Source organism: Azolla caroliniana, unplaced genomic scaffold, assembly GCF_043228905.1.
Source record: "Azolla caroliniana isolate FFs.n. ecotype wild unplaced genomic scaffold, voAzoCaro1.0.p SCAF_4, whole genome shotgun sequence".
Taxonomy (NCBI): domain Eukaryota; kingdom Viridiplantae; phylum Streptophyta; class Polypodiopsida; order Salviniales; family Salviniaceae; genus Azolla; species Azolla caroliniana.
Genome location: NW_028230439.1, coordinates 9,879,871 through 9,951,959, shown reverse-complemented (window position 1 = coordinate 9,951,959; position 72,089 = coordinate 9,879,871). Strand labels below are relative to the sequence as shown.

The 72,089-nt window shown below is 41.4% G+C and overlaps 5 protein-coding genes and 1 non-coding gene across 7 annotated transcripts; 1 reads left to right on the top strand and 5 right to left on the bottom strand.

Annotated features, from left to right (window-relative positions):
- Positions 1-19,067: 19,067 nt before the first annotated feature.
- Positions 19,068-22,205, bottom strand: LOC147865051 (heavy metal-associated isoprenylated plant protein 44-like). Of its 2 annotated transcripts, none has more exons than XM_087317778.1 (3): positions 22,082-22,205; positions 21,501-21,576; positions 19,068-19,491 (listed from the first exon to the last, which is right to left on the bottom strand). In XM_087317778.1, the coding sequence occupies exons 1-3, from the start codon at positions 22,085-22,087 to the stop codon at positions 19,157-19,159; spliced, it is 417 nt and encodes a 138-aa protein (XP_087173904.1). In that variant the 5' UTR covers positions 22,088-22,205; the 3' UTR covers positions 19,068-19,156. The 2 variants fall into 2 exon arrangements, with proteins under 2 accessions (XP_087173904.1, XP_087173905.1); XM_087317779.1 differs by lacking the exon at positions 22,082-22,205 and adding an exon at positions 21,831-22,034.
- A 2,793-nt stretch (positions 22,206-24,998) lies between these two features.
- LOC147865050 (putative UPF0481 protein At3g02645) lies at positions 24,999-26,773 on the bottom strand. Its single transcript, XM_087318624.1, has one exon. It carries the CDS (start codon positions 26,718-26,720, stop codon positions 24,999-25,001), a length of 1,722 nt encoding a protein of 573 aa, XP_087174750.1. The 5' UTR covers positions 26,721-26,773.
- A 17,152-nt stretch (positions 26,774-43,925) lies between these two features.
- LOC147865049 (protein MID1-COMPLEMENTING ACTIVITY 1-like) lies at positions 43,926-47,217 on the bottom strand. Its single transcript, XM_087317777.1, has 7 exons — positions 46,780-47,217; positions 46,082-46,497; positions 45,462-45,577; positions 45,020-45,091; positions 44,781-44,887; positions 44,550-44,640; positions 43,926-44,373 (listed from the first exon to the last, which is right to left on the bottom strand). The coding sequence occupies exons 1-7, from the start codon at positions 47,185-47,187 to the stop codon at positions 44,321-44,323; spliced, it is 1,263 nt and encodes a 420-aa protein (XP_087173903.1). The 5' UTR covers positions 47,188-47,217; the 3' UTR covers positions 43,926-44,320.
- On the bottom strand, positions 47,206-51,789 carry LOC147865047 (protein phosphatase inhibitor 2-like). The gene is made up of 2 exons (XM_087318623.1): positions 51,358-51,789; positions 47,206-47,499 (listed from the first exon to the last, which is right to left on the bottom strand). Exons 1-2 carry the CDS (start codon positions 51,778-51,780, stop codon positions 47,206-47,208), a joined length of 717 nt encoding a protein of 238 aa, XP_087174749.1. The 5' UTR covers positions 51,781-51,789.
- LOC147865048 (U6 spliceosomal RNA) lies at positions 47,985-48,089 on the top strand. Its single transcript, XR_015529735.1, has one exon. It is a non-coding gene; the product is annotated as a U6 spliceosomal RNA (small nuclear RNA).
- A 7,243-nt stretch (positions 51,790-59,032) lies between the features above and the next one.
- On the bottom strand, positions 59,033-59,977 carry LOC147865046 (uncharacterized). Its single transcript, XM_087318698.1, has 3 exons — positions 59,724-59,977; positions 59,382-59,648; positions 59,033-59,291 (listed from the first exon to the last, which is right to left on the bottom strand). Exons 1-2 carry the CDS (start codon positions 59,870-59,872, stop codon positions 59,396-59,398), a joined length of 402 nt encoding a protein of 133 aa, XP_087174824.1. The 5' UTR covers positions 59,873-59,977; the 3' UTR covers positions 59,033-59,291; positions 59,382-59,395.
- Between the last annotated feature and the right edge of the window lie 12,112 nt (positions 59,978-72,089).

Genomic DNA, 72,089 nt, shown 5'->3' with positions numbered 1-72,089 from the left:
TATCTTAATTCCTTTCTCGCTAAAGCTTGTGCAAGCTTCGAATCCTTCCGGTCCAGAACCCCGGCGGTTCCACCTCACGATCCGCGCATAGTGACGGTGTGGGCCTATTCAACATGGTATATTCGCACCAATCCACCGTGTGTGCCCGTGAATGACAAATGGGGCAATGGATCTACATATTACAATCCACCGCGGAGTCCCCTGAGTTCAAGCACATCGTGCATTGAATGGCTTGGCGGAAACGATATTCCTCGTCCCTAGGTAGTGCTTGACGGAGTAATGCCATAGACATCTGATCGTCCTCCTCTTCTAATTCAAGCTGCAACACCCGTTTTATGACCACATCTACCGTTTGGCCCATGAGATTCTGCATATTTAACGTTGTCCGGAGGGGTCGACGTACTGCTGCCAAAAATGTTTCTTTTGACTCGTCCTCCATTGGAGCGCATGCTAGTTGTTGTCGTAAACTCTAGAACCGCAAGCCGAAGTCAGCCACGGACTCTTGCGGCAATTGTTTGACCGTATAAAACTGGCCGATGATCTCGCATTGTGGAATCCTTCGATGAAAGAACGTAAAAATGATGATTGGAGCTAGTGGAAGGTGACGAACGTCGTGATGTCAAACTAGGAATGCCAGCGGGTAGCTCGCCCATCTAGGGTTAACCCAAACTCTTCAATTTTTGATGCGTGGGCTTCCGTTTTCGGAAGTCGATGCGACATATGGTTCGCATTCCAAACATTGAGGAACGATCGAGCCTGGCTCTCGGCGTCAGTACCTCCGCTGAAGCAAGGGTATGAGAAAGCCATTCCGGTCGATAGGCTATTGCTTGGGAGCGTACTGCGGACACGATGAGAGGTTTTCAGAGAAGTGGTAGTTCCACTATACTGGTCTAGTGGAGATAGGAACACTTGACTAGTGCCGCTCTGTTCGGTGAGCGTCGATTCTAGCATCTACTCCGAGAGAGAAGGAATGCAATCGTTGAGGCGTGGTTTTCGCGTAGCGCGTTCTTCCGCTTTTTGGGTGAAGGAGCAGGTGTGTGGTTGATCTTGTCAAGTTGGTTCTCGGTTGCGTTGGCGATGAGACATCCATTCCCTAATGCTCGACTATGAGAATCACAGATCACCAGGCGTGCCAAAAGTGTTACCGATTAGGAACAAGGCCTACCCTCCATCCTTCAGGTACGGCTCAAGAAGATCGTGGTATAGAGAATGGATAGCGTAGTACGTCTACCCTTAACCCACGGGAATGGGTAGTGTGTTACTGAGTGACCACGAGGGTAAGGCGTTAACAGGAGATGGCTACAACCGAGCGCCTTCTTACCATATGTCGTGGTTTACACAGATATACCGCCTACCCTAAGAACAGATACGCTTCCGAATCAACATAGAGTTTAGATAATACTTGACATAGAGTTCATAAAAGACAACACGATATATTAGACGCTACGCTAGTTGTTTACAATGTTCTTATGCCCTTTATATATGCAGGGCATAGATGGTTATGCTTAGTGCGTGAACCGTTACATGCGCTTATGCTTTCTAACGCTTCCATCATTACAAAATATGCTTATCCACTAGTCCGCCTTTAATCTTCGCCTCGTTTCTCACTAGGGCGGACAACACCTATAAGACCAAAAATATTACATTTCACGTGATACATGTGAAAGTGAGTAGCGATTCTCGATGTTCAAGAACTTTGCCAATGAACGTTGCAATCGAGAGTGCACATTGTGGTTGTGAAAGAAATTCATGCAAGTATTGGGTTTGGTCAAAGATGTGTGGAAAGCATGGTCGAATATGATCAAAGACAGAGCATTGTATCAAAGTATGATACTCAAAATCTCAAACTTGTTTAGAGCAAAGTGTGCATAGTCAACCACTCTCATCACTTGCGCCCCAATGCCCCACCTCACATCGCAATGCATGTTAGCTAAGTCATATGGAAGCAATGGTTTGAATTGCAGACAACATGATGGGGTCTAACATGTATCGATGAGTATGGTTTCCTTGTTTTGCAAAGAATATGGTATTGTAATTAGGCGCAACATGTCTAATATGATGTGTGAAGTGTGACCCTCCACATTTGTCCCATGTCATGATACATTGGTATTCCATAAGGGCCTCATTTAAAGAGGAATATAGTGATGCATCATGAAGCAAGTGTGTTGCATCCCATCTACCAAACCATTTTTCCATATTACATTCAACCAAAACACAAAATTTTGCTTTTATGTGTCTTTTCACTCTTTTTGCTTTCTTTCCATGAAATGTTAGGAAGTCGATGTGAGGGACTTTTTAAACCTTAAGCATGTATTCAATAACCATGTCCATGTCCATGATCTCAATGGAAAGTGATTCCGCCTCAAGGAGGAGGAGGGCGTATGGCATTTGTTTCTTAACTTGTAGAAACTTTGTAAGAAAATGTTTTTGAACATTTTCAAACTCTTTCCAAGTAGATTTAGAGATGTTACCACCCCATACTTCGATTGGTCTAAAGAATTCCACGTATTCGTAGACGCATCGGACATAGCAATAGGGAGTGCATTAATGCAGCTTACCGAACCCAAGTGGTACCGGCCCGTGTATTATGCCAACCGGAAGCTATCTCGGGCGGAACATAATTACTCTATGACGGAAAGAGAAGCCTTGGGCATGATCTATAGCGTCACCAAGTTCTGACACTATCTATTGAGGTGGAAATTTTCCTTTCATGTAGATCATTCGACGCTACTTTACTTGGTCTCGAAAGCATCACTCACGGGTAAGCTGGCCCGGTGGACGCTATTATTACAGGAATTTGAGTTCGAGATATTTCACCGGCTAGGCATACAACATGTGGTTGCGGATTATTTGAGCCGGTTAGACTCTGGAGAAACCGATGACGGAGTCGCAGACGAATTTCCGGATGTAGACTTGTTTAGGGTCACAGCCGAAACAACAACAAATGGTACGATCGCCGAGGAGGACAAGTGGCTCACTAACATGCACCAATTCCTGAGCACTGGATTACCTCCAGAGGAGATGAACAGAGACGAGCAGAAAAGATTAGCAGTAAAAAGTCGACACTTCTGCCTACTACAAGACATACTGTACCATAAAGGCGCGGATGGCATATGGCTGTGCGCAGTGCGCAGCGACGAAAAAGACCAAATACTGCGCGAAGCACACTGCGGAGTTGCCAGAGGGCATTATGCTGGGGACGCTACGACAAGGAAAATATGGCAGAGCGGCCTATGGTGGCCAACAACATTAAAAGACGTTGTCTGGTATGCTAAAGAATGCGATTTGTGTCAGCAGATGGGCCAACCAACAGAACAGGCAAGAATGCGTCACCAGTCGGTGCTGCCATTGGAACCATTTCAGAAATGGGGGCTGGACTTCGTCGACCCATTTCAACCACCAACAATGAGAACCAGCAACCGAAGTGGGTGGAGGCCAAAGCACTACGTGACAACATCGCGGCATCCACGACAAAGTTTTTATATGAATATATCTGGTGCCGGTATGGATGTCCGTTCGAGCTAATCAGCGACCAAGGTGGGTATTTCCTAGGACAAGTGGTGGAGAGCTTGACGACATTCTATGCGGTGGTGCACAAGCGAAGCACTCCGTATTATCTGCAAGCCAACAGATTAGCCGAATCCACAAATAAGACACTACAAAACATCCTCCGGAAAATCGTCAATGAGAACCGGACGGATTGGGATACAAAGCTGCACAGTGCACTCTGGGCCTACCAGACAGCATATAAGACAAGTATTCGGACAACGCCTTTCCGATTGGCATTCGGATTGGAAGCATTAATGCCAATCGAATTCCAGATTCCCAGTTTGCGGTTACAAGTTAGGGAACGCCTGAACGAGAAGGAGCAATGGAGAAGGAAAGCGTTCGTCGATCGACACCGGAAAGGTAACGAAAAAAGGTTCAGGATCGACAAGCCAGTACTTGTATTCCAGGCCTGGATGGGTAAGATGTTGGGGAAGCTATGGTTTCGGTGGACCAGACCATATTGGATTACACGAGAGTTCAACGGTTCTTACCAGCTAGGGACACTCACCAGCAAAGTTATGGGTAAATGGGTCAATGGGTTTTGACTCAAACCATACTATGGACCCATGCCAAGGAACCCATTTGATCAGACAAAGGCTGACACCGTACTGGACACCGGTAAGCACGACGGGACGATAACCGGTCATGCAATCGGCAAGCACAATCTGGAGAAGGGTCTGTTTGGGCCGGATACATATTAACAAGATCGAATTTATAAAATAAATAATAAATAAAATCGAATCAAACCCAAACTATGCGATGGCGAGGAGTGAACGGCCACATGCAATGAAAAATAGGGGTGAACGGGTACTTTGAAAAGCCAAGTACTGGGCTATTTATAGTGCATTAAAACGCCGCCACATGGCATTTCATTACCATTATAGTACACGACGTGCGCATGCGCAAGAATCGAGGAAGGCATGAACATGCAGAAAGAAAACCTACACCGCATGGAGGCCTTCTCATTTCACAAACAAAGAATTGCAAACGCACACATGCGATTGAAGATAATCAGACGCGTGCACCCAGAGCCCCCTAACACACCTACCTCACCAACAACCACCAACTCAGAATGAGAAATGGATTGCATGATGCTCTCTGAGGCAGCCAAGAAGTAGTTAAAGCAACACGGTTTGGAAGGATTTTTGAGGATCATGGAGGCGCCACCACACAAAGAGGCGGAAAGGGTTGTCAAAGCCATCGACACAGAAGTAATCACAGAGGAGGCCATCCGTGCCCTGGCGGGCCTACCCGAAGGCGGCATCTTCACCATCGACAACCCGACCCCGGAGCGAAGGAACCTCCAAACCGGCTTCAAAACTGCAGCAGCTATTGGCTGCTAAGGCAACCAAGGGGAAGGAGGCCGACACTGAGAAAACGGCAAACGAGCGGCCTAACCAGGCAGAGACGCAAGAGGCAACATCGGCACGGCCAATAAAAATTACATTTCGTCGATCGGGTCAACACGAGCCATAACCCTTGGCCATGAAAATCAATCTTGGGACTCAAGAGGAGGAAACGGCGGAAGAGCCCATCGAGCACCTCTAGCGGCGCCAGAAGAAGAGCACTACAGACCATGCTGAGAAGCAATCGGGTCCAGAAAAGGATAGGACGCCGATACCCCGTAGTGAGGGCCCAGAGCCAAGGGTGGAAGCGGAACCGGTTCAAAAAGAACCGGTCACAGAAGTCCTTGCGCCGCAGGCCCCACCAACGGGTCAGAGCATGACAAGACACGTGATTCAGGAGTCGGTGATTCAATTGTCTACATCACCGGCACACCAGGACCAACCAGAGCTGGAACGGCCGACTTAGGCACAACCAGAGCCGGTACTGCCAAGTGGTACCCAACCAGAGCCAGAGTTGCGAACCAGACAAGATCAGACACTGGCAAGCGCAGAAATCGGCCAACCCTCCGCGCCGACAGAGCAACAAGGTCATGGCAGTCAATGGTTGCAGTGGATCGGTGAGCAAATAGCCGGGGTGGTCCATTATATGGAGGTAGAGGAGAAAGCACAACTGGACCGGTTGCTAGCCACAATCGGAGAACTAGAGAAGGCCTGGTCAAGAATCCGGAGATTGGAACAAGAAGTGGAAATAGCCAAGGAAGAATTGGCTAAGAATGTCATCATAAGACCCCAGGAACAGGAACCAGTGGCTCCGGTACATGTACAGAATAATGAAACACCGACAACTATACATAATAATACAACCCCGGTGACAGAAACGAACCCGGATGTAATTACAGCGCAAGCACAAGAGCTTGCCGTTCTCAAAGAATACCTGGCCGCACAAGAAGCATTACGGGCCAAGGAAAGAGAATTAAAAATGGCGGCGGAGGAGGAACAATGGAAGACTGCTGACAATCTCCGACGAGCAAAAGAAACTCTACGGAAGGGACACCAAGCCTATGACCGGCTTAAGGAAGAGAAAGAAAAAGTGCTGCAAGAGAAGGATAAACTCCGAAGGATGGTGGAAACGGAGATAGAGAGACTCCAAGAAGAGCTTCGGCAGCAAAAGGATAGGGAAGACCGAGCTCGCCGCCAAATCAATCAGAAGCTGAAGCAGAAAACAGAAGATTTTGACCACCTGCACCAGGAGTATAAAAATGTCGAGTCAGAATACAAGAAGCTCATCACCAACAGCGACCAGCAACAGGAGAAGATATTCGAGCTCTAGAATGAAGTGCAACGAGCGGAGACGGCACTAGCGGAAGAACGGGCTGAGAAGGAAACCATACGAGCTAAAGCGGCGCAGGAACGCATGGAAATCCAGATGCAACATCAGGCGGAAACGGAACGCACCACCATGGTCTTACAAAGAGTGCAGACAACGTATCAGAATCAACTGGTGCGCTACAAGGACCAGGAGGTGGTTACTGCGAACCTGATCAAACAGTTGAAAGATGACCGGCAGGCCGCTGAAGACAAATCAAAGATGGGGTTGGAGCGGATCTGGTGCATTGTACATGCATGGAAGAATTGAACGAAGAGTTTGATTGAAGACAACTCAGTATTATGGTGGTCAAAATGGGCGAAGCATGCTGTCGAGCTACAGTTGTTGAGGGTGGATGCGGAAAACCGGCAGAAAGAAGACGATGAGTTGTATAAGCTGGAAAAGGAAAAATTTGCTGCCGTGAAAGATGAATTGGCGGAGGACTTCGTAGCGTTGGTTGATGAACAGATAACGGTGGTCCGGCAACTAGTGGAACAACTGGACGATGATCAGCTAGATAGCCAAATCCAGTTTGAAAGTTACGAAAAGGAGAGGCTACGGCAAGAGGCGACGAAGAGCACGGCAACAATCAATCTTAGTGATGAAGACCCATCGTCGGAGCAAGGGACGGACAGAGCCAACGCCGGGACAAGCCAACCGGATGTAACTCGGGAGGAGCAACCAAGGGAGGAAGAGCCGCAACAACCACCGGCACCGAGAGCGGCGCAACAGCCATCGGAGGAGCAACGCCCAGAAGAGTCGGAGACCGCGCAGCAGCAAGAATCACAACAACCAACGGAGCAACAGCCAGAGCAACGATCACAACCAACGGAGCAACCACAGGAGCAGCAACAGCAGGAGGAGCAGCAGCAATCCAATCAGCCTCCTAAAGAACCCTTAGAGCCCCTCGATCAGAGCATTCTGGACATTTTAGACGAGGATTGAAGGCCGGATAGTGGGATTCAACGTACAAGGTACTGTCCCACGCGGGTGCCATGTGTTAGCCAGTCGGCAAGGAGTGGAGGACAGTCCGGAATATGAAAGGGCAGGAATAATCGGAAGCTGTTATTAGGATATTAAGTAATTAAGTAGATTTTAGAGAAGTGAACGGACGGACTGGAATCGGTATGCCGATCCGGATCCAGACCGGTTCATATTAGTGTGTCGGTTGGTACCGTTTTGTAGGCAGAGCCGGTGATCTATAAAAAGGCCCGGTTACATTGTAAATGGGGACAGATAATTAATAAAGCTCTATTGTCTTATCTCTGTGTATTGATTACCGTTCTGTGCTAGTTACTTTCTATCTTACGCGTGTATTAAGATTAATGATATTTTGCTTAAGTAACCGATTAAGGTCTGGTTAATCGTCGGTCTAACTCTGTTTCACCGTAACACCTTTTGGTGAAGTGTCTTATGTAGACACCCTATGTTAGGCTATTGTCCGGCCCTAAGGAGTAACAACGTTGCAGGAGGATGCGATGGCCGACCATCAGGAGGGAGACGCAACAGATGTAGAAACCACGATGCAGGGACTTGCGGCGAAGCCAGAAAATGGGGAGCCCATCCACGTCACGACACCACCTGTTACGATAAACAACGACAAGCGCCCGGAACCGAATATCCTCGATACTTTGGACGACGAGTAGAGGAGGATGGGTCTGACGTGCCATGGCACTGTCCCACAAGCGTGCTAGGTATTGTCCGTCCTAGTGAGAAACGAGGCGAAGATTAAAGGCGAACTAGTGGATAAACATATTTTGTAATGATAGAAGCATTAGGAAGCATAAGCGCATGTAACGGTTCACGCACTAAGCGTAACCGTCTATGTCCTGCATATATAAAGGGCATAAGAACATTGTAAACAACTAGCGTAGTTTTGGGAGTATAATCAGTCTAATATAATTGTGTTGTCTTTTCTGAACTCTATGTTGATTCGGAAGCATATCTGTTCTGAGGGTACGTGGTGTATCTGTTTAAACCACAACATACGGTAGGAAGGCGTTTGGTTGTAGCCATCTCCTGTTAACGCCTTACCCTCGTGGTCACTCAGTAACCCACTACCCATTCTCGTGGGTTAAATCTAGACATACTACGCTATCCATTCTCTGTACCACGATCTTCTTGAGCCCCCAAAGGACGGAGAGTAGGTTGTGTTCCTAATCGGTAACAATATGTCATATTTGAACTCCGAAGACGATAGTCGAATCTATCTATCTATCTCTCTTCCGATGTTCGAGGATTGGGTTTTTCCGAAGAAGATGTGTGGAAAGCAAATATGTAGTTGAATATGATCATAACCTATAGGTAACACATGCATTGTCTTGGTTCTATGGGGTCCCCTCCTTTATGTGTAGGGGCCAATGTGTTCATGGTCCATTGTGGTGGAAAACCCTCCGCGAGAGCAAGATTAAAGAGTAGAGTGAGAAAAGGAGTTAGACACTCTCGATAAAAATATAAGATGATGATAATGTGAAAGTGAGTTTGTGGATCCCTCCCTCCCTCTCTCTTTCAATGTTCGAGGATTAGGTTTGTCCGAAGAAGATGTGTGGAAAGCATATACGCAATTGAATGTGATCATAGTTTATCTATGGCAATACATGCATTGTCTTGAAGCGTGATACACCGAATCTTGACCTTGTTTAGGGAAAAAGTGGGGAATATTCAACCACTCTCATCACTTGTTCCCCAACATCATGTTGCACATTGTGTAGTAAGTGTGAGCTAAGTTATATGGAAGTAATGGTAATTCGGATGGCAAGCAAAGAGATAGGCTCTCACATATATTTGAAGAAGAGTGATTATATATTGATGTGTGAGATTAGTTTCCCCATTTGGCAAAGAATATGATTTTTGTTGTTAGGCACAACATATGTAGCATAATGTGTGAAGTGTGAGCCTCCATGTCTTCCCCATGTCATGATACATTAGTGTTGAAAAAAGGTGACCTCATTTATAAACTTATCAATGCATCATGAAGCGTGTTGCATCCCATCTTCCAAACCATTTCCCAATGGTGTATGATATTTTCAAAAGCCATCTTCTGTATAAACTCTCTTACCATTTTTTTCAGCCCGTGCACTTACAATTGATTCCATAATACATCCAAATAGTTTTTCCATTAGCGAGCCAATCATGATGATGGTAAAGGTGGTTACATTATTTTCATCTCCACCTTTATGTAAAGGTTTGATCCAATTCATGGTCTAATAGTAGGGCATATGTCATGTTGCAAAGCATGATTAAATATATCATTATCTACCTATCCATTTGAGCATTTAAGTTTTTATACACAAAAGATCTCTTACCTTTGAAGAGGTCAATTTCTTGAGCCGTGTGTGTGTGTGTGTGTGTGTGTGTGTGTGTGTGTGTGTGTGAGAGAGAGAGAGAGAGAGAGAAAGCCTATGGAGTGAGTTGAAGTCTTCGTTGATGACCCTAACCACCTATCTCGGCTCAATCCAAACTGTCTAATCCGTGTATAGCTATAGCAAGGGGAATCTATCCATCCTATTGTATGCATGTACAAGGTCACTATGGTGTTGACACTATATTGACTTGCCATTCTTAAGTTGTTGAGAATATGAATTAACAAATAAATCTCACATGTACCTCCAACATCATTCAAAGACTTCTTTTGTGTCTTGCTTCTTATGTAGGCTTTCATCATAATGGGCTCTAACTTTAACGTGCATTAACATGATTCTATGAGTGTGACTACATACAACCCAACTTGACTACCATCCAAGTTTTTAACTTCATATGCATGGGAATTGACATTAGATGGCCCTTTGTGGTTTGCCTAGATGCAACCTCATGTGTTGAATGAAGGAATATGATCAAGGTATGTTGCTTCAAGAATGGTAAGCATGTTACAATATAATTTGCAAGAAATATAACAATTGTTATAAGAGTTTTCTTACAAGAAGACGATAAAAAACTAAGGCTTCCATTATGGTGTAATGATCTATAATTGCTCTAGTTCTTTTGGCATTGTGATACAACATTCCAGGGGAATGTTGATAATTAGATAACAAGATACAATGTGCTCCTTTGTAACAATGCCTCTCTAAACGTGTCAAATTTGTCACTTTAATGACTTAACCTCCACAACAATGACTTTATAGAACTATTGGCACTCCAAAGAGTATATAAATACATTACAAAAGTCAAGAACATGCTGAATCATTGATTACCACATCTTGCTTGGAATATTGGATGTAAGCTACAAAAGAATCATAAAAGTAAGATTCTCTCATCCGGTTGGGTTGTTGACATAAGGAAATGGTTTAGGATCTTTGGAGCTGAAGGGTTGGAGCGGGTGCAGCAGAGCGGCGCGCCAACCCCCGACGGAGGTCTGCAGTGTGGGCGTCTCACCAGGAGACCCGCCCGGCACAGCAGAGCAACGGTGCAGGAGGGTTGACTCGCGTCGGTAGGCAGCGGAGCAGGAGCAGGAGCCGGAGCAGGAGTCGAGAAACACCTCTTTGTGACATAAAAGGATCACAAACTCCATTCGAACGAAACTCAGATTGGAGCAGCGGCGCATGAGGGTTGAATCGCACCGGTAGACAGCGGAAACGGAACCAGAGCAAGAGTAGGAGCAAGAGCAAGAGCAAGAGCCGAAGCCGAAGCAGCGGAAACGTGAGGGTCCAGAAGCCTCCCACTGCTCATTGACACAGATGCCTCTCCTCCCCGCCGCTACTACATCGCCCTCCTCAGTTTCATGAGGAGGCCATCATTTAGGGTTTCCTCTCACACCTCCCCCACTGTTTGAGGAGGAGCACGTTTTGAGGAGTGAACCCCCCCCCCCCCCCCCCCCACACACGCACACACTATTCGAGGAGTGAAACCCCCCCACTCCCCCATTGTTCGAGGAGAAGAGAGAAGAGAGACGCAGTCCAATTTTATCACTAATGGCACCTTCAAACATCGTCACTGTCGAACACATTGCACCAACAAGCCCCTCGATCGATAACGGAAAAAACATCTCTGATAGCGGGGGTCCTGTTGAGATTATTTTCAACAATGAAGAGATGCTTCTACTTGAGAAAGAGATAGAGCGCCTTGAGCGAATAGCGGTCATATGCCGAGTGATGGGATCACGACCAAACAGAGGGTTGTTGCGAGATATGTTGCAAGCTCAATTCCATTCACAACTCCGTGGTATAAAAGAAGTCCAACCGCTTGGTAAAGGCTTCTATCAAATCATACTAGAAGACAAGGAGTCTGCAACGAACCTCATAGCACTTTCCCCCTGCTAGGTCCGAAATACATGGTTGTTCATGCGTAAATGGACACATGGTTTTAACCCAGAGAAAGCCGCACAACAGGATGACTCCGTGAAAAAGGTAACGATGTTGTTTCCTGGACTATCCTTAGAATACAACATGTTACTTCCTACTATTGGAAACTCCTTTGGGATGATGTTGGATGAGGAACTAACGCTAGCAGACAGACTAAAGAAGCACCTAGGCCCTCCCTCTATCCGCCTCTTGGTGCAGGACATCAATAAACTTCCCTCCAAGATCCTCATTCCCAGGAAAAACGGAATGCGAATTGAACAACGCATAGAAGTGATTGGCGCATCGGGGCAATGTTTTGCATGCAAAAAACTTGGTCATTTAAAAAAGAATTGCCCCACAAGACATATTAAAGATCCTACAAAGGAGACTCTGGAAGGTCAGGATACCATAAGACATCAAAAGCCTCCCCCACCATGACCCGACAAGGCTGTGATGGAATGGCGAGTGGTGGAAAAAACCCATGTCCTTCGAAAAACATCACCGGCACAAAATCCTCCATCGCTTATGAGCCCCAATTGCTTTGATCTACTACAAGACCTCCCCCCCACATATGAGCATTCCCCTAGTTCTTTCGTAAGCCCCAAGGAATGACCTAAGGTGACACCAAGCACCCAAGAGAAAGTTCTCGTTAAAGCTTACAAAACAGGGAAACGCAGACGAATAAGTCATGTAAAGACCCTAATAAGGAGCTTGAGTGGCACGACACCCAATGCAGAAGCAACAACCCAAGGTAGAAGTGTGAATGTCACGCCTCAAATCATAGTTGTCCCGGACACAAATGAGCGTGCTTCCTCTAGCCAAGACCTTGAACCACACCCACAAAACGCCTTGAAATGGCTAGGTATAGGGCTCAAGACAGTGGAAAAAATAAGGGTACATGTATCAACGGTGCACAATAACGGAGTTCCGACGACCTCAATCTCCTTTCCACTCTTGCTTCCAACTCAGGAAGATTGGTCGAAATCCAAGATTAAAGATATGTTATGTAGCCAAGCAGCGTGCTTTGTAGCACAAATAAAAGATGAAGAGCTCATGAATGAACTAAAGCAACATTGTCATAACACTGAATTCTGGTGCACCATGGATGAAGAGGACCCCCATCTTTGCCACATCCACCTACAGACTATCATCAACACCCAACTAACTCCAAGCTTTGTCTATTTCTATGAGAAGCATGAAGGGGCGATTGAAGCTCACAAGATAGCCCACAAACTCCACTCATGGATGTGGACCACTATTCCATCCCTGGAAATGATTGGATGTCTAAATGGTGAGTGCTCCCCACTCACGACCTGCTGTACAAAGCACCAGGCACAACTGGCAACCTCCCACCCCCTTCCATGAGTATGAAGATTATAACATGGAACGTGCAAGGACTCAGAAGTAGACTAGACCAGCAAAATAGATGGAAACTGAGAAGGGATCTTGAAGAATATTTACTAGGGAGTGGTGATGACATCATCATGTTGCAGGAACACCACCTCGATAGAACACAGTTAAAGGAAGTCAGAGACCTTCTACCAAGATCATGGCGAACGATTTAGGAGCCAGCAATTGGGGAGGATGGAAATCATGGTGGTATTTGCACTTTGATTCGGGAACATCTAGCCCAAGGCTTAATACATCAAGAATCACTTATACCTGGTAGGGCACATTTTTGCACGCTGACCTCCAAGGGCAACGATGGAACTTCAGGAATGTTTATGCTCCAAATAACAGAACAAAAAGAGCAACATTTTGGGACCGCATCTGCCTACAAGCGGAAGAGTGGTGCATTGGAGGGGATTATAATATGATCGAATTCATTCATGATAGCTCCAACAACAACCCCATAGTTCTACAAGGAAGGGAATGCAAACAATGGGAGAGGCTATGTGTCCACCTTAACCTGTGAGACATCTGGCATTCTACCAACTTCCAACGGAAAAGGGATTCTCTCCTATTCTCCCGATCAGACGGGCGGAATAGTGGACCCACCCTATCTCGCATTGACCGCATTTATGTGGGAGAGGCTTTAGAAGCGAAGGGAGGGTGGTGTCGCATAACTCCAGGCACGACTTTCTCTGACCATTACCCGGTAGCTGGTCATTTTCAATTGCACCAAAAATGGGGCCCATTCCAGACCCACATCCCACACACTATTTACACACTTATAGACGTGAAGGACCAACTATCCAACCAATGGTCATTACCCGGCAATGGCTCATCAGCATCGGACAAACTTTTAGCTAAATTAACAAGAGCCTCTACTCTCCTACATGAGATTGTCAAGACCAGACGCAAGGATGCTCAGGAGAAGCGAAAGAGGACAAAACAGGGACTAATAGCCTTACAACGACTCCAAACAGAGATACCCATCCTGTATTTGGATCGCAGGACAAGTCGCCACGGCCAAACAGGAACTTAGCATGGCAGAAAAGGCAATATATGACATGGAGTTTCATGGCAGCATGGCGCGATGGATTCGAGTAGGGAACAAAACCACAAAGGAATTCTTCCGCTCCAAAGGCCCGAGGCACACTAGAACTGTGATGCGCAGCCTCAACCGGGAGGATGGAACGACCACTACGGATGGCGACGAAATGAGGAATATTGCCACAAGGTATTATAGCCGCCTACTTACCGAAGACATGATAGCTACAGGGGAAGACATAAGCAATGATATTATCCTCTAAGGCATACCCGAGAAAGTCACACCGGAAATGAATACCTAGCTCGTGCGTCCCCTATCAATCATTGAGATATGGGAGGCCCTCACTGATTTAGATGCCGAGAGCTGCCCTGGAATTGACCCGCACTTTTTCACATGCCTTTGGGGCACTATTAAAGAAGACCACCTCCAAGCATATGAGGAGATCATCACCTCTGGAATCATGCCAGAGGAATTTGGACAGGGGATGATACATCTCATTCCTAAAAGTGGTGGGAATGCCAACGACATTCACAAGTGGCGGCCCATTACTCTTCTCAATATTGTCTATAATTTGCTCGCAAAAATCGTGGCACGCCGTTTAACTCCACTTCTCCCTCAACTCATTCATCCGTCCCAGACAAGTTTCGTTAGAAATCAGAGCATCCTAGACAACCTCTTCTCATTTTGGGAAGCAGTAGCCCTTGCCAAGTAGACCAACAAGAAGGTAGCGGTGGTGCTACTAGATTTTGAGAAAGCATATGACAGGGTATGCTGGAACTTTCTAGAAAGTGTGATGAGGAAACTCGGCTTTCAAGAGACATGGATCAAAGGCATCGCAGGATTTTATAGGAATGGCAGCAGCTGCGTTTCGCTGGCAGGTGAAGGGGCCCCTTTTTCCGAATATCCCGATCTGTACGGTAGGGAAGCCCACTAGCTCCATCCTTATTTCTATTATACGCCGAAGCACTCTCTTGCTTTCTCAACTCGCGGCATCTCAACCTACGTGGTCTTCCCATACCTCATTCTTACCAAAGCATCCTGGATATAGAATTTGCAGATGACACAGTAGTCTACCTGCAAGGGGACCTAGAAAACCTCCAAAAGCTAGAAAGTGGGCTAGTTTTATTTTGTAAGCGATCCAACGCCATGATCAATTGGCACAAATCCTGTGCAATATGGCTCTCTCAGGAAACACATCCGGCGTGGCACCCACACCCCGCTTTCAAGTGGATCAATCAAGGAGAGAGCACCAAATATTTGGGCTTCCAAATTGGTTTCAACATACCGCCGGAGACTATGATTGCACCCGTTATCCTTTCCATTCGACAAAAGTTGATACATTGGAGCTGTAAAAAATTGTCGCTAGCAGGTCGCATCATAGTCGCAAATCAGGTACTCCTCGCAACAGCATGGTACAGTCTATCATGTTGGACAATCTCCAAGGAAAGTATACATCAGATTCAACGACTGGTCCGCAACTACATTTGGTCTGGTAAGGAAGACCATGTAACTCGTGCCAAGGTGGCATGGCCTATACTCACAACGCCTAAGTCGAGAGGGGGATTGGGTCTTATTGATCCCCTTTCACAATCGAAAGCCTTACTTGCCAAATTTGTGGTGCGAGGACTCCAACCAGGAAATGATTGTTGGAAAATGCTACTGAGGTTACGTTTCGCTTACTTTAGGCCACGAAAAGGGGTCAATTGGGCCCCCCAAACGGGATGGATTCTAAACATGGATCTCAAACCTAGTTTCTCCCGCCATTTGGAGGACAGATTCAGTGCATCCATGTGGAAGGCATGGTGTGACATTCGTCGAGGGCTCCAGTGTGATCAACCGAGATCCGAACCTGCCTGGCTCAGTCAACGTATCCTATGGAACCCGTGTCTCAAGGATGAATCTAATCAACTACTGGGATCACGTAAGGGGTTGTCATGGGGATACATTGCAGAAGGTCCAGGCAAAAGTATAGAATGTTGGCGACGGTTTATGTCAATGCCACTACAAGATCAAGCGAACATACTCCATGGAATCAGGGGCGGATGGACTATGAGATCGGAAATCATTAACGCGCTACTGATTAGGGAACCTACTACTCAAAGGACGACAATGGAGAAATGGATAGGCCACGAGGAGGAGGGTTCTCTGATCCCGAGAGGTAGGGGATCACCAGACAGACTCAAAGGCCCTGAATTGCGAGACACTGAGACACCCACACAGAATAATGTCATTCGAGTACTCGCGTACACTGGTCATAAATGGATTGTAGATCCTGATCCGATCAAAGTACAACCCGATTGGCATATATGTACTCATGAAAACACATGGCTACGTAAGGTCAGTTGGGACCCTTTGCAATGGACATGGCGTGATCCCTACGCAGGGCAAGGAAGCAAACCCATCCCTTTCTTCCAATTCACAACTAGATTGGGTCGCCACATTCTAGCTGCTCAAGCCGCCCGAGAACCGGCTGCTGCGAAGGTCTGGCACACATTTCAAGTTCCCTCCGCAATAATCACCAAGTTTTGGCAGACAATTTGGAAGCAACAACACACGAGGCGAATTACCACTTTCCAATGGTTGTTAATACATAAGTCCCTACCGGTGGGAGCATGGCAACGTGGGAACCTTAACTCTCCTAATTGTGTAGAGTGCCCACATGTAGTAGAATCCATACGACACGCCCTGTGGGACTGCCCAACGTCCCATAGAATATGGCGGGGGGTTGGCCGCTTGTTGCAATTATGCCAAGTGCAAGGTTCAATCAAGTGGGGAAATATATGTTGGCTATCATTGCAGGCTGCAATTGGCCGATACGAGCATCAGGAGGAGGGGATGACTTTGGTGATAAAAGCACAAGAGGTCCTTTTCTCCTCCAGCGGCAATGTCCACTCTATTCCTCAAGAGGTGTTGGAATTGGCCAGCCCAATAACCCTTTGGATTCTATGGAAACAACAATGTAGGCGAGTCTTCTCCAACCAAACCGCCCATCCAACAAGGTTACTGCAAGAGATATGGAGTGAAATTGTAGCCACGCTGAAGAGCCAATATGATGGCCTTAAAGGTGGCTCCGAGGGAGTTGAAAGACAACGCATAGCCTTCATCCAACAATGGTCGTCCTCTCCCTTTCTTGAGTCAGTGGGCTTCCACATTAGATGGAACTATCGCGTCCCTTTAGGGATTTGTACATAATCTTCTCATTTGTAAAATTTTATAACTAATGGAAGGAGTTTTTTTTTGGAAAAAAAAAAGAAAAAAAAAGAAAATGGTTTAGAAGATGGGGTGTGGATGATCTTTTAGAGCTTTCGGGAAATGCTATGCAATATGTAATGATTGAGGAAAGGTTGGTGGAATCATTAAGGATGAAGTGGGAAGATGCTAAGAGGACAAAGCTAGAATACTATATTGCAAATGTCAACCCTGAATGTTGGTCTCAATATAAAGCAAGAATGCCTATTGATCATATCCAACCTTATCTCATTACCAATATGAGTAGTAATGATCGTAGAGCCCTTACACTACTTCGCACTCGATCTCACAAGTTAGGTATTGAAGTTGCATCATGGTATCAAAATGTAATGGACTTGAAAACATGCAAAATATGCAATGAAGGCATGGTAGAAGATGAATATCACTTGCTCTTCACATGCTCGACATATAGTGAAATTCGTTCAAGATATGATTACATACTAAGAGTGAGTGATAACTTAAGATTTGCCATATGTAAGAAACCACTAAGAAGGTTGACCTCATATGTGTATGTTTTATTCACACATAGAGACTTTGTGCTTCAATGTATGAATACCCCTTCTTAGGAAGGAGACACATATCAAGAACACATGTATACTTTGGTCCCATAGGTCAAAATTGTCCTCTTTATGAACGATAAAAAAATTCTAATTCTAATTCTAATTCATATGAGAACTCAACTATCAAAGACATTCAATTATAACCTTATCTTTAACTTGAACATTTCAACCACCCTTGCTCACCCTAGAGTTGCATTTAAATGGCATCATTGTGTTTAATAACAAGGAGATCTAGATATCGTGAGGATTGAAGGTTTATAATACTAATGGTAGTTTTAACCATCTTTCGAAGAAATAACAAGAATTGTTGGACACTCAAATCCATTGGTAATCACATTACGGAAGTATTCCCAACTGCAAATCAAGAATGTAATGAAAGGAAGGTTTAGATAGCCATCCAAACAAAGTAGGTAATGTTGTTAACCAAACCATTTTAAAACTTTGAAAAACACTTTGCATAAAAGAAATATTAATTTAAATCATCGACTTTAAAATGTGTAAGGGTTTATAATTTTTATATTACTTTATATTATAAAAAGAACATGATAAGTTGTTTAATATTCTCGAGCGAAACATAAACATTTGAACTAACACAATTTCAAATTGAGCCATTCCCAACTTTTTAATGTAAGTCAAACGTAACCAAATTGTTTAAATTATTAAGTTGTTGAGCCGTGATTTCATGGTTCATTTTTGGCTCAAAACAAATTTAATCGGTTACTATCCTTGATCTTCTAGGTAAATAGAGGTTCAAACCTTAACTATCCTAGTTAGAATCCATCAACTAGAAGTCCAAGAAGAAGATTTTTTTGCCTTTTGAAAACCGAATAGGAATATTGTTTATAAATTATGACAAACTCTTCCCTTTGGAGTTTATATCGAATCAAAATCATTATCCATACAAACACATTTATGTCTTTAGGTGTGAAATTTGAAACTCCTATTATCTTTGAGAAAAATAACCACTTCACCTTGTGGGATATGGACGTAGAACATTGAAAACAGTGCCAAGATACTTGTAGGAAAATAAACCACATTGCCACATGGTGTATAAGCCTACAACATTGTATCATTGATTGAGAATATTACAGAGAGAAGTTGAAGATAACCTGTCAAAAAAATACTCTTTTATGCTATACTTAAGAAAAATAACAACACCACCTCATTGCATACTACCGTTTCAATACATCTAAAAACATCGTAACATCAGAAGGATCCACCCATTTTATTCTACTTTCAAAACATTGGTATGATCATCACTCTAATACATCTAGTGTCAATGAGCAATGAAAACATATTTTTCTTTACTTATGACCTCATACCATATGTACATGATTTTTAGGGGCTTAAGAGTATGCTACACAGTTTGAAAATATTCACATAATCGAGCAACTATTAGGATTGTCATCACTAAACAAGGTTGTGATTCCATCGTGTGGCATGTTGAAGTATTGAGAATCATAATGTTGATATGGAATATTGTATCCGTGTTGCTCGTAATTATATGTTCTCGCAAATGCATTTGTGTTAGTTGGGTATCCATTGCCATATGCATTAGGTAAATGACGATAATAATCTTCTTGTTGGTGGGGATTCCAAAATTCAACTCTTTTTCCAGCTCTCCTTATAGCTCTTAGCACCATCATTCTATCCACATATCCTCTTACTGTCACTTTGTTTTGCTTTAGGTCTATATCAAGTGTTTCAATCCCTACATAGAGAAATGTAGTATACCAATAAGTGAATTAGAGAAAACTAATTTGTCCTTGTCATGATATATATGCATATGTGTGTGTGTGCGTGCATTTATGTCAAAAGATTTTGAGTATATGAAACTATTGAGTCAAATGTTCACTATATATAAAGAGTGAGGACCTTTTATTTTTGTAGTACCGGAAGTATGAAAAAAAGTGGACGCACATGCATAACACAAACAACGATTGTAGACATAGACTAATAATATTTCTATAATAGATGTAAAACTTAAGAGTATTTGTTTTATTTTTAAAACAAAATGAAATAAATAAAAGGTTCATTAATTCCCCACTTTTTACTTTCCTACAAAATTTGATATTTTTATCTGTCATTAAAAAGGGGACCTCACACCAATAATATTTTTATAATAGATATAAAACTTAAAAGTATTTGTTTTATTTTTTAATAAAGAAATAAATAAATGGTTTATTGATTCCCCACTTTTTACTCCCACAAAATTTGATATTTTCATCTGACATTAAAAAGGGGACCTCACACTAATAATATTTTTATAATCATTGAGTGACACGTGCGTGATATTCTCAATATTCGAGAATGCGAAATGGTCCCAAGAATATTATAAAACCATTCATTTTACAAAATAATAATTAAATTTTTTTTTTAATTATTATTATTATTATTTGTTAGACGAATACTTGACCATGCATTCGAATTGGAAACCCTAGGAATGCGAATAGGTCAATCTATGTTTATAATAGATGTAAAACTTAAAAGTATTTGTCTTATAATTTATTTTTAATAATAAATAATAAATAAATATAAGGTTCATTAATCCCCCACTTTTTACTATCCCACAAAATTTGATATTTTTAAGACTGAGATTAAAAAGGGAAGTAATAATATTTTTATAATAGATGTAAAAGTATTTGTTTTTTTTAATAATAAATAATAAATAAATAAACGATTGTTCTGTAATATTCTTGGGGTCCTTTTGTATTCTCGAATATTACGGATGGCGAAAACCACGAATATCATGCATGGGTCAAATCTATGCTTGCAATAATGTTTGCTCAAATGTGTTCCTAGAATGTTACTAGCAAATATATAAATCTAGATAGTTAAATAGCTACATGTATTCCATTGCTTTGATTGATTTTAAACCTCTTTTGTATAATCACCATATGGTAGATATTTCTTTTCATTTTCAAAGTTCAAAATTTGCATGTATTTAGTTGTTAACATCATTAGCGTTTTTGTTTTCTATTTGATTCATTTACCAGCTTCCTCAAACCATTATGATATATCACAATTTGACCCAAGGCCAATTTACATGGTTAAGTGTTATTTTTGGACCAAAAATAAATAGCAAAACTTACCTAAACCTAAACTACAACAGGTCTAGAGAAAACAACCCTTGTTGTCTTTAGGTTGTAGAAACATAACATACGTACACAAGCAAAAGACGATACACTCTCTCTTTCATTCTCATAAACCCTCAATTATTTATGTCTTCGCCCATTCAATCTATCTTTTGTGAAGGTTATCTCAAATCAAAACAAGAAAACTAGAATATATGTAGGTTTTGAGAACATAAGGGGAAATTTGGGGGCTTCAAATTGGAAGTGTCACATGCCAAACACTACAATAGCTCAACAACATGAAATTCACACAAGCACCATTTTATCAACCATCTTCTATAGATTAAACACACTCAAGGGCCAAGACAAGCTATCAACATAACCAACATGACTATGAATCTAGTAGAAGTTTGATGGTTAACAATGCAATGAAGCAATTTTGAAGGATGACCACATATTTACATCGAGAACCAAACATGTATGTGCATTCATTTTTTAAGGTCACATGTGTGCGAAACTCATATCACAGCGATAAAGGTACCATGCCATAAGAAGGGAAACACTTTGTAAATATAAGTAAGAAATCTCACACAAATGGACAATCATTAACTCCATTTTCATACTGACACGAGGAATCGTTTCTCACCTCGAATGTGAGACATTGCCTTGCGTACATTCCTTTCGCAACCTTTGCAATCCATGCGCACCAACATTTCTACTACCTGCAAAAACCTTTATTATTTTTGCATGTCTTCATCCTCCTCTTACACATTCTTCTTACAAATCTCGCTTTGTGGCCTACAATAATGTCACCAAGTTTTATGAGAAAATGTAGCATACCCATTCCCACCACAACACCTACTATGCTAAGTGCATATGTAGAAAACTCTATAATGAAATATAAATGGCTTCACAAAATTTGCTGATTTAAATTTGTGTTATGAGCTATTTTCGCCTCTCTCATTCTCTCTCTTACTTATGGATCACCAAGAGTGGTAGTCCAACCAACTGAATTAGCATACGTCTTTAGGTTTCATTGATGATTACTCCTTGTCTCTTTCAATATGAGTAAGACTTGAGAAAATGATTAATGATTTTATGGAGAGCAATTCTTTACCCTTGTACATGCTTTCAATCAATTGAAGATTATTTGTAATATTAGAAGATTGTGATCATAACATTCTATGACAACTATAATCTAGCATAAGATGATGAATGCATACTCACATCCATTTCCCTTCAAGGCCAATACAATCCACCCATGATAGAATGTGTGCACAATGAGTTCTTATAAGCTCTTTGAATAACTAGAGCATAATATGATCATCCATATTCCGTGTGGAGTGAGAATAAAGTGTTCATAAAAAGCATTGTGTATCACAAAAACTGTCCCACTTATTACATTCTAAAGTGGAAATTGATCTACATATACATATTTTAGTTCTAAACATGTTTCTTAGTTGTATTGACTAAAATTTGATGAATATTAGATCTAATGGAATATATTCCTTTCATCTAAATGTCATTCCCCTTCGAATAATGCTTCATGTTTATCAATCTAAATGATTGCAAAAACATTTTAGATTGGACATAATATAGATGTGGGTAGGAATATATTTGAGGAAATGAGACCTCTTATGCTTTTGTCATATCAGTAGGGCACTACATTCTCTCGCAACTAGAACATAATATGCTTTTAAAAATTAAAGTGGTCCATAAGCTGAATATCAACAGGTAGGGCTAGATATGTATTTAAATAAATTTTGAAAAGAGGTGGAAGGGCTAGATATGTATTTAAATAAATTTTGAAAAGAGGTGGAAGAAGATAAGTTCCATCATTTTATTGCAAACATGATCATCATGATAAACACTAAAAACTAGCACTCATACACATAAATAAACATTTTTTCACAATGAAAGAGATTTCAGTGAATGGCTTAAACACCTTTGATTCATTGAAGACAACACTTGAAAATTGATATTCTCATTGAGTCATTCACAAACATTATCGTGGGTATGTAAGTGTAATAGAGAATAAATCAATATTCTAATGGTTAGAGCTTTACTCATTCAAAGTCCAAAAGTAGCTTAAGCATTGTGTGACATAAATCAATATATACCTTGTAGATTGTAACTATGAACATGACCGTAGCATTACATTTGCTCATCAGTGGTGAACATTGGCTCTTTTGTTTACCTCAACACGGGAACTCGTCGCAAGAGCTTGACACAAGGTTTTGTCGAATTGCATGTCATGCGACGAAAGAGCATTGGATTCAAACCCAAATTCTTGTTTATGTCGATGTTGGGCAATTTTCGCCAACTCATGGGGAAATGGGAAAATTGATCCAATTTCATAATGACACCTTTTATGAGGTGTAAATTTGAGTAAGAGGTGATGATGGGTGGTCCAGTTGGTCCCACATAAAAGAGCATCTATTGAGGTTCCACGAGGACAAAAACATGTTCTCCATTGGAGAGAGCCTTTCTTTATCGGGAATTTCTTTTGCGTGGACTTGTTGCTAACGATGAATGGCCCACTTGGCCTAAATGAAAGAATGTCTCGGCAAGTTCCAAGAGAAAGTGAATGTTTTTTCTTTCTGTGTCTCGATCAACTCGCTGACGGGTTGGCAAGGGGGGGGGGGATTCGCGTGTTTAGTTGAGTGTTGTTTGTCTACACATTAGGACATATAGAGATGTATATGTATATGTACATACAAATAAGTGATGGGGTTTTGCAGCTCCTCCATTTTCTTCTCCTCCTGTATCAACTCACGGAGCTAGGAATTAGCTCTACCTAAGGGCGATTTAGATAGAATATCAGGGCTAGCTAGCTTAGGGGGTAGATTTAAGCCTCAGCTCCAAAGCTCGCTAGCACCGATTTATTTACCCTTGGCCCTCCCTAAGTAAGCAGCTACGTTTGATTTAGAATGAAATAGGCCCTTTTTGTTTACATACTTGTTCAGCAGGTTCCGTAGCTGTAGGTAGTTGTAGGTCCAAACTAACTTAGGCCCTTCACTTGACATTTCTTTCCAACCCTTCACTTGACAATTCTGAGTGCTCTTTTGTGGGAGTGGCTTTGTCGTAGTCTGTAGAGAGCGAGCATTAGGGCATTCGATCGGTAACTCCTCGTGAGTCTTTTTGTGGTCGTTCCCTTCGCGAGTCGTATCACTTCAATTCACACTGGAATATGTTTTGCCGTTCTTCTCGAAAACAAGTAAACCCAGAAGAGATAGTTACCGCGATTGAGAGTAAAACATGGAGATGAAGATGGAGTATGTTGGAACTTGGGTGTGTGCACCTCTTAAAGATCTTCTTTCAATCATATCCAAGTGTGGTTGGAAACATTTCTACTTCAAGGTGTTTCTAGTAATATATTGCATTGTCAATGTCAAAGTCATTGATGAAGATGGAATATGTTGGAACTTAGGTTTATAGCTCATAAGCATTTTTCTTCAATCATATCCAATTGTATGCCAAAAAATGTCTAGATGCCATGGTGTCAAATGTAATTAAAGTATGAACTGGAATGTCAATGCAGTTGTGGAAGATGGAATATGCTGGAGCTTGTGTGTGCAATTCATGAAGATTTTTCTTCGATGTAAATTAAAGAAGTTTGGATGTCATGGTATCACATGTAATTAAAGCATTCAAAGATGGAGCACCTTTTAATAAACTAAGATGGCATGGCCATGCAAAGATACACAAATTAAACAAACGAGAGTCTATATTACATTGGAGCATAAGATTGCTAGTGTAATGGCTCTTAGGTATATTCTAAATCACTAAAACATTCTAGAACAAGATCTACAAACGAGACTCCGCACATCATGAGGAATATATAAACCACGTGGTCACATCCATTCATCTTTCACTAAACACAACAGTAGCAAAGAGAAAAAATTTAAACAATAGATTGTATATACATATATTCCATTCCGTCCAGGAAAAGATTCATCCTTTCCCTCTCAATTAGTTTCTACCAAGGAATTTACTCATCCAAAATATTATTCAATACAAATTGACGGCTAGATGATCATCAATAAAACTTCTTGAAAATGCTTCGCAATGTCATTATTTGCTAGGATGCGACTAGATGGTCGGGCAATGAAAAGAGCAAAGGGAGTTTAACTCGAGAGTTTTCTCAAGGAGGAGCATGAATTTCGCGGTGATAGAGCATGATGGTGTACCACATAATGAAGAAGGTCATGACAAAGAGACCAATCCCAGCAAGGAGAGAGGTGATGAGCCAGGGACGGGAGAGGTGCGACCGATAGAATTCAATGCAAATCCCCCACATCTTCTTTTTACAGTAATGCTTGAGGGATTTGGCGGTGTCGAAATATTGTGGCGTGAACATGCATCGGCTCCCGCGGCACAACCTGTTGAACATGAGAGCCACTTGCTTATTGCTGTCGATCATCACCCTCACAATGTCCTTGTCCACGAGCATGTCGACATCCGCGGGTGTGTCTATGAGTAGGTCCATGAAGTGGAGGTATGACACGATATCGTGGCGCCCCGACTCCGGATTCCGCTTCCAGTAACAGTTGCTCTCGTACGCCATGAGGTTCTGGAGGAGTAGCTCGGTGCCGTCGTCTATGTAGATCCTCGGGAATGTGAGCTTTCCATACTTAGTGTCAAACTTGAGGGACCTCGAGTTTCCATTGCACCCTTTGAATCGGACCCCCGACTTGTGGAGTTGCATCACGCCCGGCACTTTGTCTTGTGTGTTGTACAGATCTTTCCGGACATTATGTCCAGTTTTGCAGCTACCGTTTGTCATTGAGGAATGCATCCCATCCAGTGTAGTGTCAAACACTAGGGACCTCGAGTTTCCATGACACGCTTTAAATGGGGCCGACCATTTGTGGAGTTGAAACACGCCAGGCACTTTGTCTTGTGTATTATCTTCATTTGTCATTAAGGAATGCATGACATCCAATAAATGGGGAGCTTCCATGGTTTTGATAGCCTTCATCCGAGCGAAAACGAGCACTTTCGACTTGTAGAAAGGAAGGGTACGGAAGGCGAGTGCGGCCATGTAGAGATCGAGGAGCTCTTGGGCCTCCTCATCGTGTTTGAAGCCCACATCGATCTTGACAATGCGCCGGACAGCCGCGAGCGGGATCTGGTTCTGGATGAGGAGGATGTCTTGGAGGATTGCTTTGATGAGGTGTAGGTTGAAGAAGTATTCTTCAAGCTCGAGCCCACGGGATTTTGTCGAAGAAGACTTGGCATGATGATGAAGTTTAGCATGATGATGAAGTTTAGAGATGCACTCGGAGAGACCTACATACCCGAGTTTGTCTAGTTTGTGTAGTTTCAAGATTGGATAGACTTCAAAGAAAAGGAGTTTGAGGAAGGCGGCAAGGAAGCATGCGTCACGAGCTATGAGGACAGGAAGGCGAATTTGCCGTGGCGAAGTGTTGTGGTCATTGTTATAACTCTGGATGAGATTGGATGGGGAGTAGAAGGATTGGAGATAGGAATCAAAGTTTAGACCGGGATGTCTAGGATCCGGTTGCTTGACAAAGGAATCGAATTCGTGTTGAGATGAGGAATCGGGATTGTCCGAGAGGATGTCATTGTGGGCTTGTGATTTTATATCTTCGATAATTGCAGTGAAATTGGTGTCGTAGGAGTTAAGGTTATCTTTCCGGTCGAGAAAGGCTTGGAGAGGTCCGATGGAGAGCACTCGCGGCCAGAAAGTGCGAATACTACTACTCCGCGTGTTTGCATCAATACCATTGATGTTAATAACGATACTATGGTTATCGCTATTGGTATGTTGGACATCATGTAGTATGGTAGGCACTTGAAAGATGGAATATTCATTTCTACTACTTGAAGGTGTTTGTGACATTGTCACGACTCTCTCTCTCTCTCTCTCTCTCTCACCCCTTATACTTCGACCTCTGAGTATACCTTTAGGCTATTTCTCTCAATTCTATTTATACCTTTTCCCTTGGCCCTTGACTTTGCTTTATTATATAAACTCGTTTCAGTTGTGAATGACTTAACAATCAAATAATTGTCGAGACTTAGTCATAAGAATCAACTTTATTTTGTATAAAATCCTCGGGATCCTCTGGACGATTTGAACGAACCAATGCTTGTTTAGAGTTAGTCAATATAATATTGTAATTTGTTTTATATAAAAACCCTCTAAGTTTTGAACGACCAAACAAACAAATACTTGTCGAGACATTGATTCCCAATGTGAAGTTACTGCTTCTCATTTTAGTTGGTGCAAAAACATGGTTGAGCAATACATTATTAAGGGTGCAAGTAATCTAAAAACTCATCTAACTAAACTTTGAATGCAACTTATATGTAATTGAAAATGCGTTGGGTACAATTACAATTTGTGTTAGTTAAGAATTGTAATACAAAATGATCAAGGATCTTATGAACTACTGCGCTGGGTAGTTTCTTAAACTAACTTAGTTTTTTGAAAATTTGACTTGTTTGTGTTGCCTTTATAAATATACGACCCACAATTTTCATCCAAGTCTAGTTTTAAAATGATCGGAAATCCATGCTATTTTATTGGAATCATCTAAAAGACTACCACCAAGGCAAGTTATCACAAACGAAGAAGAAGAATTTAATCCTCCCATTAAGTTATCACACCATGTATATTTTCATATCATGCTTCATTTTTGTATAACTTTATTTTTGTTATCTTTCTTGAGTGAAGGGTGCTTCTAATATAAGAACATGAAAATCAAGGACACAATTTAGGTTTGCATGTAAAATAAAGGGCATTTGAAGTTGGAAACTGTCATATGAGAAATTGATAAATGGCACGCATGAGTGTTAGTTTACAACCTTGTACCTACTAATCTACACCTGATTCAAGAATACCATTGTGTAATCCATTACAAGGATGCTTTTTTATATACAAACAATTGGTTAACTATTTACAATAATTGGTCAAAATGTTTACAAATTTGTATGTACTCTTTAGATGGGACCACTTGGGAGGGATGGTTGCACATTGAGTGTTGAATTATGATGCATTGAAGACTATGAAAGGATTACCCAAACAAATTTTATGACTTACAAACCACAATGGAACCTACGTAATTTCAAGGTGACAAGATATTCAATTTGTGTATATAACTCACTCACAACAAATATCATGTTAATTTGTTAATTGATTATTTGTTGATTGCTAATTATAACATTTTGTCACACAATGGAGGAATCCACTTGCCCTATGTATTGATTCAATTTCATTACACTTTTTGACTAAATCCTAGCAATGAAAAGTGTGTTTTGATTATTGCTTCCAAAATGAGGTTGAAATTGACAATAGTTAATAACATAATGGAATATGGATAGCTACAATAGTTTTTGTAGTTTGTCATTAAAGAAAACTAATAAACTCCATTGCATGAACAAGCTTCCAAAGACTTTTAGACATTGACTTTTACTTGTACAATTTTGCACTTTGTACTTCAATTTGAGAGTAAACTATCATGAGTCATTCAACATCACCAAGTCAAGCCATTTATCATGCATGTACTTTATTTAAAATGCATGACAGTCAATTTCCTTGAATTTTGTGTTTTTTTATTGTGAGCATTTGTGCATGACATGCCAACAACTTCAATTTTGATTTGTCCATTACGATCATTTTGATGTTAACCATTCAAATATCATTCAATCAAGTTAATCACCACACGTTCGAGAATATGCTTGAATTTGAGGGGGTTCACTAGGGACATGAACCAAAGAGGATGGAACGTCGGGCTTCATGGACAGAGAGGTCAAAGATGTCAAGTCTTGTGCTTGGTCTTCTCAGAGAAATTTAAAAAAATAGTTCTGTTGCGAGTACTCCTATGTGAGTGGGTCCTCTTGAGCTTGTGTCACGTGCTTGTATAAACGTGTTCTAATAATTTTTGAACTAGACTTGGATGAACAAGTCAAAATTAAGTCAAAATTTCTATCACTCTCATGTGAGTGGGTCCTCTTGAGCTTTCGTCATGTGCTTGTATACGTGTTCCGATAATTTTTGAACTAGACTTGGATGAAAGAGTCTAAATTAAGTAAAAAATTTCATCTCTCATTGTTTTTTATCGCAATTGGTTCACTCGAGAGATAAGTTCTTAGACTACTATTCTTGTTCCTTGGATTCTCTCTCTCTCTCTCTCTCTCTCTCCTAATTAGTTTACCTTAGTGTAAGTTGATGCACTACAAGCATTACGTCTTGGGTTCAGAACCGAATTTTCTCACCTCTCTATTATATACTTAATAAAATATCTCTTAATTCACTAGATGCCACTGTGGAATGTAGGGGTTGGACCCATGACCTCTTGGTCTCCATTAGGCAAAATTACTTAGTCAACTCTCTCTCTCTCTCTCTCATACTTTGAGCTTTGAGTATACCTTTAGGCTCTTTCTTTCAATTCTAAATTTATTTCTCTTGGCCCTTGACTTTGCTTTAAATAAACTCGTTTGAGTTGTGATTGACTTAACAATCAAATGATTGTTGAGACTTAGTCATAAGAATAAACTTTATTTTGAATAAAAATGTCTAGATCCTCTAAATGATTTGAACAAACTAGTGTTGTTGAGAGTTAGTCAATATAATATTGTAATATTATAATTTGGTTCAATATAATAATGCTTGTTGAGAGTTAAACAAACAAATACTTGTCGAGACCTTGATTCTTGCATGTGAAGTTACTGGCTTCTCATTTTAGTTGACCTGCAAACATGTGGTTGAGCAATACATTAGTTAGGGTGACAAGTTGTCTAAATACTCATCTAACTAAACTTTGAATGCACCATGTAATTGAAAATGCGTTAGTTACAATTGCAGTCTCAAAATTTCTTCATTAGCACAAGTTCATAAGATCCTTGATCATTTTAGTAATACGATTCTTACCTAACACACATCTAGCCACTTTCAATAAAATTGCATGGATTTCCAATAATTTTTGTACTAGACTTAGATGAAAATAGTGGGTTGCCTATTATAAGGCAACACAAAGAAGTCTAAATTAAGTCAAACTTTCTATCATTCTCATTCTTTTTTATCGCAATTAGCTCACCCGAGAGGTAAGTTCTTAGACTATTATTCTTGGGCCTTGGATTCAACTACAATAATGGGCATATCATTTGGTGTTTTTATTTTGAGCCATATTTAGCATTATGTTCGTCATTTTTATGATTACCACATATTTTTCTATTGTATTAAAGGGCGTAGTGGCTTAAATCTTGATTCCTTTTGATTATCATGCTCTCGTGTTTAAACAAGAAGTATTATATCTTATTTTCCTTGGTCTCTTCGTTGACTTGGATTTTTCTCCCATACCAAAGAGTGTGTGTTGTAGTTGCCTAAATCTTGATTCCTTTTGAGTATCATGCTCCCATGTTTAAACAAGAAGTATTATATCTTATTTTCCTTGTTCTCTTCGTTGACTTGGATTTTTCTCCCATATAATAGTAATACCTTATATATATGGAATTAGGGAAAGATGATTATGTATGATTATTATTGTGTCACTCAAAAGCTACAAAAGGTAGAAGAGAAAGTGAGCGACGGCACAATTTTGTGGAACTTGCCAAAACCCTACGAAGGGATTTTCTGTAATCTGAGCCTTTCTCTGTCAGGAACTCTATTAAGGCAGAGAAGGAATTAGTACTAAAAGAAGGATTAGTACTATTGTTGGGGAATAGTACTAAGACAGAGAAGGATTAGTACTATGAGAGGTGTCGAACTTTGAGAGAAGGAATGAGTGAGTGAGAGAGAGAGAGAGAGAGAGAGAGAGAATGATGATGCGAAAGATATATGTATTATATGAAGGAAGATATACAACAGTAGTTAGAAGGCTTAAGACTGGCGTTGAACCGATTTGGTTCGAACTAATGCCTTGCGCCTCCTTTTATAGTGTCTTCAGGAATACTCCTGAAGTTTCTAGAATGTTCCAGAGAAATCTGGAATATACATCAATTTCCCAATAAAACCTAAATGAAAATAATATCCTTCAAATTACAATTCATAACCTAATGGTAAAGTCTCGACCCGTGTAACAAAAGGTTATGGGTTCGAGTCTAGTTATGACACTATTCCCCCTTTAAAACGACGAGTTCCACGAGTCGTTTTGGATTGAGGACCCGGTTTCTCGGGATATCGTCGATGGAAGTCTTCTAGAAGAGCACGAGCATTGGTCACATTCTCGATCGGTTCCCAAGTACGCTCGCTGGGACTATATCCTAGCCAATCGACTAGATAGTAGAGCTTGTTGCGAACAATCTTGGAATCGAGGATGGCAGCGACCTCATACTCAGGTCCATCTTCGAGCTCGATAGGAGGTGGTGGTTGTATAGTACGTCCTGGGATAGTGCTCTCGTGATAGGGTTCGAGGAGAGAACTATGAAACACCGGATGTATCCGAAGTTGCGGAGGTAGCTCGAGACGAAAAGCGACATCATTAATCTTCCCGATAATACGGAAAGGACCTAATCGCCGATAATCCAACTTCTCACATGGGCGAGTAGTCTTGATGTGTCGTCGTAGCAGCCACACCCGATCTCCAATGTTAAAACTGGATGGAAGTCGATGACGATCTGCGTAGTCCTTGTGTGATTGTTGAGCTTGCTGGAGTTGAGTAGATAAATCCGCTTGTATCTTGCGTAACCGCTCCAAACGATCCTCCGCGCAAGGATTTGTGGACACTTCTGGGGTTTCAAGGACACACCACCGGGGATGATATCCCGTATAAGCGTAGAATGGCGTGACTTTAGTCGATGCGTGGATAGCGTTATTATAGGCAAATTCGGCGAACTGAAGAATATCTGCCCAGTCATTCTGATGATAGTTGAGAAAGCACCGCAGATACTGCTCCAGTGTTTGATTTGTTCGTTCGGCTTGACCGTCGGTTTGTGGGTGGTAGCCGGAGGAGAGGTTACAAGTGACCTTCAGCATTTTAAAAAGGTGCTTCCAGAATTTTGACACAAACTGGGGTCCACGATCGCTGATGATATTATCAGGGAGTCCATGATGCCGACATACTTCCCGCATGACAATTTCGGCGGTGTCTTCACTAGATATTTCTTTAGTACAGGGTAAGAAATGAGCCATCTTCGTATATCGATCCACCACTGTGAGAATCGCACTGAATCCCTTAGAGACTGGAAGATCTGTAATGAAGTCAAGAGCAATGGATTGCCATGGCTTGCTTGGAATTGGTAATGGTTCTAATAAACCATATGGATGATGTCTTGGCATTTTCGCTCTGCAGCATGTATCGCAAGCCCGAACAAAATCTTCGACAAATTGTCGCATACGGGGCCACCAGAATGATCGTTGTACTAAATCTAATGTTTTAGTACTACCAAAATGTCCTGCTGTATATGTGTCATGGCAATTTTGTACTACTCGAAGGCGGCAAGAACCATTAGGAACATACAAAAGTTCTTTAAAGAAGAGTAATCCATCACAGTATTTGAATTGCCGATAATCCGTACCTGGTGATTGTGATTGTGAACATGACGCTCGAGAGGGGTCAATTTGTGCTAGTATAGCTTGGGCGAAAGCGTCAGTCTTCAAGTCCTCACGTATAGTATTGGTAATGTCGGAATCCACGGGCATGTCAAAGACCTGTGCTGCTTGCAGTCGTGCTGGACCCAAGATTACTTGCTTCTGGTTATCGAAAGCTGGCTCACCGGGACGTGGTGTTAGATACGAACGCCGTGATAATGCATCTGCCTTCCCTTGGTGCTTCCCCGGACGATATGTAATTTTGAAGTCGAAGCGTGTGAGGAAGTGGGCCCACCGAGCTTGACGTCGATTCAGTACACGAGCATCTTGAAAGTAGGCAAGGTTCTTGTGGTCACTGAATACAGTGACCTGATGAGGAGATCCCTCCAGGAAATGCCTCCATTGCATAAAAGAATCAACTATTGCTAATAGCTCTTTATCATGAATTTCGTAGTTGATTTCGGCGGCGTCAAACTTACGGGAGTGGAAAGCCACAGGATGTAGCTTCTCGTCGTTACCCTGTTGTGACAGAATGCTCCCCAATGCGAAATCCGATGCGTCAGCTTCGATAATGAATGGTTTTTCCGGATCCACATGACCTAAAATTGGAGCTGATGTAAACGCCTTCTTAAGACTCTCGAAAGCCATGTCCGTCTCTTTAGACCAAATGAATGATTGTCCCTTCCTGGTGAGCTGTGTGAGAGGCAGCACAATTTTTGAGTAATTTTGTATGAACTTCCGGTAAAAATTTGCAAAGCCTAGGAAGCATTGCACATCCCGCACCGAACGCGGAGTGTGCCATTCTATCACCGTTTTGACCTTGGCTGGGTCCATAGATATGCCTTCTGAGGAGATGACATAGCCGAGAAATTCCACTTGGTTGCACCCGAAACTACATTTCTCTAACTTTGCATACAGACCATGTTCTCGAAGTCGTTTTAGTACTAATAGTACATGAGAATCATGTTCTTCTTGGGTCTTTGAATAAACCAGTAGATCATCCAAATAGATGATCAAAAAATCATCCAAGAGATCTCGAAATATATCATTCGCCATGTGCTGGAAGACTGCCGGCGCATTAGTGAGTCCGAACGGCATGACCGTATACTCGAAGTGCCCATATCTGGTGCGAAACGCGGTCTTCCATTCATCTCCTGGTCGGATCCGTACGAGGTTATAGGCTCCTCGTAAGTCGATCTTCGTGAAGAACCTGGCACCGTTGATCCGTTCTAAAAGACTTGAGATAAGGGGAAGAGCATACCTATTTCTTACTGTGACCTTATTCAAGCCACGGTAATCTACAACGAGTCGAAGCGAGCCATCTTTTTTCTTGACGAAGAAAATGGGTGCGCCGGCTGGAGATTTCGAATGCCGAATGAAACCATTCTCCAAATTCTCCTCTATATAGGCTCGAAGGACTTCTAGCTCGGTTGGTGACAAATTGTAGATCGGCCCCCATGGCGGCTCTTTTCCCGGTTGTAAGTCGATGGCGCAATCGTACGGCCGATGATGAGGAAGTGTGTTGGCTTGTACTTTATCGAACACATCAGCATACTGACGATACTTCTCGGGAAGTTGAACGGTGGACTCCTCTTTGGTGGTGTTGGAGGGTTGTACTGATATTGCGAAGAGAAACATTTCCTCCTTGCGCCCTTCCTCACGCAACTGACGTAGCGAAATGGTTGCAACCTTCTGGGTAGATCCTTGGGTTTGTCGCAACCGGATTTCCCTTGTCCTCCAATCTATGTCTGGGTTATGTAACTCGAACCATGGTAATCCTAAAACTATGGGATGTTCTGGAATACTAATAATATTAAATGATACTACACATGTTAAGTTATCTAGGACAATATTAACGGGTTCCGACTCTTCTATGATATTACCAGAAGCAATGGGACGACCATCAATGACTACTACTGAGGCTGGACATGGGAGCTTTCTGAGAGATATCTGATGAGCTCGGGCAAAATTCCTATCCATGAAGCAAGAATTAGCTCCGGAATCTAGAAGGGCTAAGGTATGTACTGGAGGGGTACTTTTTGTACTAACTGCTACTTGGGCTACGAACACATCACTAACTTGCTTAGAGGGAATGGAACCACTAATGGGCTGCACAGATCTAGGGATGTCCAACCAAACGGCTCCTATTTTGGCTGGACTTAGTCGTTTAACTCTTCTTCTAATTGGCTAAGGACATCAAATTTGTTTGCGAGATTCGGACTATTAGTACTATTAGGACTATTATGACTATGAGGACTATCAGAGATTCCTACTGAAATAGACTCGGGTTTAGTATAGTCAGAACTAACAACGACTTGGTTTACCTGCCTTCTTGGTCTATGGGGACAGTTTATCGCGATATGCCCTGGTCCACCGCAATAAAGGCATAATCGGTTTGTTCGGCGTCGTTGCTTTTCCTCCTCCGATAGCGGCCCACGACGACGTGTAGTGTCAATTTCCATTGGAGTTGGAGTACTTACTGGAGGCGCATTATGTGACTCCCTTTGAAAAGGTTTTGCTACCACTGAGGCATAGGTAGGCTCGGATCTTGCCCTCGGCATCTGAAATTGTCGTTCCGAATGTCGCTCGAAGAGGCGGTTGTCACATCTGACCGCTCGACTGATTGCTTCTGTTAATGATTTTGGCTCTTCAGGGAAAGTCAAGAGTAAATCCTTGACATCGTTGCGTAGACCATAGCGGAACTGCTCCATCAATGCTTGATCATCCCAGGGGATATCAGCGGCGAGTAGGCGGAAATCTGCAGCATATGCGGAGGCTGGACGGTCACCTTGGCGTAATCGCCGGATTTTGTTGATTGCAGTCCTTATGCTGTCAGTATCTCCAAAACATGCTTTAAACTCACTTATGAATTCTTCAAAATTATTTAGTACTGGAGATTCCTTTTCTAGTAGCGGAGCGAACCATGCTAATGCTGAGCCATTTAACAACGTGCCTACTAAACCCACTCGTGATGCATCGGTGGGATATCGGGACGGATGCATTTGAATAACTAACCGTACCTGGTTAAGAAACCCTCTAAACTGCGATCGCGTTCCATCGAACTTCGTGGGAAGGCCAATCTTGGGTTCTTTATGAATCCCTTGTGCTCCGTGCCCTTGTTGTTGCATTGCTACGATGGTTGCTTCGAGTTGTTGCACGCGTAACGCAAGTTCCCCATGCTGTTGTTGCGTTTGCTGCTTTTCTAAGGAAATTTGCTGAAGATCCCCCAACAAGCGTTGATTTTCTTGTTCCAAAGCATGAAACTTCTCTTTCAAGCATTGAAATTCCGAGAAAACGGATTGATACTCTTCAGCGCTAACGGTGGCCATGGGATGAAGGAAAAGGGAAATAAGAGACTAGTAGGAAAGGAGGGAGACAGAAGGAAGAGGGAGAGAAAAGACCAGACAGGCACCCAGAAATCGGTTCAAACTGTCAGGAACTCTATTAAGGCAGAGAAGGAATTAGTACTAAAAGAAGGATTAGTACTATTGTTGGGGAATAGTACTAAGACAGAGAAGGATTAGTACTATGAGAGGTGTCGAACTTTGAGAGAAGGAATGAGTGAGTGAGAGAGAGAGAGAGAGAGAGAGAGAGAATGATGATGCGAAAGATATATGTATTATATGAAGGAAGATATACAACAGTAGTTAGAAGGCTTAAGACTGGCGTTGAACCGATTTGGTTCGAACTAATGCCTTGCGCCTCCTTTTATAGTGTCTTCAGGAATACTCCTGAAGTTTCTAGAATGTTCCAGAGAAATCTGGAATATACATCAATTTCCCAATAAAACCTAAATGAAAATAATATCCTTCAAATTACAATTCATAACCTAATGGTAAAGTCTCGACCCGTGTAACAAAAGGTTATGGGTTCGAGTCTAGTTATGACATTCTCCTTGAAAGCTTGAAAAAATTTGTAATCTATCTCTGTAATCTTGTCTCCTAGTGAAATTTGTTGCCCGTGGTTTTCCTTGTTTTAGGGTTTCCACGTAAATTTTGTGTGCCATGTACTTTAAGTTTCTGTTCTATGTTTTTCAACCTATATTTCTTGTTCATCTTCAGTCTTAAACGTAAAAAATTGGTATTAGAGCTAGAGGTGCTAGATGGAAGGAGGTTTGAGTGGCTTTCCAGGAATGATAGTCCTGAACCCACATAACTACTTAGACTAGATGATCAAGATGGAGGATCTTCTGATAGTCAGCGACCTATATGAGCCTATAGACAGGAACGAAATGTTGGCATAAAAGGCTGACTCCTTCCACTTTGTATCCTAGTGTGAACAAGTCTTGGAGTTAGGGCTAGAAGAAGGGGAGGATGACTAGACATCGCCGAAATCCTATTGCAGGGGTGATTCATCCAACAGGACTCCTGAAGATGGTTCAAGTAATACTGATCGGCCGACCGAGCCCGCTGAAGAAATCAAACCAATAAAATCAATACTCAGGAGATCTGGACGAGTCCAAAGGCCGATAGAGTTCTATCAATTGGGCCTCGACTACGTTAATTACACGGACGCAGGCGAACTGAGCTCCTATGAGAAAGCCATAGCCACGCCGGACGCCGACACATGGCTACAACCATGAAATCCGAGATGGACTCGATTCATCCGAATCAAACATGGGAGCTAGTCAAATTACTAGTCGGAAGGAAGCCGTTGCCTTGCAAATGGGTCTCCAGATACGAATATGTATTTGACTCAGAGATGCCCAAATACAAAGCTTGGTTAGTTGCGAAAGGATTCAAATAAGAACATGGGGTCGACTATGACGAGATATTCTAGCCAATAGTCAAGATGACCACCCTTCGACTTCTACTTGGGATTGTGGCAACCGAAGATCTAGAGATTAACCAGTTGGACGTCAAGACAACATTCCTACACAGAGATGTGGAAGAAGACATCTATATGCCTCAACTTACAGGTTTCACGATGATGGGGGAGGAAGGTCACTTTGTATGCCGATTGAAGAAAAATCTTTATAACTTAAAACAAGCACCGAGGATGTGGTACCAGAAGTTCGACTCCTACATCAAGCAGCTTGGCTACCACCGGTCCAACTTTGATCCATGCATGTATATTTGGCAATTGGCCGATGAGTCCTGGATCTATCTGATCCTATATGTCGACGACATACTGATTTGCAGGGAGCAATCAAGCCGAAATCGCAAAGCTAAAGTGGAGCCTTCACAACAAGTTTGTGATGAAGGACCTCGGACAAGCCCGACACATATTGGGCATGAGGATTGAGCAAAATCGAAAGACAAAGACTCTCCGACTCTCTCTCTTTGACTACATCTGAAAGGTGTTGAGGCGCTTCAATATGGAGAACGTGAAGCTAGCACCAACACCGCTTTCGACGTCGATCCGAGTATCGGACAGAGACTCTCCCTCAACAGAAGAGGAGAGAAAGCTCAATGGAAAGATACCTTACAGATCGTTGAAATGTGGCTGGAGCCGTCTTTAGGCCGAACATCATTACAACTGCAATGAAAACAACCCACTAGGTAACGAATGTTGTTTTCTCTTGATCATCGGGGTGCATTCGAATTTGGTTGTATTTGTCAACGCCATCCAAGAAACTATACCTCTCATGACTTGCCACTACATCCAACACGTTGTTGCGAAAATACGACGAAGATACGGGAACTTGAGGCAGGACCTTGGGGCCTCCGACCAAAGGATATCAAATTCGTGCGTTTATACTTTAAGAATTAACGGAAATGAGAAAATTTAATAAATTTTATTAGTAAAGGAAAAGAAAAATTACAATCTATCCCAAGATTGGGTTTACAGAAGTTTAGGTTTAAAAAGATTAATAGATAAGAAAATTTAGGGTTTTTAGAGATATGGCTTCCGTAAGGAAAATTAAGGTTTATGAGAGATAACTTCTGTAAGGAAAATTAGGGTTTATGTGAGAGATAATGTCTGTAAGGAAACTTAGGGTTTATGGCTTCGATCAGAAAATTAGGGTTTCTGGCTTCCTCGAGGGATACATCCGATAAGAAAATAAGGGTTAATGTGAGAGATGGATTCGATAAGAAAATTAGGGTTTTTTCTCCAAAAGATGACTTCGATCCTCTAAGGACCATTAGGATCTATGGATTATTGAGAGATTGCTCTTCCCTCCCTTCTCTTAGGATTTTCCACACTCGAAGATACCCTTGCATGAGGAACTCTAGTTTGCATCTTGAGTTCAATTGCATGCATCCACATGACCTTTACTTTACATAAAATTTGACTTTAGTTGCATGTGTTCACATCACCTTTACTTTACTTTAGTTCGCCTGCATGATTCTATCATCCGTAAAGTTCGGCCCATGCATGATCCGTCCGTCTTGACCGTTGCCCATTCGATCTGTCCGGTCCGCATCCGGCCTGATCCGTCCGGTCCGGTTCCAGTCCTGTGAATGGTTCTGCAGTCGGAAGCCTGATGTACGCAATGGTGTGTACACAACCAGACATCAGATATGCAGTCGGAGTGGTCAGCCGGTTCATGAGCTATCTGGGAAGAGAACACTGGACTGTTGTCAAGTGGATACTTCGGTACCTAAAAGGCACCTCGAGCTTGTGCCTCTGATTCAACTCAAGTAAACCCCAACTCAAAGGATTCACCGATTCAGACATGTCAGCTGATGCTTACACTAGCCGTCTACATCCGAATATATCATGACATTTGCAGGGAGAGTCGTATCATGGCAGTCAAGGTTGCAGAAGATTGTTGCACTGTCGACAATGGAAGTGGAGTACATGGCAGTCGTGGAAGCCGGTAAGGAAATAATCTGGATGAAGGACTTCATCGAAGAGCTGGGGATTTGGTAGGAGGAATACCGATTCTACTGCGACAGTCAAAGTGTCATCCACCTTGCAAACAACGCGGCCTACCACTCCAGGATGAAGCACATCCAACGTAGATACCACTAGCTTCGGGAGAGAGTAGAAGACCAAGATTTCACCTTGGTAAAGATCCACACGGAGGAGAATGGGTCGGACATGTTGACCAAGGTTATGTCAATTGAGAAGTTGGGCACGTGTCGGAAACAGATCAAATTGACAAGACATCCCATGCCGGAATGAAGTGAGAGTTTGTTGGGAATTTGGTCCCTCCGGATGGGATCCGGATGAGAACCAGACAAGCCGGATCGGACAAGCCTAAGGAAGGAACTGAACCGGATGGATCCAATTGTTATCCAACCAAACACATCAGTATATGTATATGTTCCGATGTGATTGTTTGAGGTCATATTTGTAAATAACCCCAAAGTTATATAAGTATAAATATAACTAGGGCAATACTGTTATGTGTGATCATTCTAGTTGTTGTCATTATTGTATAATGAGAGACAAAGATAGATAGATAGATAGATTATATTATCTTCTTCGGAGGTCAAATATGACCTATGAGACCAAAAATATTACATTTCACGTGATACGTGTGAAAGTGAGTAGTGACTCTCAGAGAGAGAGAGATATACAGAAAGCTTTTCTCTTGTAACCATCGGTTGGCAAAGGTAGAGCTCGAAGTCGTTGCCTCTGAGTCTCACACTGTTGTACCTCTTCTCTATAGTGATCCTACGTGGAGTCAGAGAACTCCCGTGGTTTTGCCTCCAGAGGTTTTCAATGCACATTGCTACTTTCTATTTCAATCTTCCATTTGCATTGCGGAACTCGGTTGTGTCCGAGCATTATTTCTATCAACTTGCTCTAGTGAGGGAACCATTAAGTGCATGTGTCGCCGCCGGTTCGGATTAGTTGGTTTGCATGCTACTTAGAGTGCTCTCTATGAGTTCTGGTTCAACCATGCTTGTCGACTCGCTAAACGATTTTGATTCGGTGTCTGGAATTTTGGTTGAAACTAACTCTCTTGCCAGTTTGGGATTATGTTCGAGCTGAGCTAATTGAGTCATTGAAGACTACATTGCTACTTCTTATCCGCTTTGTGTACTCTAGGTCCCAAATTCGAAAGTCGAAGCTTTGTCCTTTTCTCCCTTGATATGTGTGCATATGCTTCACATCCAAAGATGTGAAGCCGGTCATAATTAAGATGTGTGCCCAACCATAGTGCATGTAGCACTTGAAGCTTAATAGCTTTTGATGGTGAGAGATTAATTAGGGACACTATTGTTTGTACCGCCTTTGCCCAAATTTCCTTCTTCAATCCTGAATGTTGTAGCATTGACGTCACTCTCTCCTGAATTGTTCAATTCATCCACTTGGCTACACCATTCCGCATCATGGTGTACGGAATTATTCTTTGATGTTGGATCCCTCTTTTGGACAAGTACTTTTTGAAGGCTTTGGAAGTGTATTCATCCCCATTGTCCGATCGGAAAGTTTTCACTTTGTGGGGCTTTGATTATCCACCGGGCGAACGTTTCAAGCACTTCGTCTTTGGACTTAAGTGAATAAGCCCAAACTTTGCGTACACAATCATCTATCATCATCTACGAAAGTGATGAAGTATCGCGCACATCCTAGTCATCTTTCTAGCATCAATCCACAAATGTTGTTGTGGATCAGCTCTAGACGTTGTCGTACCGTCTTGTAATGAGTTGTTGCAGACTTCGGGTTTGTTTCCCGTATTGGCAATGCTCAAAGAAAACAAATTCTGCGTGTTGAAGATTCGGACTGTAGCCGAGGGATGAAAGCCTTTCTATCCCTGTTTGTGACATGTGGCCGAGTCAACTATGCCACAATGACGATTTCAGCATCTCTGCTACGTTTAGTGATCCAACCCGATTGCCCACTCTAAGGGGGTACATATTGTTGTACTTCACGCCATGGCCTATGTGAAGATTGCCTTTCGAGATATGCCATGACAACTCGCTCAATGTCGTCTTATACCCGTCTTCAGCGAGCATGTTGATAGAGATTAGACTCCTCTTCAGATCGGCTATGTACCTGACTTGGTGTCGAGTGATGATGCTTCTACTCGGCAACCAAATGGGTATTTCTCATGTTCCAGTGATTTTATACTCCTACGCATTGCCATTGCCAAGTTGGACCGAGCTAGCACTGGTCGAATAATTGGAATACCATTCTTTGTGGGGGGTCACATGAAAAGAGATGCAAGAATCGAGCAACCATGTTTGTGCATCTTGTGCACTGTATAGGATTTCACTAGTCGACAAGCCTTCTAATGAGAGGACTTTCTCTTAACGGTGATTCGGCAACGTTGATTTGGTTGCGTGTTGAAGGTCGGTTCAAGTTGGAAGAGCCTGTATTCCGCTCAAATTATCTACCTTTTCCCTTCTTGTTTAATGACCAGCGGTAGAAAACTTGGTGCTCAGCCTTCCTGCCGTATGTGAAGTAGTCGTTTGATGGTGTACCTCTTGACTTCGACCGTTGTCGGTCATGTCTCCCTCTCGACTTGCTTTGATCACGGCCAGTCCTTTGAGCCGCTCCCTCGGAGATGTGAGCTTCGGCACCGTCATCGAGGGTGAGTCCCATCCACTGTCTTCGAAGCTCTTTTTACAACATAGTCCTAATCACTTCGTTGAGCATCAACTTCGTGAAGTTGTTGGTGATTGTTGTGCAGAATACTTCCCAACTCGTTGGGAGGTTCGAGAGGAGTGCAAGCACCATGACTTCTTCTTCGAAGTTTAGGTAGGCCTCACGAGGGGAGTTTTGTCAGCATCCACCTAAAAGTGTTGTTGACATGGGAGGTCGTCGGCTCGGCTCTGTCTCCCTCATCTTCATGTTCAACAATTGCCTAATCGAGACGAGTTTGGAGGAGCTTGAATTCTTCTCATATATCGATTGAAGTTTCTCCCATAAGTCGAATGCAGTCAACTCTTTTGCCATGCTGAAGTAGACGTTTTGAGCCAAATGCATCTAGATGGTTTATCTTGCGATCTCGTCAAGCGACCGCCATTCTTCGGTTGTCATCGCCAACGGTTTGCTATTGTGCCTGATCACCTTGATCTAGCGACATATGATCAGCACATCCATCATCATCTCCTTCCATAGGGCAAAGTTTTTTCTTTCGATCTTTCTGATCTCGCAACCTATGCCATATGTCAAGGCCATTGTTCTTCTGGAGGTTTTTGTTAGCCTAGTCTTTTCCTTCAATCTTCTTCCTCTTCTTATACCGATGTTGTCCGGGTTCCAATTCAGTCTGATACCACTTGTTGACACCAGTGGTGTCTTGTCTACGATTGTGTGGAAGCGTAGAGTAAGTGTGAGATCGTGCGTTCTACTAATGCTTCGTGTTATACACAGATATGCACATAGATACACAAATGTATAGCAAAGAGTAGATCTTACATTAATGGACATCATCGTGTACATGGAGGAATGCCTCCTATTTATACATGGTAGGACTTACTAAGCGCTAACACCAAGGAGTGTACACACTAGGACATATAATAGTAGGAGTAGGACTTTTAGCCCAACACTATCCTCGTGGAACCCAAGATACAACTTACATCAACCCTCGATGGTATAGGACATCGAGGAAGTTTCAATTTGTCTCACACCATTGCGAAGGGGTGGTCGGATGGTTTGGCACTACTCTTTCCTTTCGTTGGTCTATAATTCCTTATGTTTTGGTTAATTAATTTTTTAGACTCTAATACTAGGGCAAATCATCAATGCCCAAGCTCACATCTTGGTACCTATGTCAAAGGATTGATACAAGTTATCATATTCACTCACATTAACCCTCCATATTCATCATCATTTGAAGATTAATTTCAGTGATGATTGTTTTCAAAGAAAATCGCAATTATTTCTTGTGAAACATTGCATAATCTAAGGGATATGTTTCTTAAATGCGAACCTTATTAAGGAAGAAAAGTTTATGGTTTATGGTTAGAACTTGGGATATTAACTACTCATGGAGAAATACAAAAAACTTGTGGTTGAGATTAAATTATAATTAATTAGTTTTAAGTTGCACATAATTTAATTATATTCCCTTAATTCAAAACAAAATCTCAGTTCAATTGCTTGGATTATTAAATCTTACTTTTCCCCCCTCTTATCACAGTTTCTATCGATGGAAGATGGGTAGTTTTTTTATTGTGAGATGCATACTAGGAGTATAAATCATAATCGATATTCTCATATGATACAAGGTGTGTATAAATGATAAACTTTGCCTAAAACTATTAGAGACCTGAGGTTAACATGTTGAGTTTCACTTTATACCAAGGTGCCCCTTCCCATAGTGTTCCTTGTTTTCCTTTAATAATTTGTTAGACTCACATGTGTACCATTTGAATAAAGAAAAATGTTCCTGAAAATTTATACATCAATGCAAAAAAACGTAGTTGTAACTTGTACCAATTAAATAAAGAAAATTGTTGCTCAAAAATGTTGTTTTGATGCACGGGCTCATCATGTATGTGTGCAACAATCTATTTCTATTTTGTCGAAATCCAACTTTTTGATTATGGATCTAGACCACAAACATTTGAATGCAATCCAGCAAGCAAGCACAATCAACTAGTATAATCACGATCCTTCAACAATCTTAATTATAATTTATCTCACCTTTCTCACAACAAAAGCTCAGTTCATTAAGGATTCATTAACAAAAAACGCTTAATGGTCACGAAAATTCGGCTGGTTTACAGATTTCAAAATGTGGCATGCAGCCAATGGATGAATTGATATAATGTCTGCGGAATGTCAGATTACATTACATGGCTAATATGCTTTCAAGCACGAATGATGCTCCACATGTTTAGGCTGAAGATATCCAAAGAAGGGAAGAAGACCCTAGAGATGTGAAAGTACACTGCAATGGTTCTAATAGGGAAGAATTTGTTAAATAAGGCATCTGTGCGTCAAATTGGTTTGGAATGATACCAAAAAAGGAAGAGGGGAGCTTGTTAAGGATTAAGATGTGAAACAGGGAGTTGGCCTAGCAGTTCACGATCTTGCGGTCAAAGGTCAGAGGTCAAGAGTTCAAATCCCACCATCAAATGAAGAGGGAGAGAAAAGAAAACCATTTAAAAATAACTGCCATTTCATTCTTCCTCTCTCTTCATTGATTGAGTAGGAGGGGGGCTAAGCTTGAAGTCTGCAATCAGAAAGAGAAGAATTACTGAATGGCAAAAGAAGATTAACAGAAAAAAGAAATGACATGTATAATCACAAATTGGAAAACACCTATGTTTCAACTTAAACCCACATGATGTATACATATACACCTGTGTGCTTCTGTAGCTTTCATTAACATAACAACATAACACATACTCTCATCACGAGCTAGGATCTCCTGCCATTCTTGAACAAGAGCACAGCAGCAACACATCATGTGAGCACACAAATCCTCGCAGCAATCCCCCTAGAGAGACAAGCAAACAAAAAAAGGCATGAATGGTGTTCATGCTTCAATCGATGCTTATATCAAATCATACAATATCCTATGTACGTTTATGTATAATCAAAACCTCTATAAAGGCTAAATGTTTTGCCCTCTCTTACTTCAATGTTATATCGTTTCCGTAATTGACGCCTGATACAACAAGTGTGACAGAAACAACAGAGCATCAATGTATAAGTCATAAGGTTGTTGCATGCCTCCTCAGGAGCTGTCACCATGGAAAGACAACAAAAAAAAATACAGATTTTGATTGATGAGATTGAATGAAAGACGTAGCATTATGAGAAAATGATCGAGCAAAACGCGTCAGCAATAGGATGGAGGTTATATATTTACTCACAAACTTTTCCATCTGAAGCAAAGGATGCTACATCTGAGAATGTGCCACATGGATACATGCAAGTTGATATACCTGAAAACAGCAAAAGAGCAAATTCTTTCATTTACATTATTGTAAGCATATAGTATGTTTACTGCATTTCCACCGCCAAATTAGTACTTTTACGGTAAAACAAGATGTGGTTTTAACAGTGGTTAAGGACTCTGCACCCACTTTCCTAGAGTCTGTTTCACTCCCAACTTGGCCTATTTATTCCACAAGATTCTCCAACTAGAGCTTCATGAATGGCGTTCATAATAAATCATCTTGAAAACTAGTGATGTCTTCAGCTTTCTGTGGAACACTTAAAAAGATAGCATTTCTACATGAACAACTCTGTGTGGCATCCATACCATATATGAATGAGAAACAAAATCTTATTTGGCAAGCAATTATCACTTACATAAGTATGGGTCGGTGCAGCAATCAGATAGACTATTATGCCATGACTCGGTTCCTGAACTTTGCTGAGCATCTGATGAATGTTTTTCGGGAGATAAAAATGAGCCACCATTATGCCTGTAGTCACCTATCACAACTCAAGATTAGATATCAAGTAATGACAAAGCTCTTCATTACAGGTCTTTGCTTCTTGTCAATAAAAAATTTAGGTCATTAATATTGCTCATAGAAGGAAGCGAAACTCTCCATGGAGCCAACATAGATATTTTCCATTCATATTTAAACTTTATGGTTCAAATTATGGCACAAATGCAACTCGATGAGCTGAAACCCAGATGTTTGTCCAGATTCATATATTTTTTCTTTCCTGACGTGAAAATCGTTGACCGTGAAAATTACATTATTATTACATAAGGACTGAATACAAACACTTTTTTTTTAAGCAGATGCAATTTGAAGTTCATGACAATGGATCATCCAAATTTACTCGCCTAATTATCAATCTTAGCCAACATCCAAAGCTCCAGTAAGTTCAGTCATTCTCATTCAGATAAGAACTAAACATACAAATAAGAAAAATGATAGGCCCAAACTAAACATACAAATAAGAAAACGCAATACCTTGGAGAAGGGGAAGAATAACAGTTATCAATGGCATCATCACATTCTTCCATTTGCTCTTCCACTGGTTGCATCATCGTTGCTTGTTCCGAATGCTTAGAAGGTTTTGTCTTCTCTTTAGACCTTCGATTCTGAGGCAATACAGTTTCTGTAACATCTATCAGATGATGGATAACCTCAACCTTATCCATTTCCATACAGTGCTCCATTTGTTGGAGTTCTGTTGTTAGCTTCCTTTTCTCTTTCTTAATGATTTCGGAAATATCCATTCCTGGATAGCTCCTAGACAAGGATCTCTCTAAAAACTTCGCATCTTTTGCATCTACCTTGGGTTTCAGGACCGCCTCATGCACCTGGAGTTCTTTCTCATCCAATGTATATACTCGCTCATCGTTTTCAATCGCTCGTAAGCGTTCCTTCACACAGAAAAGATGTCTCTATATCATTTTCTCTGGGGATAAAAGGGACAAAAAACATCACATTTGACCAATGCACCTATTTCCCAATGAGCCATACCATTATTCTGACAACCTCAATCACACAGATTACACATTGACACAAGAAGCCAGACATGCTGGGATATATAAAGTAAACAGAAAACATGCATGCATACATACATACATACATACATACATACATACATACATCACACAAAATAAAAGGGGAAAGAAAAAGGAGTTGCATTCGTAAATGCTTACCCTGTTATGCTCCACAAGAGTAATCAACGGAATGAGCCCAAGAAGCCTGTCGATCTCTGCTTGGCATTCCTTAAACTGAGCTACAGTGGACCACCCAAGCGCCAGCAAATACAGATAGCTCTTGTCTTTGCAGCTGTTGACGAGGAGGAAAGATCGTCGGAGAGCATCATCGAGTTGATCCAAAGGCTCACGTGTCTCGGGCCATGCTCTGAGCTCAGAGATCTTGAGCCTCTGCAGGAGGTTTCCGATGAGCTTCAAGTGCTGCGCAAACTGCTTGCAGTTCTTCTTGTGCATCCTCGCATTGTTGGCAGCGCTGACGATCAAAGCAATTATCTTGACGGAGTCGAGGCCTGTGAGCTGAACTACTGTTGCAGCCTCCCCAACAGCGTTCCAAGCCATGTGAGACATTCTGAAATTCCGAAGCTTTTAGGGCAAAGTGGAAGAAGATTTGCTTGCGAGCTCTGTTCCCTTCTCCTCCTCCTCCTCCTCCTCCTCCTCCTTCTGTAGATCCGCCTTACTTGCAGAGCAGGCAGCAGCAGTATGTATGTAACTTTGTAAGTAGAATAGAAACCTCCTTTCTTTATTACTACTACTACAAATGTATCTATATCGCCCACCAAAAATGCCCCTCTGTTTTCTGTATTTCCATACCATGCCCCCCCCCCCCCCCACCCCCTCCCTACCTTTTTTGCTTTTCTCTCCTAGATTGTTTGTTAAAACCTAAGGAAATGCTTGACAGATAGATAAGATATCTTTTTAATTAATCTCCAGAAGAGAAGACTCATTACAATCTATGAGACTATGATGCCCAACCAATAAAGATAGATAGATAGATAGATAGATTCTATTATTTGTCTTCGATGGTCAAATATGACCTATGAGGACCAAAAATATTACATTTCATGCAATACACGTGAGAGAGAGAGAGAGTGTGTGTGTGTGTGTGTGTGTGTGGGAGGGAGGGAGTTGATTGGCAACGCGATACTAGAATCCGAAGATGGCTTAAAAGAATCGAGGGAATTAAAGAAAGAGAAAAGTAAAACAAAAAAAACAAATGCCAAGTGTTTTTCAGTGATGTCACTTGAGAGAGAGCACTTGCTGACGCTTGTGTAACCTTCGGAATGGGGATGTGGGCAATGAGAGTAAGATGAGAGTCAAACAAACAAGAAGAGCAAGAGAGAGAGAGAGAGAGAATCAACAATAGAAATCCCTTTTGGGAACATCTAAGAAACTTGGAATGATACAAAGAAGATTAGGATGACCCCTACACAAGAATGACATGCGCAAATTCAGAAATGGTTCAAAATTTTCCCATATGGATGTAGCTTAGTGGATGGAAAAAGAATCTATAATAGAACAAGGGACCAAATTTCATCCAAGTTTATGACTAGTATATCTAAAGGCTAGTATTGATCTTCTTGAAGTTAACTGACCTCACAATCAAACATTTGTCCTGATTCTACAATTTCTTCCTATTCTTTATCATATCCCTTCCACTAGATATACATTAAATCTAGTTGTCTTGTCACGAGCCAAGGTAGTCCAATAGTTTTGAAGTTCCAAGCCAAGTAGGTGGGCATTAAATGAGTAAGTTTTAACCAAATTTGGAGCCATATGTCTAGAGAATCTAGAACATGTAGAGTCAGTCACTCAAAATTGGAGCCATTTATTAGACAATCTAGAACATATAAAGTCGGTCCCTAATATTGGTTCCATTTCATCAAATAGAGTTAGTAGAGTTTTTATTGCATGAGTTGAGGTTAGTACACCTCGGTGTAATCTACCCCTTTCCTCAACTCTCTTAGATTTAGGGGCCAATTATTGTTTCATGCATCCATAATTCGACTTGACTCAAAAAATCCTCTTGAACAATTTTGTGATTTGACATATGCAATGGGGTAGAAAAATAGAATTAAAATTATTAATCGAGGGTACAAGTAAAAGGTAAATAGCCAAATAGTTAAAAGGCTATACATTATATGGGTAAAGGAAAAGGGTTCATATCTTAGTGGGTATGGAGGATTTTACTTTCTTGCCTCTAGATGGGTTCGCATCTACCCATCGAGGGGAGGGGTAGATGTGCATTAATTGTGGTAAGGGGCTTGCCTCTCTTTCCTCTCATTATAAAAACGAAACGAGAAAGACAAAAAGAGGGGTTCATCATTTTTGTTGGAGATAAATTATTTTGGGTTTTTCTTCTTGGATTCTTAGAGGAACTTGTTGTTCTTCTTCCTTCCTCTTGGGTGTTACGGTTTGGACAATATTTGTTTCTTATTTGTTTCCTTATTTCTCACCATTTATATAACTTCTTTAGGATGTACGAGAGTGGATATTAGGCCACTTGTTCTCCAACTTCTTTCTCTAGGGTTGTGTTTGTTTCAAGTAAGGAACATGAGAGATGATAATTCAAGGTATTCAGGAAAGACAAAAATGAGGGAGCGGGAAACTGTGACAATAAAAGGTGAGGTGATTGTCATTTGTGAGCTCAAGCCATCGAAACTCGGAGTTAATCCAATTAACCATTCCAATATTTTCCCTTATTCTTTATTATCTTGTTGTAAAAAGGATTTAATCAATGTATCTTATTAGTTAAATTATTCTAGATTCATTGGATTAATAGAGCTTACAATTGCATCAGTGTTACGTTAGTTAACATGAGCTTTGGGAAGATACTTGTGACAATGTTTGTGCATAAATGGAATGTTATCACCTTCCTGGTCGACAGACACAAAGGATCAAACAACTTACTCTCTAAGTCGTCCTATCAAGGGGACTATGGTTGGAGTTATGGATTCGGTCGAGTCCGATTACTTACTTACTACTATTCACTCTTGATTAATTCTCACTCTCTTACTTTTCTCACATCCGAGTCACTCACTTAATCTAATCACACACATAGAGGTACTGTGAAACATAATCACTCTCCAACTTATGATTGATTGTATACAAAGACACTCTCCCTCTCTCTGATCATACGATTCAATATGAACGACACTCAGAAAAGCGAAATAACCATGACCACAGAGTACTCTAAACTAAAATGATATTAAAATCATACACATACAGATTGATACTTTTTTCAATGCTTTGTACCCCTTTTTATAGGTGGTACAGAAGTTCTCTCCAAGAAACCAAAAACTGCCTTTCGGCAAGAAACCTAAGCATCAATTATAACTCCCTAATTTCTACTTGGTATTTTACGACTATTACATTTCTTAGTCTTCCGTCTTATGATTTCACACTTGTCCTTTTTCGACCTCTAGCTAGGTCAACTACTCTTACAACTACTACTTTGGACTTTTATCCTAGGGTCGACTTGCCCTACTAACACATGGCACGCCTGTGGGACAATGCCTTGCACAATCGAACCCGCCCAGCTTGACTTTAGTGGTCGTCACCCTCATCGTCGTCATCTATCAAAATTTCCAACATGTTGGGTTCTTCTTCCTCCTAGTTGTCATCCTCGGAGGCTTGCTGATTGGGGGTTGATTGTCCTATCGGTGTTGCCGCTTGACCAGCGGATTCGACTCCGCTAATTCATCTGATCGGTAGCTTCCATCCTCGACTGTTTGTTGTACATGTCATTCGTTGGTGCGACTTGTTCCGTCTCGAGCTCATTGTGTTGCGCGTCTCGCCATTGGGTTTCCTCTTGCTCTTGTTCATCTTGCTCATGCTCGGCTTCCTTACTGGTGTTAATCTCCTCTGTCTATCTCTAGTGATGTTGCTACTCCTAAGTCATATCCTCTTCCATGGTATTTGTTTCAGTCTTCTTGTTTTCCTCTTGAAGGCGCTCTTTTTCATAAGACTCGATAGGAAGAATTAGAGAGTAAGTTGTTCAATCCTTTGTGTCTGCCAACCAGGAAGGTGATAACACAAAATTTAACATGCCCGATGGGACAATGCCATGCACAGCTGAACCCACATGACTTTAATAAACTTCAACATTGGTCGTTGGACCAGAACTCCCTCGATCTTCTCCTATCTCGTTGGTCAAAACTCCCTCGACCAAAACACGCGTAACACGAACCTACGACATGAACCTCTCGTTCGGTCGGCACATCCCCTAACATAATAACTTCAGTACTCTCTTTTAGGTCCTAAAATGATGTTTTGTGTATGTGCATGTGTTTTTGCTTTTATTTCACGTGAATTGTCGTAAGTTGTTGTACCCTTGAGTTTTCAAATTTATGTCGATGCCCTCACATTTGTAAAATTTGTTCTCATGCCCCTCTCTTTGTCTTCCTTCTGCTTCCTCTAGAGCGTCCTTCTCTAAATGCATAACTTTCCAAGAACTGGCATTCAGTTTCTTCTACTTCATCATCCTCAGAATCTATCATCTATTTCCTCTTCTTCCTCATCTTGATCCTCCTTATAGCTCCTTGGGAACAACTCTCTTCACCTCTATTGTCTTTTCTTGCAATTTATGGATGCTTTTTATTTTATTTCTTATCATTCAATGATAGATGATGTATCCGTAACTCGGACGAATCCAAAGCCTCTCTTGCTCTTGTGAAAGGGATGAACCTCTTTAATTCCATCACTATCATCTTCTAGGGGTTCTGGAACCTTGTTTCCCTAAAGCTTTTTAACCTTGCGATATTCATTATAATGAGCTTTCCGATGCTCTATAAAGCTCACAGTGTGATGGTGGTTCAAATCCTCGTCTTTTGCATCTTGATCCATTTTATCATCTCCTTCATCTTCGGAATATGTCCAACCCCCTATTGATCTAGAGCCACTACTACTTGTAGAGGCAACCTCCATCAATGTTGCATAGATCTCTTGCGCCTGAATAGCTTGATCAACAAAGGCTCTCTCCTCATCTATTGCTATCGGAGATATGGAACCATCTTCCTTTGCTGGAGCATGGTAGGGTCTCTTTGGTTCTGAGATTTTCTGTTTGGGAGTTTTGTTCGCATGTAGATATTCTAAATTTGCTTTATCGCAAACAATACGAACATTCCTGGGTCTTGTGGGTTTATGGTTTCCACTTCGTTTCATGGTTTTGCTTCAGAAGCAGAATGAAGATCTCCCTCATCGGCCCTATGGTGGAGGTAACCCAAAACTTTGTTGGGAATATGGGATTGAATAGGGATGATTTAAACTTCAAGCACAATTAAGACTAGATGAAACCAGAAGACAAAAATGAGAGTACACCAAAAAATTTAACGTGGAAAACCCAACATAGGGAAAAACCACGGGAAGCGTAGGTTCCAAACAACTTCACTATTTTTTTGAGTACAATGGAATATGACCTCACTAGAGGAGAGTATCTACCTCAAGGCAATGGCCTTGGTTACAACCTTCACCCCATCAGGTGGATAGAATAACAAAGATTACAAACTATGTGCGACCTCTTTAGGTTTTGACTAGAGGAACGTACAAACCTCAAGGCAACAACCTTGGCTACACAATAGTGGGTACAAATGAGTACGGACTCTCAAGGTTTTGACTAGAGAAAATGTCCTAGCCTCAAGGCAACAACCTTGGCTACAATCTTCACCTGATTGGGTAGATAATACAACAATAAGCACAAGAAATGTGTTAGCCTCAAGGCAATAACCTTGGCTACAATCGTCACCTGATTGGGTGGATAATACAACAATAAGCACAAGAAATGTGCTAGCCTCAAGGCAACAACCTTGGCTACAATCGTCACCCGATTGGGTGGATAATACAACAATAAGCACAAGAAATGTGCTAGCCTCAAGGCAACAACCTTGGCCAGAATCGTCACCCGATTGGGTGGATAAACCAATAAGCAATAATCAAGATTATAATTCCTCGCCCAACTGGGTGAATAGAAAAACTAAGAAAAATGGAAATAAGGAAAACATAAAAAGAAGAAACCTGATACAAGTAGACATGATAGGTGTTGTTCAATCCTAGTTCTCTGACAACACGAACAACCCCTCATAGGTCTCTATCTCTGCGTTGGTAGAACACTCTTCCTCTTGCTCACTCTTTCGCTTTCTGTTTTTCCGTTTTTTCTCTCTCTATTTTTCTATTTTCTCTCTTTTTATTTATTTGCTATATATTCTTAGAAAAACTAGCTCTCACTCTATTTCCACCTTCTTTTATGTGGACATGATAGGTGTTGTTCAATCGTGGTTTTTTGACAACACGAAAAACCCCTCATAGGTCTCTATCTTTGCGTTGGTGGAAAACACTCTTCCTCTTGCTCACTCTTTTGTTTTCTGTTTTTCCTTTTTTTCTCTCTCTATTTTTCTATTTTCTCTCTTTTTTCTGATTTGCTATATATTCTCAGAAAAACCAGCTCTCGCTCTATTTCCTACTTCTCCTTTTATGTTTTTCTCCTTCTTGTCCAACGTCTATATACCTGTGTTCACACACACACATAAAAGACACACACCAAAAAAACAATACAAAGAAAAAAGGCATACATATATACCTGTCCACCTACACACACACACACACACACACACACACACACACACACATACACACACACATATATCCCACATATAGATGTATATGTATATATTTGTAAATAGGTATACGTTAATATATTTAATTATATCTTTTTCCCTTTTTCAGCCCCAAGGGCACCCAACCAATTCGGCGCTTAGTCTATAGGTGGTTGTCAGCCGACTCTCGACTTTCTGTCGATCCTTAGCCAGCTCTATGTCGACTCTTCGACCTCAGTCGACTCTCAGTCGGATGTTCGGGCCTAGCCGACTCTCAATCAGCTCTTTGGCCTCAGCTGGTTGTGAGCTCCACTTGAGTGGATAGACCCAACAATTCTCCCCCTCCATCTCAAGTGGGGGCCACAAGTAGGTTTGTCTTGTAGACTTCAAGCTTCTCCAAAGCTTTCTGTTTCTCCTCTATGTAAGAACATCACATAATCATGTGAAGATCATCTTCATCTCATAGACCTCACCTCTTCCACCTTAGGTAGAGATGCTGAAACGTCATCTATCTAGTCATCTACAGTTTGATGATCATGATCCTACCCATCATCATCATTGGTTGCATGTTCAGCCGTATCATCATACTCCTCCACATCTCCCGTGTGACCTTAGGTGTTTAGGGGCAGGAGTTGGACACTTGGTGACTGAAAAACAAGGGGTGAAATTTGGCATTTCATTCGGCTCCTCAGGGAATACCACATCCTTGTTTCTAATGACCTTCTTCTCTAGGTCATATAGTCTATGATCGGATTCCTCATGGCCGTATCCTAGAAAATATGCATGGTTTACATCAGGCTTGGATCTTTCATCTTTCAGACGTGAACACGGGCACTACAGCCAAACACTCTCAAGTATTTGTATGGCACCTCCTAATCAGTCTACACCCTCTTGGGTTCATCATCATCCCAAAAAGACTGATGGAGACAAATTGATGAGTTCATTATAGTCCTCATTGTTTCACTCCAAACGGATTTAGGCAATTTTGAGTGTAATATATATCTTATCCACTCACAAATTGTCCTACTCATCCTCTCAGTCACACCATTGTGCTTAGGTGTTTTCTAAACACTCATCTCAAGCCTAATACCATGCACACATCCATATTACCCAAATTGCCCCCCATGTTCAACGCCATTATTCGCGCACGTACATTTAAGTTTGCATTAGGTAGAGGGAATTCTATTTTAGACAACTTGCTATGATTAGGGAATCTTTAGTGAGTTTCCATCTTCCTTCACCAAAGTAATTTTCATATCCCTCATCATCAAGCTTACTGGTAGAGATGATATTCAACGGAATATCTGGTACATGCCTTACATCCCTCAATACGAGTTTCCTACCCATATTGGAGACTAAGACTACATCCCCTATGCCAACGGCCTCTGTCATACCGTGGTTAGCTATTTTGACTTTACCAAAGTCACCACCGGTATATGACTCAAACATTTCCCGATACGAGGTGATGTGATACGAGGCTCCCGAGTCAAAGACCCAATCAGTTTGTTGACATGCTAAACTATCACAAGAATCATCACAGACAATAATAACATCGCAATCACATGTGGCGGTTATAGGGTCATTTTTCTTGTCGTTATCGGTTCCATTCTTTTGGTCCCTCTTCTTCTTCCTCCAGTTTCTTTCGTAGTGATTTGGACCACCACAATAACGACATGAGAAATCTTTCCTACTTCTAGATTTTGACCTCCCCTCAACATTATTTCTGTGATCTTGTGGACCCCGAGAGTATGACGTCTTCCTCTATTGGGGTTGTTTTCTATGACCAAGGCTTCATGCTCATTGTTGGACTCGCACTCCTTTCGTCATGCTTCTTGATGCAGAAGACTCGACTTAAGCGTGTCCAATGTTAGCTCCTTTTGTTGTGTTGCAGTCCCAAGCGTCACAACAAGGGTTTCCCAACTATCTGGGAGAGAGCCTAACAATAACAAGGTCAACACATTTGCTAGAGGTATATCTAGAGAGATAGTTTGACTTATAAGTCATTCAAACGTGTTTAGATGCTTTGCCATACTAGAGCCATCTTGATATCTAAGTCTTACAAGTTTCCTAAACACAAAGACTCTATTTAAGGCATTTTTTGTCTGAAACATAGGTTCAATTTTCCCCCATAACTCGTGTGCTTTGGTTTCATCAACAAAATTGTTATATAGACTCATGTCTATAAAACAACGTATATATGATGTTGTTTTTAGATGCATTGCTTCCCAAGTTAATGCATCTATGTTCTCGGGTTTGATTATACCATTTAGTACAGGCAACCACATGTCCTTACATACCAACATGTCCCTCATTTTGGATTTCCAAATGGGGTAGTTGGATACAGTCAACTTAATCATCCCACCTAATCATTCATCCATATTCCAAAACATTGCGGAGGGTATTAACCTCGCTCTGATACCACTTGTTGGGAATGTGGAACTGAATCGGGATGATTTAAACTTCAAGCACAATTAACACTAGATGAAACCACAAGACAAAAATGAGAGTATACCACAATTTTTAACGTGGAAAACCCAAAATAGAGAAACACCCCGGGAACCGTACGTTCCAAACAACTTCACTATTTTTTTGAGTACAACGGAATATGACCTCACTAGCCGGACAAAACCGACCACTGGCCAGCAACACCAACAGCCAACCCTCCGGGCAGACGCAACAACAGGGCACCGGCAGCTAATGGCTCCGGTGGATTGGAGAACAGATTGCCGGAGTGGTACACTACATAGAGGCGGAAGAGAAAGTGCAGGTGGACCGGTTGCTCGTCACAACCGGAGAACTAGAGACAGCCCGGTCAAGGATCCGAAGCTTAGAACAAGGCTTGGACCTGGCCACAGATGAATTGTCCAAAATGGCCTGAACCGAACCACCGATCCAAGCACCAGTGACTCCGGTAGATGTACAAAATAAAGAAACATCGGCACCTGTACATAGCAATAAGATCCCGAAGACAGAACCAATCCCGGAGATAGTGGCAGCGCAAGCAAAAGAGTTTGCTGAATTGAGAGATGAACTGGCCGCACAGGAAGCATTACACACCTGAGAGCGGGACTTGAAGAAAGTAGAAGAAGAAGAGCAACGAAAGACTGCTGAGAACCTCCGCCGGGCAGAAGAGAATCTACGGAAAGGACATCAGGCCTATGACCGGCTGAAGGAGGAGAAAGAGAAGGCGTTGCAAGAAAAGGAGAAGCTGCGACGGATGGCAGAAACAGAGATCAAAAGACTTAAAGAAGAACTCCGTCAACAGAAGGATCGGGAAGACCGCGCCCGCCGGCAACTCAACCAAAAGCTGAAGCAGAAGATCGATGATTTTGAGCACCTGCATCGGGACTACAAGCACCTGGATACGGATCATAAGAAACAACAGGAGAAGATGGCAGAGCTCCAGTAGGAGGTGCATCGAGTTGAGACGGCGCTAGCGGAGGAACGGGCTGAAAGAACCACGCTGCTGGAGGAAGCCGTGCAAGAACGTATGGAGCTCCATAAGCAGCATTATGAAGAGAAGGAAAGAGCGACAATGGTATCGCAGAGGTTGCAGACCACCTATCAAAACCAATTGTCACATTACCGGGAGCAAGAGGCGGATACGGTGGCACTGATCAAGTAGTTGAAGGACGAACGGCAAGCCGCGGAGGACAAATCGAAGATGGGATTGGAGCGGATCCAGTTCATTGTCCAGGCATGGAGGAACAAGACCAAATGCTTGATTGACGAAAGCTCCGTGCAATGGTGGGACAAATGGGCAAAGCACACAACCGAGCTCCAGTTGTTAAGGGTGGACGTGGAAAACCGGTAGAAGGATGGCGACGACTGTTACATGCTAACAAAGGAGGACTTCACCACCGTAAGAGATGAGTTAGCCGAGGATTTTGTAACTCTGGCGGAGGAACAGTCAGCAGTGGTCCGGCAACTTGTAGCCCAGCTAGATGATGATCGACTGGATGCTCAAATCCAGTTTGAAAGCTATGAATGGACCAGGCTACGGAGAGAAGAAGCAAAGCAGGCGGCGACCGTCAACCTCAGCGATGAGGAGCCATCACCAGAGCAAGGACCGGACGGAGACAAGGCCGGGGTGAGTCAACCGGAGTCAAATCCGGCGGAGCAGCTAACGGAGGAATCACCGCCACAACCGCCGGTACCGAGAGCCAAATAGACGCCATCTAAGGAGCAACAGTCGGAGGATTCGGAGCCACAATAGCAGCCACAACCGCAACAACATCAGCCACAACATCAGCCACAACAACAACAACAACAACAATATTCTGGATACCCTGGAGCAAAGTATTCTAGATATCTTGGACGAAGGCTAAGGGCCGGATAGTGGGATTCGACGTACAAGGTACTATCCCACGGGCGTGCCATGTGTTACCCGGCCGATAAAGGAGTAAAGACCAGAATGTGAAAGGGATGGTTATTCGGAATCTATTTTAATTAAGTAGAATAGATTATAATTATGTAGTGAACGGACAGACCGGAATCGGTATGCTGATCCGGATCCGAACCGGTTCCGAACAAGTGCCAGTTGGCACCGTTTTGTACGCAACACCGGTGACCTATATAAAGGCCCGGTTACAATGTAAAACTTTAACGGAGAATTAATATAAGCTTCTTGTTTTATCTTCACGTATTGATTACCGTTCTGTATTAATTGTTATATCTTACGCGTGTATTAAGTGAATGCCTTATTGCTAAGTAGCCAATTAAGTCGGATTAATCGTTGTGTCTTAAGTTATCTCGTCGTAACACCCCTTTGGTGAAGTGTCTTCCGAAGACACCCTATGTTAGGCCATTGTCTGGCCCAAGGAATAACAGACTTTATAAAAAGCATGATGCTTTCCATGTGGTAAGATATACTTAGTCTCTTCCGTCACTATATGAAGGGAAGAGAAAGATGTATTGAGATAATTGATTCTTGGGTTTTTATTACAATCTAAATATTGATTAATATAATACTTGAGGGATTCACAAGTTTTGATCTCTTTACCAATCTACTCTAATCTATTCTAAACTATTTCAAATTATTATTATGATTTTAAATATTAAGTTAAACTAATTTACTATATTCATGGGATTCACGAATTTCTATCTCTTTCTTACAATCTATTCACATTCATAACTAGATTTGCCTCAATTCATCCTCCTCTTAGTTCAAAACCCCAACAATTCCCACCCGACTCACGCAATGATCCGGCGCTAAAAGATTTGCCTCAATCTCTTCTTCCTCCTAGTCCAAAACCCCAACGATTGCCACCCACTCATGCAACGACCCAACACCGAAAGGCACGACACCGGTTTGGGAACTAGTTTGAAATATTGTAGCTAGAGAGCTTCTGACATATGTGTTAAAACCGTCTACCGCACCTTACATATGGTTATTACCCAATAATATAGGTAGCACAGGAACTCCTGGAGTTACTCTATGTGAACACAAATCATTCTCATAAATGGTTAAGTAAAGATGAGTGATTAAGATAAAATAGTATGTTTTGATAAAAACAACTAAAACGCTTAATGATTTCTTTAACATTTCAATCTTTGAAGAAATAGAGAATTTAATGTAATTGAAACACATTATAAGGATCAAAATAGTCTCTTTTGCACCACTCGACACGAAAATAGAATCAATGACTAAAAACTTAAAGAAAAACAAGATAAATGTCTCTTAGTTTATAAAGAAGGAGAAAACATAAAATGAGAAAAATGTAAATGTTTACTATTCCAAAAATGTAAGGAGTCATCAAATGTCCGAGTTGGTTGTATTCCAACATTTTTCACTTGTCCAAGTACAAGTATTCGATAAGATCATCCTTTGCCATCATCTCTTTTAAATTGATATCTAAACTATTACAGGCATCATTAATATATTCAAGTAGAAGAATGTTTACATTGTCAAGTAAATCTAACCAAGATTGTATGCACATCTCTACCTTGAAAGTGCATGAATGCAATTGTTGCCTATATTTGAAGTTATCACGAGCTTCGGAGTTAGCTTCCTCTGAAGGCATTAATGAAGTTAGAATTGTCAAATAATCACATGTCATTTTCTACATCCTTGGAAAAGTGGATCTGTTTTAACTCTTCAAAAAATATAATGTCACAGTGTGTTTCTTAATTACCAACAATAGAAACAAATTTGTTTAACAATACTGATGGAACCTATTGGTAAACCACTAATGTAGAGGGTCTATGGTAGTCTTGATTCGTGGAAGCTTCAAGAAATCTTTAATTTCTGACCCAGGTGATGATTCATGAGATTTCTCATTGTTGATACCCCAAAACTCCAAATATTCAAATTGAGATCCTTCACAAGCATCTTCGGATGGAGAATCTTCGACATTAGGATCATGATATTTTGTTGTTAAAACAGTTTGCACCAACTCTATATCGAGGTCTCTCTCAATTGGATTTGCTGGTTTTGGAACTCTACATCTAAACATAAGACATTATTAGTAAGAAAAAACGATTAAAAAAATGAAAATTTCAATTAAAAAACATTACCTAGGGTCAAGAAACATTGTGATTCGAGATGGAACAGATTTCAAGGATTCTTTGTACTTGATTAGATATTGTAGGCATTTGGTACTAGCCTCCTTTTGCACTTGAAGAGTAATCTTCTCAGAGAGTGAATAAACCAAGTTCATATCCATAGATATATACTTATTACAATGTGATAATAAGTGGTTGAATGCAAGCACTGCTAGTGAGAGGGTAGGGTACTTTGACCCACTCAAGTAATTACAAATTTTAGCAAGCACAAGCAAACATTGTTCCATACTTTGTATATGACTCCAACCTTCTATGAGAGTGTATGGTCAACAAAGTCATCAACAATGGCCTTGTCACTTATGGTGCAAATCAAGACATCTCTTAACTTTTAGGGATTGTTGATACTTTTTTTTTTTTTAAAACAAAATATCCTTCCATTAGTTTTAAAAGACCTATCAAGTACAAACTACAAAAGAGATGAAAAAGAAGAGGGAAAAGGACTATCCCAATGACTAGCCATGGATCTTGCCGCCTACTTTCATCATACCAGAAAATGTCATCATAATAATTAGACACCTTACATAGGCCTTCAAGGATAGAGTTGTATAGCATCCTCATTCTTATCCTACTCAATATATCCCAATAACATGGCAAGCCGTTATATCATATCTCCTCGAATCATATGTGATAAATGGCGACCTTCAACTTGCCTTCATTACATAAGACTTTGCAAGTATAAATATTCGTGATCGCTCCAACATGTATGCTATCATCTTAAAACCGTAGGTCCAATCGAAGCTTCAACCATTGCTTCACAACGTCTTGTATATCCTGAGTAAACAAGCTTCCAACCTGATTCTATATTCCCTTCATTCTCTTGAAACTACCTTGTATACATGAAGACAATGAACCACTTGTATGCTCACACAACTTCGGAGAACCATAGCATGCAGAACATTCTTTAAATTAAATCGTTCAGCCACATCCACTCCTTCTTGGAAATGAAAACCTTGATCCTTCCTATTAGCATTACTTTCGCGAACATCCTAAGGATCACCCATTTCTTTCCACCAGCAATAAATTCTCAAACTGTGCTCATGCTTCGATTATTGCTCCACCTTTACAGTACCAATCTCCGCTGATCCATGCTTAACATATCTTGTAATAGATGCATTTCACAAGATAACATGTTTTTTAGCAAGAATATCATTTACATCTCGAACTGAAATATCATCAACTGTTTTTTGTGTTTTTTTTCAAGATTGGCACATATAGCATACATATCCAACAAAGCATTCCCAAGCTCAATATTGTCTTCTAACAGCCTCTTACTCATAATTTCAATGTGATTTTCTATGCATGTCAATCACTCTTTCACTGCCACCTTGGCAAACTTCTCAAGGCCAAAATCAGTGCATCCCACATCCTTGTATCTCGAAATCAAAGTTGAAAATATTTTTTATACCTCACCAAGTAAACCACAAAAAAAATCTCTGTTGAGCCATGATCCACCTATCCACATATAGCATATGTCCAACAAAGCCTTTCCAAGCTCAATATTGTCTTCTAGCAGCCTGTTACTCATGATTCCATTGCGAGTTTCTGTGCCTATTAACACTCTTACAGTGCCACCTGCTGGTAATATCTTGAAATTAGTGCATTTTTAGAAGCCATAACCCGAACCGGAAGTCCCTCTTTCCTCATAGGTAAAGCACACAAGATGAGGGTCATATGGCGGCCTTCTAGCATCTTCCATTACTTTGTCTCAACACAAAGAAGTTGCATCGTGAAACACCATCCTTCTTCAACCTGCTCATAGTTAGCTATACGAACAACATGCTACCAATTGCCTCCACTCATCCTCCCCAGAAAAAATAGAAAAAAAGAAAACCACTCCCCAAATTTGAAAAGTAAATGAAACATAATCTATCCTCCTTGTCACTCCCTAGAATTGCTTCAACATCCTTTAACATAATCCATCTCTGCCCCACAGTAAAAAGATTTACTCATAAGGATGGCTTCCCCAAGCAAAGCCAAACCACCCTTGTAATTTCCACTTTCAATGTACACAAAGTAGCTGCATATTGAGCATTAGAGTTGAATTCCATTTAGTAATGGAACCGAGACACGATGGTTCTTGTTCCCCATTCTCATGCATGGTTTTTGAATATTTTTTAAATATAGCTCTACTCACTTTAATTGTGCGTATAGAATGCAATGTTTTCCTTAACTTTATAGTAGGATTAATAACTTCTAATGCAGAGAGACTTTACACCAAGTTTGTTGGTATGCACCATGCATCTTAACATATGTGATGATTGTAAAATGTCTTGTCCATGATGACTAAAAACTAACCTAGCTAATTCCTTTGATGCAACTAGAGATTCACTAGCACCATCCGAAGTTGTAGATAGAATACGTGAAGACTTTAGACATGAGAGTAAAGCTTTTCCAACACGTTTTCCTACCCCATCTCTTAGAAAGACATCTAGAAAGTATAAAAGCACACTAGTCAGCGCTAAAGAGCCCCAATGTAATGTCATGGGATAAAATCCTTTCAAACTATTATTTTAACACCCATCATATGTTATAACATATCTAAAACTTTGTGAGGACAAATAAGTAATAACTAAATGGCAAAGAACAACATACATTCGTAAAACTAATATTTTAAGTGTACAAGCTAATTTAAGTTGAAGATAACTAGGCAAGACATAATGCATTAATCTCTTAACACTAGAAGACTCAATATGTGCATGAGGTGGCGTTGATGAAACTATATATCTAACAATAGTACTATTAAATTTCTTCTCTAGAGTACGAGATATTGAGTTTAGACAAGAACTATATAGCTAATGTAGATGTAGATGCATCTATTTGAGTTTAGCCAAGAACATTGCTAGAAGCTTGTGGTTGTGATGTGATATTAATATTATGCTTATCTAATCAATGCTTGGCAATGGAACCTATAGATGTAGAGCTTGACCATAACAAGTGACAATAACCACTTCGAAGTTTAGATGCATCTGCTTCCTTGATGGCGACCATGTGTTGCTCGGTCCATGAACTTCTTTTTCTTGGGTTGTTTTGAATCTAGGGACTGATATTGATGTTGCCTCTGTGGGTGAAGATAAATGAGTTGTAGCTTGACTATCTTCCATGTTTATGTATATACTTATACATCAATTAAAAAACATAGAATAATTAATAAAAACGAGACTAAAAATTTTGAACAATAAATGAAATTATTTTTGAGTTAAAACTCCTTTATAAGCTTTTCCTATGTGTAGTAGTTAACGTTGTTGCATCTTAGAATTGTCCGTAAAGTTTGATTACCAACACTCGACACTCAAGACCCCCACTTGCAGTCAAACACTTTATATGTTGAGAGCTGAAAAGAATAAGCTTCTCAATTCTAAGAAGTTTGGGAGGGAAGCTGACAAGGGCATGTGGATCTTATTGTATAAAGTAGAGGCAATGTAGCTTTAACGATGTTAATTACTTGTATAATAAAGTTGGATTGATCTAACTTACTTGTAACTCACAAACTTAAGAAACACTTTAATAATGTTAATTAACATGGATTCTTAGGAAAGGTGATGTAATTGAATTACAAAGGCTACACACGAGCCCGAGACCACTACACGAAGGGGCAACGCGTGAAACCCAATCACAATGCACAACAACCCAACACAAGAAGCCCAATTTGTGAAACACAAGAAGCCCAATTTGTGCAACTTGCCTCTTTGCACATACCTTATGTACAAGCATTTAATGGTTGTATATTATTAATTGAATGGATCAGAATCTGTTGTAACCAATTTAATTGAAGTTTATAACCACTTTACTGATGTTTTGAAACATGGATTTAAGGAAGAATCAATGTCAATGTGTAGTGCGAAAATGTTGTAATTGAATTAGTTACCAGAGAGCATATATATTTACAGTGACATATTTATCCAATTAATCATTTAATAGGCCACGCAAAGCTTTCAATAGCATGAATGACATCTTGGTTTGATGACAAAGGAAGCATTTGGCCCCATCACATCAACATGCATATAATCCGTGGCTTAAAATTGTATACATGCAAGCACAATTCTGAATTTTCTGATTCATGAGAAAAAAAAAGCCTCAACATCATGTATATTAGCAATGAGCATGTACCTGAGGGTCGCTGGTCAGTAGAAGCCTGAAGCCGTGTACTGTGCTCTGGTGCAGGTTGCAGGAGGTCCTCATCGTCTGAAGTCTCCCTCTCCCTCTTCCTCTCTCTCACTCGCTCTCCCTTTCCCTCTCTCTCCCTCTCACTGTGTAATGTCTGTGTCGACAATGGACACTCAAGTTTCAACAGTGAACAATCGACTCTTTGCTTCAGCTTTCTAAGTTCTAACTTAAAATTTTTAATTGTTCTAACTCTGTAACGTTTATGTATGACTTAATTAATTATCGGCTTAATCAGTTTGAGCCCGTTCGGCAGGCCTCAAGCCGAGCCGAGCCGAGCTCAAACCGTTTAAACAAGCTCAAGCCTAAATTCAGTCGGGACAAGCCGCTAAACCATTGAACCGGTTTAGGCTTGAGTTGAGCCATTACCGATCCCTAGCAAAAACAAATGGCATTGGTGACTCCGAAGCTATTTTTATCCAAACAAGTGAGCTCTTGAAATCTCCATATAATGACCAAAATACAACTTATGTTTGAAAATTATGGGAGTTGAGCACCTATGCTTTACCAACACACAATTTACCATAGGGTAGTGGACCACGAGGGCATATATAGGAGGCCTACAAACACCAAATAGAAAATGTGGATTTGCTTGCATAGAGTCAACCTTTTATGTATTTAAAATATACGACAATTATATTATCTCACTCGAAAATCCAAGCATCTAGCATAAACTACACTAAAACATTGTCTCTATTTGATGGGAGATGAGAGTCAATTCAACACTTATCAGTGATGGGCACTCTAACATTAAGCCACCTTGGGTTGGAGGAGCAACCAAGCAATCCCCACAAGCAAGCAGTCCCAAACAGAGTTGGGATGGACCCAAGTAGGGTTTAGATTGGGACTAACCCAATCAGTCCCAACTATCAAGCAGTCCCAAGTAGAGTTGGGATAGTCTCAAGCAGTCCAAAACGCAATCGGGGCAGTCTCAACGTGACATTCCCAAGGACTAGCCAAAGGGTAGCCCAATAGCCACCTCTTGGACTAACGGCTAGGCAAAGGGTAGCACAACAACCACATCTTGGACTAACGACTAGCCAAAGGGTAGCCCAATAACCATCCCTTAGCCTATATATTAGAGGAGCTTCTCCTCATTTTCATTCACCCATTGTAAATATTGAACCTTTCTCTTGTCCCTCAACATAGTTTTGGGAGTTGTCTCGACTTTTCTCAGTTGAGTCTCGATTCGCCTTGACTTAGTCACGACTCACCCAAACCACCATTTTTGGTTTGTCTCAATTTGGGAATATTGTAAGCGTTTCTCTTGGATTAAATATAAATCCTCTTTGTGTATCTCACTCATGTTTTGTGTGCGTTTCAAGACCCCCCCATAAACTAGTGGCATAACACTTTGCCCTTTTCTTATCATGAAAATCATTTTTATCATCTCCACCCTTTTTCTTCTTCCTCATTCTCTTCCTATATATCTCAATTTATCTCACGATATCCCCCATAACTATACTCCTTTTATAGTGACGGGATGCTCTAATATATGTGCCATGTGGTGCACATGTAGTGTGCCATATGGAGAATTCTATTTTAGGGAGGCTACTAAATGTGCACTAAGTGTTGCACATGTAACATGTCACGGGGCAAATTGTATTTCAAGAAGGCTTTTGAATGTAAGCTACGTGATTATCGTCATGTTCCTAAAGGTGGAGGTCGTGGGTTGAAATTTTCCTTGGCCCATAAGTTAAAATTTTGCTTCATTCACCTCTTTAATATTGGCCCATATAAATAATATACTAGCTTGTCTTGCTAAAGGTGGAGGTCGTGGGTTGAAATTTTCCTTGGCCCATAAGTTAAAATTTTGCTTCATTCACCTCTTTAATATTGGCCAATATAAATAATATACTAGCTTGTCACGGGGCAAATTGTATTTCAAGAAGGCTTTTGAATGTAAGCTACGTGATTATCGTCATGTTCCTAAAGGTGGAGGTCGTGGGTTGAAAATTTCCTTGGCCCATAAGTTAAAATTTTGCTTCATTCACCTCTTTAATATTGGCCCATATAAATAATATACTAGCTTGTCTTGCTAAAGGTGGAGGTCGTGGGTTGAAATTTTCCTTGGCCCATAAGTTAAAATTTTGCTTCATTCACCTCTTTAATATTGGCCAATATAAATAATATACTAGCTTGTCACGGGGCAAATTGTATTTCAAGAAGGCTTTTGAATGTAAGCTACGTGATTATCGTCATGTTCCTAAAGGTGGAGGTCGTGGGTTGAAATTTTCCTTGGCCCATAAGTTAAAATTTTGCTTCATTCACCTCTTTAATATTGGCCCATATGTGAAATGCATGTAGAGAGAATCAAAACTAGCTTGTCTTGCTTGTTCCTTCCTGGTTAATTTATAGTTTATATAGAGATACCCATTTGGGTGGGTTTGCATTAGTTCACATTTGGGTGGGCTTGGTTATGAACTAATGCATGGACTCCTCACTGCCGCCTTCCATCTCTCTGGTCTCACATCGGCACACGGGCTCGACTCCATGAAGGACAACGGTTACTAAAAAGGTGGCACAAAGGTACAACACGTGCATGCATGACGGCCTAGGCTCGCTAAAAAGGTGGCTCAAAGATACACTCGTAAAGAATGTAAGAATGTTTTGCTTGGCTGTTATTATAGATACAACTTAAATACAATTATTTTTAGTAACGTGTAAGTTGTATGTATTTATTTTCGTGTGGACTTTGCATTGCGAAGCAAGCCTTCCTACTTCACCACAACCTAATAGTAATGGTCAAAATTTCCCTTCCTTATACTGTCCACATTAAAAGCCTTTTAGTACCTTGGATCCCATCAAACCCTAATTCCTCTCTTCGTTCTCTTCATACTCTACAAATCCTTAGCAGCCAACCTATATATCAAATTCCAAACCCTAACCCTTCTTCTTCGGCGGTCTTCTTCTATGTCTTGTCACAAGAACTAACCGTAAATCCCCTTGCATCAAGGACTGTGGTACCGATCCATTAGATATCAGATTCGACCAAGTAGTCTAGATTCATGACTTATATCCCAAAGTTGACTAATATCCGGATGAGCAACAATGTCAAGGAGATATTGTACCTGTCCTTAAGAATTTCTTTAGGAGATTAGCTCCGTGCATGGACCGTGACATGAATTTAACGAATTACAGAAGATTGATGAGCTTGTGTAAAAGGAAGCAGTTATTTCAATGGACGCGCACAGTGATTAATGAGAATCCAGCATAACAAATGTGGAATTAGGCGTTTTGATGCAGTGGCTGCTGCGTCTTTCAGGGATCTATATCTCGTTGTTTCTCAATCTAGATACCTGGTTGCGTCTCCAAGAATCCCAATAACAGAACAATAAAAGTTAGAGATGATAACGCCCAGGGATAGCAAAGGAAACATGACATTTCTTGATACAAAAGCAGTGTGGGATGGGATGCGGAGACTAATAGTAGGTAATATGTCTGTAGTGGTTTATGAAGCTATTGAGGTTATGAGTTAGGAATCGCATTGAGCTTATACAAGTGTTCAAAAAGGAACAAAGGAGCCGGTCACCATCATCATTATTATTATTATTATTATTGAATGCCATGAGGAGAAGGAGAACTTCATTCCTTCTTCTTCCTTCTATATTACATGGAATGGGGAGGAAGTCCACAAGAGCCACCGCGCTGGACGGTCATGGAGAATGAATCCTCGCAGTCTGAAGAGATGCCATATGACTGGGCCAGTGACAGGAAACCCTCCACTACCGAAGGGTCGGGTTTCCACGACCGGGCGATGATGAAGATGGATTTCTCCGCTATGTTGCCATCGCTGTCATTCACGCACGAATACACGAGCGCGGCTTCGTTGTGGCTGTCCACTGCCAGCACCCAATATGGCTTCATAATCACTTCCCCCTTCACTTTCACCTGTAGCTTGCCTCCCTTAATCTGCACTCCCTCGCCTTCCACCTTGTACGCTTTGGCGCCTTGTGCTACCGTGATCGATCTACCGTTGCCTTTGGCCAGCGACCGTGCCGTCTTCCGCAGCTGTATCGCACCCTTCTCGATATTCTTCGCGCTCTTCACCAGCTCTTTCCCTGCTAGCCTTATCTTCTTCCCCACCGCCTTCATTGACTGCATTGCCTCGACCTTCCTCCCCGCATCCTCCAGAAGCTTCCCTGCAAGCCGCAAAGCTCCAGCGTCCTCCGCCTTAAGCTTCTCTGCATTTACCTCCATCTTCTCTGTGGTGTTTGCTAGACTTACCGTGTAATTGGCTTGACTCAACTGGTTGAGATAGCCTTGAATGTGGCCGATCCTCCCGGCCGCAGAATCTAGTGCTGCCTCTCCAATTTTAGCGGCGTCCGTCACGTTCTTCAACAATGCGGGGTGATCCTTGAGCAATTCAAGAGCATGGTCATTGATGTGGCCGATGACGTGGCACGAGCTTCGGGCAGAGTTACAGACGCCGAAGGAGGTGGTGCCGGCATAATAGATGTCAGCCACACCAGCGGGGCGGAGGATGGAGAGGGCACTGTTGAGGACGGAGAAGAGGGTTTGGTGTGAAGGGGAGTGGCCCCTTAGCTCGTACTTGGCGCGGGCGCAAACGGAGCCGGGTTGGTCCCTGAACTGGGACCTGGCGCTGATACCGATCTGGAACCAACTGCCCGCGAAGGCCGTGAGGTTGATGGCGTCGAAGGTTGGGGGTGTGGGGCAGCCCTTGGCGGTGCCATGCGTCCTGGTGCAGAAGCCATGCTGAGGATGGGCTTGCACACAGACGACGAAGAAGAAGCAAGCCACCATCACCATTCTGATGAGAGACATGAGTGCATGAGCAGCAGAAGCCATTGTTGTGTGTGTGTGTGTGTGTGTGTATGTCTGGAGGTATTTGCGTGTTTGTTGCAAAGGAGCCGCAACATGTATATGTATTTATATGTGTGTGTTTGTGTGTAAAATAATAGTAGCACTTTGACCTCCAATCAATAAATAATATCCTTCCTCCTCATCATCGTGTTGTTGAGTGGTTGCTATGTATCAATGTATGTACTTCAAACCCCAACCATATTGTTATGTACTACATTTCTACATCATTTCAGCACATTACTTCACGTTGTACATACATATGCATTTGTGTACGATCCATAGGATAATAAATAAGTAGGCTGACTGACCTTCACGATCCCAAACCCCAAAACAATGTACCATCTCTGTTGTGTGTGTGGTCTCCACGATCAGGATTCTGATTATGATATTTCGAGTCATGGACGAATGAATATCCCATCCGTGTGGCTCATTGCAAAAGTCATTGCAAATAGATACGATGTTAATGCGATTGTTGGAGATTATAACAGAAAACCTTGGGATATCTTCTTGAAACTTTGCATAGTTTCTCATGAATTTACTCCTACATCTATTTCTCGCAAACCATTGTCATCTAAACTCTTAAGTCACAACTGGCATGACATCATCATTTTGGCTTCTAACTTGAAATGTAGAGTCAACATTCTGATAAACTCTTGTAGCTTTAATGCAAATGACATTATGTACCAATTGGTAAATCATAGTTTGGTTCAATAAAATATGTCAACCTAGTTTGTCAGTAAAAAATATTATGTAATAAGACACAAAATGGCTTTATTTTCTCTATTCTTTAGGATAAGCTTCTCGTACTATAAAAATAGTAAGTGTTGCCCTTTAAAATCATATAACCATGTGTAGATGCACAAGGTTAGTCTAATGTATTAAATGAATAGGGATAGAATATCATATTGACCCACCACAAAAGGCATAGAGTGCCCCTTATACATTCCTCATCTTTGTATATCTCATAATGGACCTATATCATCAAATGTAGGGACTACGACCAATGCAAATATCGGAGACAATATACAATGCATTGCAAATCTATACAACCCAAACTCCTCATGTCAACCTCCTAGAATTCTCCCCAAGGAGAATTACCTAGAGATTGTGCCTTTTAAATGTCAAACGTATTTTTGAACCCCACCTTGAGTATAAAAAAATGAAGGCATTCAACACATGCCAATTATGTCACTATTTGCACTACCCAAGGAACTCCAATACCATCTTATCATACAAGATGGGAATTCCTACTGAACATTGAGTGAATATAAATTGGAAAGGGGATTTTGACACTTCCATTAAATCTCTGACATCACAAGAATTCACCCTACTTCTCAACCGCTTGAACATTGAGTCGGGGCCATGCTCCTCGGTTCACTTTTTTAGTTGATTATGACTTCAAAATATTATTTTTTCCTAGGAAATAACACATGGAGGGTGATGAAACTTTCTCGACGGTTGGAATTTGAGCTCTAGCTAAGGGATGATGACTATGCTCAACAATCCCAATGTTTCTTAAAGGCAGATCAATTCCATATCTTTGCAACATGCATGCTACATGGGGACTCTCTACTCAAGGAGATCATTGAAGCATTAGCAACTGTTGAGAATAAAGCTCAACCTAGCCTTGTGTGTGAACACACCCTTTGAGAATCTATGAGCACTCAAAGGTCAAAAGTCACACCACTACTCTCTACACATTACCTATGTGTCATAGAATCATATTCTATGACACATAACTAAGGAGTCTTCACATTCCCCAAGAGAGAGTGGTTGTTGTAGTGGAGTTAATGAAGAGAGAGGGTGACCTTATATAAAGCACCCTCCTCCTTCTTCATAAGGTGTCGATTGTCCTCCCTTGTAATGCTACATTTTTTAATTCATATTCTCCTTGTTAATATACAATCTTGAGTACTTCATTTTTTATTTTTTCTTGTCTATCTTGTGTTTCTCTCCTCTTCTCCTCTTTCCACACACACACACACACAACACATCTCTTCCACTGCACAAAATCATGCCCGATTCTTTACATGGTATCAGAGTGGTTTGATAGCTCGATCTAGCCCATCCGTGTGTGTTGTGTCGGCCAAGGCTATTGGAGCTACATCAAAGGAGCACAAGAAAATCAACCTGACCCTAAGGACACTGACTACTCAACATGGGAGCAATGGTGAGTCGAGTAATGTATTTCTTGGCGACAAGTGTTCATGACCACATGCTTGGCTACATTCGAGAAGCCGAGACGCCGAAGGAAGCATGGGAGAATCTTAGGAAGATTTTTGCGGCCAACACAATCGCATGAAAAGCGTCAACTTCGCCAAGAGTTGAACAACATTCAATAAAGAGACAGGTCCATCACAAGCTACACCTTGAAGATCAAGGAGCTTTGTGATTCATTGGCTCAATAAGCGTGAATGTGGAGGATGATGAGATGGTGCAAATATGCCTCGGAGGCCTTGCACCACGGTTTGGCACGATGAGGACCGCCATACTAGCATAAGAGAATTCTCCCTCTTTCTTCGATCTTCAATCCATGTTGTTGGTTGAAGAAAACCATGTTTGAACAAGGAGCAATGCCTCGAAAGGCCACCTGCTCTACACACATTCGAATGGAGGAAGAGGATGTGGCCGAGCAAGAGGCCGATTCAACCAAGGAAGAGGCGAACGAGGTTTGACATATGAAAACAACTCCTAAATTTGGCAACAAGACGGAAACCAATGAGGAACCTTCGGAAGAAGGGGTAACTTCCATTCCGGCCCGAGCCAACAAACCTCTATTGAATGCAGATATTGCGGCAAAATCGGCCACCACGAAGAAGAGTGCCGAAAGAAGAAGCGTGAGTCAGATTCCACATGCCAACAACTAACCAACTACGCCACAAATTTTGACTATAACGACCATGGTGGAATGTTCGTGATGAGACATAGAGCATATTCTATGTCAGCCTCTACTTCGACAAGTTCATCTAGTCCAGAAGATGTATGGTTTGTCGACTCGAATTCTTCGAACCATATGATGTCTCATCAAGAATGGTTCCGAGACCTTCGAGAGCTGGATGGACCCGGCTATGTGGAAACCGGAGATGACACTACTCATCCGATTCGGCACATCGGCAATGTTCCAATCGACAAAGAAGGTAACCAAACTTACATTAAGAATGTCTTGCATGTACCGACCATCATGAAGAATTTGATCTTCAGTCGGCCAAATGGTGGAGCAAGGCATGGAAGTTCGATTTAACCAAGGTAGTTGCTTCATCGAAAAAGAGGGTCGACTCATCGCTCACGGTCGAAGGAAAGGTCGAATGTTCATTCTCGATTCGCAGGAGATGA

Excerpts from the sequence above, each read along its gene's own strand:
- LOC147865051 (XM_087317778.1), bottom strand. Across the intron at positions 19,492-21,500 it reads GGCAATGTCTCACATTCGAG|GGATTGAAACACTTGATATA; the intron begins GTGAGAAACGAT and ends TTCTCTATGTAG.
- LOC147865050 (XM_087318624.1), bottom strand. The coding sequence starts at position 26,720 with ATGTCACAAACACCTTCAAGTAGTAGAAATGAATATTCCATCTTTCAA.
- LOC147865049 (XM_087317777.1), bottom strand. The coding sequence starts at position 47,187 with ATGTCTCACATGGCTTGGAACGCTGTTGGGGAGGCTGCAACAGTAGTT. Across the intron at positions 44,888-45,019 it reads TGCTTCAGATGGAAAAGTTT|CTCCTGAGGAGGCATGCAAC; the intron begins GTGAGTAAATAT and ends CCATGGTGACAG. Across the intron at positions 44,374-44,549 it reads GATCCTAGCTCGTGATGAGA|ACTTCAAGCTTAGCCCCCCT; the intron begins GTATGTGTTATG and ends TTCTGATTGCAG.
- LOC147865047 (XM_087318623.1), bottom strand. The coding sequence starts at position 51,780 with ATGAAACGAAGTGGAAACCATAAACCCACAAGACCCAGGAATGTTCGT. Across the intron at positions 47,500-51,357 it reads ATCGCAAGGTTAAAAAGCTT|GTTTTAACAAACAATCTAGG; the intron begins TAGGGAAACAAG and ends GCATTTCCTTAG.
- LOC147865046 (XM_087318698.1), bottom strand. The coding sequence starts at position 59,872 with ATGGATATGAACTTGGTTTATTCACTCTCTGAGAAGATTACTCTTCAA. Across the intron at positions 59,649-59,723 it reads ACAATGTTTCTTGACCCTAG|AGTTCCAAAACCAGCAAATC; the intron begins GTAATGTTTTTT and ends GTTTAGATGTAG.